Below are 71,625 nucleotides of genomic sequence, written 5' to 3' on the forward strand. Positions count from 1 at the left end.
ACCACCAACAAAAGCAATAATAGCATAATAATTCCGTTCAATGATTTTCTAAAAAAAGAAAATGAGTTATGGGCAAAATTGTTCATCTAGAAGGGTACAGTTAACACATGCAAAATGGTTCATCTAGGAGAATGGAGAGCATTATTAATAAGTTTTCATAGATTGATAGTTAGAAGAATCATACTTTTACTCTAATGAAAGACTCAGAAACTGTCCTGTTGAGCTGAAGGTATAGCTCAGTGGAAGAATACTCACCTGATCTAGGTGAAGCTCTGACTTTGATTTCCAGCACCAATAAGCAAACAAACAAAAAATGTCCTGTTATATGACTTGGTAATACATTCTCACAATGGGAAGACTTTAATTGTCTTTATTCAATCCAATAAATACTATATATTCAGATCTATTAAATGTAAACATGTGTGTGTGTGTGTGTGTGTGTGTGTGTGTGTGTGTGTATGTGTGTGTATGAAAAGACAGTAATCTCATCTTCTGGGATACCTGCTGCTAAATTGTGATATATACTTATTAGCTTTGCATTCATATATTGCTTGTTTTAAAACAAGATTCTTTACTATACTCTCTTCTGGAATCTACCCCTTTTCATTTTTTAGCTTTTACTAAGCATATTGCATAAATCACTCTAATAACAATATAATGTTAATGTGCATCATATATATGAATGTGCCAAATTTTACTTATAATGCTCTTTTGTTGGTTGTTTCTTTCCAATTTTATGCTTAAATAAACAAAAAAGGTAACTCATACTCAAATTCTAGCTACTCAGGAAGCTGAGATGTAAAGACTTAGGTTCAAAGCCAGCCTTTAAAGAAAAGTCCAGGAGACTCTTATCTCCAGTTAACCAGCAAAAAGGCAGAAATGGAGCTGTGGCTCAAATAGTAGAGTGTCAGCCTTCAGCAATAAGGCTAAGTAAAAGCATGAGACCCTGAGTTTAAGCCCTACAACTGGTTTAAAACTGAAAAATGATGTCTTTTGTGGATGAATGGATCAAGAAAATGTGGTATGTATGCACAGTGGAATTCTACACATCCCTCAGAAAGAATGACATTTACCTATTCTTAAGGAAATGGAAAGACTTGGAAAAAATTATATTAAGAAAAGCAAGCCAGTGTCCGCTTCGGCAGCATATATACTAAAATGGGAATGATACAGAGAAGATTAGCATGGCCCCTGCGCAAGGGTGACACGCAAATTCGTGAAGCGTTCCACATTTTTACTGTGTAATCTACATGAGGCATTCTCTCTGACCTTAAATTTGGTTTAGCTCTTCTTACCCCCCCCCCGTGTATTGTTTCTTAATTTGGGGGTGGGGACTGAGAGTTTACCAGTTTGTCAGGGTTAATTTTTTCTATGCTTTAATGTTTATTGTTTTTATTGACCCATTAAACTTTATTTTATTGCTACTTCTAATAAATCAACACTTCATTTTTTTTAAAAAAGCAAGCCAGACTCAAAGGAACATAGGTTGCATCGTTTCTCTCATTTGTAATAATTAGACTGTCTATGATATTGTTAGCAGAGGATTACAATAGCTCAAATAACTAGGTGCATATGACCATATGAAATGAAGACACTAGACGAGGAACTCAAGACTATGGGATGGGACAGTTAACTTCCAGTTCTGCACAGGCTGCACTGCTTGGCCATTGACGAGACTTCTGTCCTGTACTTAATTTCCTTTGTATGTGTGAGAGAGAGACAGAGACACAGAGAGGCAGAGAGACAGAGACAGAGACCCAGAGATAGAGACAGAGAGACAGAGACAGTCAGAGAGAAAGACAGAGAGAGAAAGAGAGGAGTACTAGAGCTTGTCCTTACGCTCTTGGTTGGCTTTTTCACTCTACCACTTGATCTATACCTCTGCTTCTGGCTTTTTGCTAGTTTAATTGGACATGAGTCTCTCAGATTTGGCTGCCTAGATGCTTTGGACCACAATCCTCATATCTCAGCCTGCTGAGTAGCTAAGATTACAGACATGAGCTATTGGTGCCTGGCTATGTTCCTCCATTTTGGTACTAGAGTGGTCAGCAGACAGTTACAAAAGGCTCCTTTCGCTCTTCTACTGGAAATGGGGGAGAGGGGAGAAAGAGGTTAGAAGTGCAGGTAGACCATGAATGTAGCTCTTCAACTGGTTTCAGCTCCCGGTGCCTTCCTGTCCACTCACTCCAGCCACCCCGGTGCTTCCTCCCAGCCGTGGCTTAGTGTTACCATCTCTGGTTTCATTCTGAAACTCTCTCTTGGACAGGCTTCAGCTGGGTGGCCAACAATTGCCCAGCCATTTGAGTCATTAGAAATTAGAAGTAATCTCTCCCCAAAATACTTCTTGGAAACTGATCCCAAGTCTTTGAAATGCAAATGACTCTAACGTGAAGCTCTGGAAACTGGACTCTCTGGGGCCTCCAACCTGACCCTTAGAGTCTGCTGTAAGCCCCAAGTGGGCAGGATTCTGTGGCCTGCTTCCGAAGATCAAAGGGACATTGTTCATGTAAAGTTCACCACTAGAAAACCTAGATTAGTGAGTAATTCCGCCCCCATCAGTCTTTAATATCAAACCTTTGTTAACATGGGCAGGACATAAGGACTCTGTTCAGTGGGCTCCAGCCAGCTCAGAGAGGTTTTTATCACATCTCAAGAGGGTCTAGATATGAAGTAAAGATGCTGCGTGGAGCTCCCTGGGTATAGATTAAATCAGCATGATTAGAGCTGAGAGTCCCCAAGCTGGGTGGGCCAGCCTGTTCTTGAGCCTTACACAGAGGAGGCATGAACACAGGGGTTTGGAAGAAACTGAAAGAAACCCCTTCGGCCATGTCTAGGTGCTGTGCACTGCCTTCAGTAGTACATTTGTAGTCCTAGCCTTGTTCTTTTCCTGAACAATGGACGGCAGCAGGCTCTGGTCAAAAGGGAGTGTAAACTGCAAGCCAAGTGACCTCCACAAGTTTCTACATTGGATGGGCCTGGGCCCATGCTTTGTCTTCCCAGTAAATGCCCCATGGACACACAGATTATCTCCCTTGCCTCCCGGAATTCCACTCAAATGATAGAAGAGGAATGTAAAAGGCACAAACCACAAGGACAAAGAGAACAAGAGAGAGGATGACAGCAAACAAGAGATAGCTACCACATTCTGGGAGCTGGAAAACTGGTGGATTAGCCAACTCTAATCTGATTTCTCTGACTCACTGAGAGAACGGTCTAACTTTCTTTTAAGTAGATTAAGCACATTGCTAAGGGGACAACAGCCAACAAGAGGCATCAATGAGGTTCCAATGAAACAGAGCAGTTAATGGCATCTCAGACAGGTAAGAGAAGAAAAGGCATCAACACCCTTCAGAGGAATCATCTAGAAATGACCCAGTGTAAGCCACAGCACTGTGGAGAGGCTCAAAATTGGAGACAGTGACTCTCTCTGAAGGTGGACCTTTAGAACAGGCTGGAAACTGGAGAAATTGCAACAACTCTACACAAGAAGCAACCAGATCTCCAGATACTCTCCTGTCCATATCCTGGGCACTCACTCTGCCAGAACAGTTGAAGGATCACTCTGAAGAAGTTGAACTGGCCGGGTGCTGTTGGCTCACGCCTGTCATCCTAGCTACTCAGGAGGCTGAGATCTGAGAAACGAGGTTCAAAGCCAGCCCGGGCAGGAAAGTCTGTGAGACTCTTATCTCCAATAAACCACTAGAAAACCAGAAGTGGCACTGTGGCTCAAGAGGTAGAGCGCTCGCCTTGAGCTGAAGAGCACAAGGACAGTGCCCAAGCGCAGAGTTCAAGCCCCACGACCAACAAAAAAAAATGAATTTGAACTGCAGAAGGTATCATGGTGAAGACACAAGCACTGCAGGGAGATAGTCCATCCTGAAAGAAGAGGATGGGAATACACGGAACCCCACCAAGATACTACCCTGCCATGAGGTCATTCTCTCTGCCCAATTCCCCAAATTTCTCCACAACCATTTTGCCAAGAGGAAATATTATCATTATAGAAACTGACTGACAAAAAAAAAGAATTTGTGACTACTAACATTGAAAATTCACTCAAAGATCCAGACACATCTGTTGATCATATTATAATAAAATCTATCAGGTAGTAAACACCAAGACAGGTAGGTATTCAAAGGTAGTGGAGTCCCTCACTCTTCAATGTTGATGGGTAGCCAGAGGGTACCACATGTTTGTAGGAACCTCTAGTATGATGGAAAAGTCTAAACAGTTTGACAAACAACAACAACAACAACAACTCACATCAGTTAGAAGATGCAACTCACATCAGTTAGAAGATATGTATCTAAACTTTAGGAATTCCAGAGCTAGTATTCACAGAAATTACACAAGAAAATTTCCCAGAGCTAGAAGATATCATTTCTTTTTTTTTTTTTTTTGTCGGTCCTGGGGCTTGAACTCTGGGCCTGGGCACTGTCCCTCAGCTCTTCAGCTCAAGGCGAGCGCTCTACCACTTGAGCTACAGCGCCACTTCCAGTTTTTCTGGTGGTTTATTGGAGATAGGAGTCTCACAGTCTCTCCTGCCCAGGCTGGCTTTGAACTGCAATCCTCAGATCTCAGCCTCCTGAGTAGCTAGGATTACAGGCGTGAGCCACCAGCGCCTGGCTTAGAAGATATAATTTCTTTTAATAGAAAGAGCGTTATTTTATGTGCTCAACATAACATATAAAAAAAGCCCATTGTGATAGCATGTATTAATAAGAGGTAAAAGAAGATATCCTAAAAGTTTTCTCAGAGAGAAAACCAAGTAGAAAACTAGAAGCTAAAAATACAAGAAAGCAAGGCCTTAAACATTTTGAGCGATCAGCGGGTGCCAGTGATTCACAGCTGTCATCCTAGCTACTCAGGAGGCTGAGATCTGAGGATACCAGTTTGAAGCCTGCTTGAGCAAAGTCAAGGGACTCATATCTCCAATTAACCAGCAAAACGTAGAAGCAGAGGCATGGCTCAAGTGGCAGAGTGTGAGCCTTGAGTGGAAAAAAGCCAAACAAGAGTGAAGCACAAGCCTCATACCTCCCGCCCCCCAAAAATGAGAGAAATAGTTTGACATTTTAGATGGTTAAACCCAGTCAAATGAATGATCAAATTAAGTTGAGAGAAAAAGTTCACATTTGAAAGATCCTGACAATTTCCCACAAATATTTCCTCAGGAAGTTGCTGCACAATAAACGACACTAAAAGAAGTGAGAAAGCAAAGAAAACCAGTGGCTCATACCTGTAATCCTAGCTACTCAGGAGGCTGAGATTTGAGGATTGTGATTTGAAGCCAGCTAAGACAGGAAAGGCCAAGACTCTTATCTCCCATTAGCCACTAGAAAAACTGGAAGTGGAGCTATGGCTCAAAGTGGTAGAATGCTGGCCTTGAGCACAAAAGCTCAAGGACAGTGCCCAAGCCCTGAGGTTCAAGCCCCATGACCAACAAAAGAAAAAGAGGAGGGGGGGGAGGAAGAAGCAGCCACTGCCACCAGATCTGGTGGAGCATACCTATAATGTCAGTACTGGAAAGGCTGAGTAGTTCCCTGAGTTCAAACATAGACTGGAGTAAATAGTGAGACTCTGCCTCAGATAAAGATAAAAATCACAAAACAATAACAGAAAGTAAGAGAGGTACTGAGAATATAACTCAATGGTAGAACATTTTCCTAGCACACGTGAAGCACTGGGTTTGGTCTCACAACATGGAGGATCTCAGTGAAAGCTATTGTGTGGGGAGGGGAAAAAGCACGCTCTTGGGGGAACCTGTACTATTGAAAGAGGTAGAGTTAACAAGGAGGGTGAACGTGGTCGATGTGTTTATGCCTGTTAAAAATGTCTTCAAAACTGAGGAAGGGGGAAAAGGAGAATGATAGAAGAGATGAGATTGATTGGAATACATAGTGTGTGTATGTGTGTGTGTGTGTGTGTGTGTGTGTGTGTACATGTATATGGGGAAATGTCACAATAAAGAAGAGGAAGAGAAAAAGGAAAAGAAAGAGGAGGAGGAGAGGAGGAAGAGGAAAAGGAAGAGAAGGAGGAAGAGGAGGAGGAGGAGGAATAGGAGGAGGAGGAGGAAGAGGAGGAGGAGGAGGAGGAGGTGGAGGAGGAGGAGGAGGAGGAAGAGGAGGAGGAGATAAGAACCATATTTACCCTTCTACTTGAAACATGTAGAAGAGAACCAAGCAGAATGCATAAAACCATGACTCTCAAGACACTGGACCTTGGGTGACAAAGACCAATGATCCTCATGAGGTAAGAGTGAATCATTCAGTGTGCAGAAGGTTCCTCTGGGTTGAGTTGGAGTAAGAAGTCTAGCAGAATAGAGAAACTAAGGCAGTTCGCACTCATAAGATGGAATATCAGATAGAATCGTGGATAGAGCTTCACAGAAAGGAATGTCAGAGACCTCAAGAGGACTCAGTTGAGTGCTTACCAATGCAGATGTGTGCAACACTCACTAGGTGAGGTAAAAGAGGTAATAGGGTTGTGAGGTAACAGGGTTGACGCTAGTGCGTTCCTGGAGCATTTCATATTTCATAAGACATCAGCCATCCTGCAAAGCAACACCTCAGCATGTACTGCTATGTTGTCATTTAACAACGTTTAAAAGAAAAGAACCAGCGCTGAGGCATAGCTCAAGTGGCAGAGCTCCTACCTAGCAAGGGGGGAAATCCTGAGTTCAAACCTCACTACTGCCATAAATAAGTAAGAGCAAGAACTAAAAGGATCACATTGCTTCCATGTATTTAACTGTGTATTTAACTCAAAAGTATTTCTCAGGACCGTGAAGATATCCAGAACCCATGTAGATAAAACACACAATTAGCATAAAATTAGCATAATAAAAATTAGCATAAAAGCTGGGAGAAAACTCAGTCAATGGGAATCCACTCAGAAATGGCACACATGCAGGAATATTAGACACAGACATTTGGAATACATTTTACAATTGTCTTTTCATCTCCAAGAAGTTAGAAGTTTAAAGATTCCACATGTGTAGTAGAGAGATTAGAGATATAACTGAGACATAAAAGAACTAGAGATAAAATTGTTGTTTTGTTGTTGGTACTAGAGTTTGAACTGAGGGCCACTTACTTGCAAGGTAGGGGCTTTACTACTTGAGCCAGGCTCCCAATTCTTTTTTTAATTTAGTTATGTTTTTGGAGAATGTCTCACACTTTTTGCCAATAGCTGGCCTTAGATGGAAATTGTCCTACCACTATGTGTGATTGTGGCCCACATAAGTAAGATCATAGACATATTCCACCATACCCAGACGTAGAGATGAACATTTCTCACATCTCATATGGAATGTATATTGGATGAGATTAGTAGCAGAGTATACACTTCAAGAAAAAGATGAATAAATGTTTTAGTCCATTTCTGCTGCTATAGCAGGATATCACAGACTGGATGAATTATAAGCCCCAGCAATTTGTTTTGTTTGTGATTCTGGAGGCTGAGATGCTGAGGATTGAGAGACAATATCTGTTTAGGGCCTTCTTTTCTTGTTGCTGAAAATATGACAGAAAGCATCATATGGTGGAAATCCATGCAAGAAAGAAAAAAGATACCAAGGGGCTTCCTCTTTTATAAGAACCCACTCCTGTGATCACTCCTGTAATAACAGTCTTTATCTATTTGTAAAGTCTATGCCCTCAAGATGTCAGTATTTTTTCTAGAGCCTATTTCTCAACACCAGCACAATAATAATTAAATGTCAACAAGGTCTGGGAGATAACATTCAGGGCATGACAGTGAACTTCAAGGAATAGCAGTAAAGATAGGCACCGGTGGCTCATGCCTGTGGCTCTAGCTACTCAGGAGGCTACGATCTGAGGATCATGGGTCAGATCCAGCCTGGGTAGCTAAATCTAAGAGACTCTTTTTTATGGGGGGGGGGGGTCTGGTCATGGGGCCTGAACTCTGGGCCTGGGCGCTATCCCTCAGCTCTTCAGCTCAAGGCTAGCGCTCTACCATTTGAGCTACAGCGTCACTTCCGGCTTTTTTCTTGTTTATGTGGTACTGAGGAATCGAACCCAGGGCCTCATGCATGTAAGGCAAGTGCTCTACCACTGAGCCACCTTCCCAGCCCAATCTAAGAGACTCTTATTTCCAGTTAATCAGTAAAAAGCCAGAAGTAGAGATGTGGCTCAAATTGTAGAGTGCCAGCCATAAGCAAACAATGCTGAGAGCATGAGGCTCTGAGTTCAAGCCCCAGTGCTAGGAAAAGAAAGAAGGAAGAAAGGAAGGAAGGGAGGGAGGGAAGGGAAGGAGGGAGGGAGGAAAGGAGGGAGGGAGGGAGAGAAAGAAAGAAAGAGAAATAAAGAAAAGAAAGAAGAGGGAAATGAAGGGGAAGGGAAAGACAGAAAGAAAGGAGGAAAAAAAGAGAAATAAAGGGAGAGAGGAAGAGGGAAGGGATAGAGGAAGGGAGAAAGGAAGGAAGGAAGAAAAGGAGAGAGGGAAGAAGAAAGGAATGGGAGGGAGGATAGAATAAAGCATGCCCCCCCGCCAAAAAAAAAAAAGCATAGGAAAAAAGAAAAGCAAAGAAACCGATCAGAAGCTGGGCATGGTGGCACCCTGTAGTCCCAGCAACTAGAAGCTGGGGGTGGGGGAGGGGGAGGGGGAGGTGAGGATTGCTTGGGCTCAGGGGCTGGAGATCAGCCTGGCAAGGTAGTGAAACCCATTTCAAAAACAAACAAGCAAACATAATGAAGCATCAGTGAAATGCAGGGCAAACACAAGCATTCACAAGTAAGAAAGGGTTACTGCTGAATGTACTCAACAACAAATGATCACAGCTCCAGGCCCACTTAGTGACTCACATCTAAAGGCAGATGTGGCACTGAGTGACTTGGGACACTAATGTCCTCAAAGAAAAGGAAAGATGTGGAGAGGAGCATAAAAGTACTTCATCCATATTGGAAGAAAACTGGGAGCCTAGAACAAACATAAACAAAACCATACCAAGACATAGTATGATTAAATTTCTTTAAACTAGTGATAATATAAAAAGAAAATTCCCAACAGCAGCCACAGGGAAAAAAGATAAGAAGGACAGCAGATTTCTCAACAAAAGCAAGGCAAGACCAAAAACAGTAACACAGCACCTTCATAGCTGGGGGAGTGGTTCAAGTAGGAGAGAACTTAATGTGAACAAGCAAGCTGAGCAAGCCTGATACCCTGAGTTGAGAGAGGGGAGGGGGGGAGGGAGGGAGGGAAGGAAGGAAGGAAGGAAGGAAAAAAGGAAAGAAATAGCATATAGCATCTTTATAGCAATGAAAGAAAAATAGTCAACATAGAAGCCTTCATGCAGTGAAATTATCCTCCAAAAACCAAGAATGAAATAATGACTTTTTCAGATACATAACAGCTAGAATATTCCTTACCAAGAGACTAGAAAATAGATAAATAAAACAAAGTAAACAGACCGTGACTATGTAGACAACTGACTTCAAAAAAAAAACAACATACAAACTCCATTCAAAGGTTTTAAAGAAGAAAATCTGCTGAACAAATGATTTTGAAGTATTTAGTTACTTAAATGTAAAATAAGAAGTTTGGATCCATGTATTGTAACCTATGCAAAATTTAATACACAATGGATCAAAGGCTTGTATGTGAAACATAGGCTATGGAAGAGAAAAATCACAGCATTCAGTTAAGCAAAAATACCACCCATGAGGAGAGAGACATACATTGACTTCAGGATCTAGAAGGTGGCTCATGCCCATAATCCTAGCTACTACTGAGATTGGGAGGCTTGTGGCTCAAGACTAGTCTGGGTGAAAAAGTTCATGACTCCTTCTTGACCAATAAAAAGCTGGGTTTGGTGACAAACCTGTTATCCCAGCTACATAAGGAAACCTAAATAGGAGGATTGCAGTCCAGGTAGCCCAGGCATAAATACTGCATGAGATTCTATTTTAAAAACAAAGAAATCTGGGTTGGAAGTGTGGCCCAGTTGGTAGAGCACTAGCCAGTAAACAAAAGCATCAGGTACTGAGTTCAAGTCCCATCTCAGAAATAATAATAACAATAACAATAAAAGTTAAAAGAGCTAGGGGTATGACTCACAGGCTCAAATGGTAGAGTTCCTTCTTGCAAGTATGAGGCCCCAAGTTCAAATCCCACTATAACAAAAAATAATAACAATAATAAAAACAAAAAATAAAGAACAAAGGTCTTTTTAAATAAAGTTCAGGATATACAGGCTTCTGAGGATCCAACTCCAGGTCCAAGATATAGGAAGACTCAGGAAGGTGGTAAAGAGGAAATTCAAGATAAAGTTAGCCATGAAAGAACAGCCACCCAGACCAAATCAGACCGAACCAGAAGATGGAGTGTCCCTGGGGACACTAAGGTTTGAATGCAATAACTAACATGCTAAGGAAACAGCACTTCAGAGTGTGGAGATGAGACAGATATATTGAAGGCTAAGTAAACAAAACCAGACAATAACTACCTCCAAAGGACTCTATGCCAGCATAAAAGAGTCGTCGTCACTGATTTAGCCAAACTTAGGATATACATATTTTTTTTAATGGAAGAGATAGTTGAGAATTTGTAGCTGAGCAAATGGTATGAGAGTGTGAAAGAAAGAACTATAGTCCCATCTATCATATATGTCAAAAGACAAAAATTTTAAAGTAGTACAAGCTGGGTGCTGGTCGCTCATGCCTGCAATTTTAGCTACTCAGGAGGATGAGATATGAGGATCGTGTGTCAAAGCCAGCCCAGGCAGGAAAGTCCATGAGACTCTTACCTCCAATCATCCACCAGAAAACCAGAAGTGGCATTGTGACTCAAAGTGGCAGAGCACTAGCCGTGAGCAAAGAAGCTCAGGGGCAGTGCTGAGATCCTGAGCTCAAGACACATGACTAACAACAACAACAGCAAAAGTATATTGTAGTGGTAGAAACAAACTCCTAAGACACAGCCAAAGCAAATACTAGCATAACACTGTAATTATCCATAGAGAGTAGGTCAGGGTTAGAACCACTGAAGCACTGGACTGCTAGTTGTCATCAATAGCCAATCCTCACTGACTTTTTCAATAATATATAAATACCTCTTGGGGGAAAAAAAATTAAATGTAAGAAAATGTAGGGGAAAAATCCTGAGAGCACATCAGTAACAATAAAAATGGTGCTTTAGCCCCTTGATTTCTCCTGATTTATCTGTACTTGTCCAGAGGTTGGCCAAGGCCATTTATTACTTTTAAAATAAATGAGTTCATAAGCACAGGAAGGAAACCCATTCCATTTACAATTCTCAGTAAGGTAAGAGGACAAGACTTTGAAAAGAAACTGGGAATGAAGATGTAAAATCCTAGAGTCCGAAGCAGCAGACAAGGCACCTGGTCCCCAAAGCCCAGGACCAGCAGCCCTGAGAAGTCAGCCCAGACTCTTTCCAGGACAGAAGCAGGGCTTCCTCAGAGCCTGTAGAGGGCTGATTACGGTCCCAGTCCCCTAATGTGTTCTCTTTCCCTACCCCCCATACACATGAGCTTCACCTTAGCCCACACATACTTATCAAGGTTGAAGATCCTCACTGTTGAAAACAGGCTTATCAGTCACCCTCAAAATCATCTCCAAGTTTAGCATGGAGTTTCATGCCTATAGTCCCAGTCACCCCAGCAACTGAGGCAGGCAAAGCTCTAGAATCCAGAAGTTCAAGAACAACCTTTTTTCCTTTGACCGAAAAGGGAACAAAATCTGTGAGAGACCAAAGAAACTGTCCAGGTTTACCAAAGTCAGAATTTGAACCCTAGATCTTTCCTTGCTTTGTTTCTTCTCTCTAACCTTCCTTTGTTACTTCATTTCCTTTCAAAAATAGTCACCTAGCCGCCAAGTGCAACCCTAAATGTTAAAGTCTAGGTTTCAGGGAACATACACTCTAGTAGGAAACTAGAAAATAAACGATTAAATGAACAGATAGTTTCTGGTGCTTGTTGTTAGGGATGTGAAGAGACAGGCAGTCCCTGGACAAATGTGAGTCTGGTGAAATGGTCCAGGAGGAGTCTTCTGAACCCTGCATGATGAGTTCTGGAAAGATCTAGGAACAGAACAATTTAGGGATGGTGAATAGTACATACAAAGACCAGTAGGTCAAAGTGAAAGAAGTTTCCCACACTTATCCATGCCAGGCCCCAAAGGTGGGCTCTCCACCTACCCTATGGCTCTGAGCTTCAGACCTGTCCATCCTGGGAATTCCCTGGGAAACTGACTCTAGAATTGATACTGAGCTGCAGGAAGGTTGTCAGACAATGCTAGTGGGACAGAGAAGAGGGGGGTAGGGAGACAAGACAGGAACTGGACTTGGCTGGCATCTCAAGGCCCTTGCACAAGGACCTAGCAGAGCTCCAGGGGTTGTGAATCCCACCATCTCTAGAATGCTGCTAACTTTACAAAGTAAATCCTGGGTCCAGTGAGAGACAATGAGCTCTTGGTTGGTAAAGAGGCCCCTGGCTGCCATCCTAGACCATGGTGACTAGTTATCTACCCAGCCTGCCACTGTTCTTCTCCAAGGCATCCGTGGTCCTCAGCCCCACCCCGTCATCTTCACCTCACACACCTGCCCTGTGGCTGCACACACCACACAGTGGTGTACATAGAACACACTGCAGTGTGCTACTGGCAGAGTCTTACGCTGGTCCACTGCCCTGCTGAGCTCCCTGCTATCATGGAACCAGACATCCCTCACAGAGTCTCTTCCCTCAACCCAGTTCTGAGTTGAAGATGTGCGTGGGATATGTTGATGGCAGAATATCCTCTGGACCAACCCCTGGGGCGGAGAGAAGAGAGTGACTATGGCCAGAGGATGAGCTTGAGCTTCAACCCCTTTGCAGTCTTCCAGAAAAATCTGGAGCTGTGACGGTTCTTCAGTTGTCTCAAACTGGAGGATGGGGGTCAGAGGGGAGGCTGGGCTTTTGTACCCCCACACCAGCCAATCATGAGACCAGGCCACCTTGTGTGTAGTGACTAAACTACAGTCAGGACTTGCAGCCAGGGGCAGTGCCCGGGGAGAGGCTGGGTGATGGGTCATCAGCAGGCAACAACTGCTGGTAGTTGGAGGAAGAAAGGGTTTGGGCCCTTTGGGGGCTTAGGAGGAAGACAGGAGGAATAAAACCACAGTTGTCATGCGAAGAACAGTTCGTTTCTTTTCCTGGGGCATCTATGGAATCAGCATCTGGATGCCTGGAGAGCTTGAAACCATTACAAGTAGCAAAAGAATTTGGACAGGATGCATTTAATCTTGAGTTAATGGTACAATGCTCCGCCAAGATAAACTTCTCAGCCTCAACATATTTTATTTTGAAGCAGTGTTATTGTCAGGTACGGGGGTGGGGGTGGGGGGGGAATTCCTCCTCTCTTAGGATGCTAAGCCAAATGACATAATCACTAGAGAAGATCACTTGTCTGGTGTGTTTTTCTTTCATCTGTGTGGGGCTCTTCTCTGCAGATCCACCTCCCCCAAAGTTGGTTATGGTTCCTGTGTAATCCTAGACTGTGACAGCTGCAAGAAAAGAAAGAAATGGAGCTTGAAAACAGATATTTCGGGATGCTGAGTTTCTAAACACCAGATATGTTGACTTTGCTCTCACCCCTTCTCCCTAGCGCCCTCCCCAACCCTCCCCCTCCCCCGCCCCGTCTCTTCTAGGGACACAAGTCCAAGGTGGTTTTAAAGGGAGCACTTTGAGCTCAATGTCCCATAATGTCATATTTTGGCTGAGTATGTCACTCAAAATATTCTCTTCATTCAACAAGATGCTAGCTGTTAGTAATAACCACCCATCACTGTCTGCTCCTGGCCAGTTGCTGTGTGGATTTGCCTCATCGATTTAAAGATTGTAGATGGTAGATGGTAAAGTATTTCATTTGTTGGCAAGTTTAACTAGCCAGGAGCCCAAGTGAGGTTTTCAATTGTCAATGAAAGTTCAAGGGTTTTCCATTGATCATAGAATATAGTGAATCAAAGAAACTCAGTAAGTACATGTTGGAGGCTTGAGGGAACCAGTCAGGTAAACAGCTGGGGTTGCAATGTGGCAGCAGTGCTGTCGGCTGCCGGAGGGAGCCCCCACATGGGCTCCGCAGGAAGGTCCTGCACCCCTAGTTGAGAACAGGTGGCTCGTGCTTACTCAGGAGGCTGGGGTTGCAATGTGGCCGCAGTGCTGTCGGCTGCCGGAGGGAGCCCCCACATCGGCTCCGCAGGAAGGTCCTGCACCCCTAGTTGAGAACAGGTGGCTCGTGCTTACTCAGGAGGCTGAGATCTTGATGATCTCAGAACAAAGCTGGCCTGGACAGACTATCTGACAGACACGATGTCTAAGTAGCCAGCAAAAATCCACAAGTGAAGATTGAACTCCAGTGGGAGAATGCCAGCCTTGGGCAAAACACAAAACAAAACAAACAAGTAAACAAAAACAAGGGAAATTTGGCCCTAAGATCAAGGCCCACTACAAACACCAAAATAGAAAGGGGGAAAGCCAGGAAGGAAGGAAGGAAGGAGGGAAGGAAGGGAGGAAGGAAGGAAGGAAGGAAGGAAGGAAGAGAGGGAGGGAGGGAGGGAGGGAGGGAGGGAGAGAGGGAGGGAGGGAAGGAAGGAGGGAGGGAGGGAGGGAAGGAAGGAGAAAAAGAAGAAGGAAGGAAGAAAGAGAAAGAGGATGAGGGAAGGAGAAAGGAAGAAAAGGAGGAAGAGAGGAAAGGAAGAAGGAAGGAAGAAAGGAAAGAAGGGCCTTACACTTTTAGGGAACTCAAGAGAACAATCATCAGCACACTAGAGCTGCGCAGAAGTTCCACTTCTACTGACAGGAGATTATCTCATGCTCAGGAAAGGGACTGCCCCTCAGTACTGAGATTTCTGTTCTCTGTCCAGAGTAGTGTGGTGTCTGATGTTTTTACAATTCACACAGCCGCAGGGGAGATGCTAATCCTGTCTGTAGCAGCTTTCCTTATGGTAAGGGCAGGTGAGGACAGGTGAGGCATAGAATGGGATGAGGAGAGAAAGAGGCTCCCACAGCCCACTTCACCAGAGTCTCAAAGTTCTGGCAAAGACTACTCTACACCTTTGCCTAAGCACGGTTCAACGTCAAGTTCTGAATGTATAATTGCATACAGTCTGCAAGGGGTTTTCAGAGACATTTTCCTCCTTAGAAATGTCAGGCCTGGCTGGGTGCCAGTGGCTTACACCTGTCATCTTAGCTACTCAGACGGCTGAGATCTGAGGATCACAGTTTGAAACCAGCCTGGGCAGGTTAAGTCTGTGAGACACTTATCTTCAATTAACCACCAGAAAACCAGAAGTGGCGCTGTGACTCAAAATGGTAGAGTGTTAGCCTTTAGGGCAAAAGCTCCAAGTCAGTGCCCAGGACCTGAGTTCAAGTACCATGACTGACAGACCAAAAAAAATAAAAAGGTCAGTTGCCCATCCCACTTTGGGGTAAAGAAATAAAAATTAGTAAAACTACCCAACTTGCCAATGACCACCAGGAGCACCAAGGCCAAACACTCCTCTTCATCTTCTGCTCTTCCTTCCTGCATACTCTCAGGTGTCTGAGCCAGAATCTAGGAGGGCACTGTATTCTTATACAGGGAACATGGGCTTTGAGACACACTGCCCAGGCCTGGTATAATGCCTGTGAAATAAAGACCTCAAAAATCTTTTATTTCCTGTCTCTTGGAGAGAATGTATTCACTTGCACTAACTCTTCTAAAGTAAAAATTAAAAGGGACAAATATCCTTCTGCTTTGAGTTGTCATTAAATCAAAATTATTTTTTAAATTAGACAGATAAAAATAGATGTCTGGGAATAATGACATGTCTGTGTTGGAATAATTTCACATCTTTGAGAAGGGGAAACAGATGTAAAAGTTTATTTTGAACAGTATGGGCCATCTTCTTTGCAGGTGTATACCCTTTAGCCATCACGACAATCTCTTGGCTGCAGGAATTACTAGAGTTGTTTTACAGATGAGGAAAACAAGGCTAGAAGTCACAAAGTAAAATATCTGAGCTTACCATCATAGGTGGAGATTCAATCCCAGCTCCATGTGTCCCCTGTGCTTCTGAGCACTGTGCTGTGTTGTTGAGTTGGTGAAGAGCAAGCTCATGCTTAAGATATGAACACACTTATGGATGGGTATTCTGAAGTACAGTGGGTCAGAGAAAGCCCTGGCAGCTGTTGGAAACCCACAGCCCTGAGTCCAGAAACACATAAAGGAGCCGTTTGTGCCAAGGAAGCATGGAGGGTGGGAGGCACAGACATTCACGGGTAGAGGGGACAGAAATGCAAAAGCCTTGGGCATGAGGTTGGAGCATGTAGGCAGAACATCAAGGGAATCCTCACCGAAGGAGGCTTGGGGCTTATTTGGAAAGAGCGTAGAGCACAGAGATCTTCTAGATCACAACACAGAGAGAGCTCAGGTGTGCCTGCTCCTGCCTGGTCTGGAATCATTGTCCACGAGAAGACAGTCTTGGTTCTCCTTGGGTGTTCTGCAAGTACTCCTCTTCAGGGAGCCGGAGGCAGGTAGACAGAAAAGAAGGTTTGGGACACTGGTACCACAGTGAGCCCAGATGAGCCTGTGCTTGACACCCCGGTTGCAGGCCACTTGTCCAGAGGTTTTGGACTCATGGTGGAGTTCCGGTGAGGTATGTCTACTATGAGCAGCCTGGCTCCAGGACAGAAGAAAGTCTAGCAGACCCACCTTGAGAGGCACCCCTGGAACTGTCCTACTCATCTTCCCATCCAAGGCAGAATTCCGTCAGCATGAGTTTGCTAGGATTGGCAAGAAGGCCAGCCCCAAAGGAGATGGTTGAAGCAACAGAAATGCATTCTTTCACACTTCTGGAAAACAGAGAGGTGCAATCAAAGTGCTGGCAGGCACATCCACCTTCTGAAGCTTATGGCAGATTTGTTTCTTGCCTCTGTCTAGATTCTGGTGGCTTGGGAGCCGTCTTGGAAATCTTTTGGCTTATAGCGGCATTGCACCAGTGTTTGCCTGTCTTTAATGGTCTTCTCCCTGTGTGTCTGTCCTCAATGGCCCCACTTTTCTTTTTTTTAATTAATTAATTAATTTTGGTTGTGGGGCTTGAACTCTGGGCTTGCGTGCTGTCCCTGAGCTTTTCAACTCAAGGTGAGCACGCTACCACTTGAACCACAGTGCCACTTCTGGTTTTCTGGTGGTTAATTGGACATAAGAGTCTCATGGACTTTCCTGCCCAGCCTGGCTTTGAACAACAACAGATCTCACCCTCCTGAGTAGCTAGGATTACAGGCGTGAGCCACAGGCGTTTGACTCCTCAATGGTACCTCTTTTAAAGAGACCACCCACGCTGGATTATGAGCCTTCCTAACACTACTACAATGTCATCTCTACCAATGACATTTGTAGAAGTCCCATATCTAAACAAGGTCACTCCTGAGCTACTGGCAATTGAGACTTTAACACACCTTTGTGTGTGTGTGTGTGTGTGTGTGTGTGTGTTTGTGCGTACGCATGCATGTGCAGGTACTAGAACTGGAACTCTGGGTCTAGATGCCCTCCCTTACCTTTAAGGTAAGGCTTGAGCCACAGCTTCACTTCTGGCTTTTTGCTGATTAATTGGAGATAAGAGTCTCACAGACTTTCCTGCCTGGTCTGACTTCCAACCCTGATCTTCAGATCTCAGGCTCCTAAGAAGCTAGAATGCCAGGTGTGAGCCACTGATTCCTGCTCTTTATTTTAATCCATACATTTTCCTTATCATTCTCAGCAAGAACCTTCTAGCCTCTGACCAGACAGCACAACCTCCATTAAGTCAGCTGTACTGCTGGAGATTTCCCTCTCCCCCCTCCTCCTCTTCTCCCTCTTTCCTCACAAATATTTATCAAGGGATTAATATATTCTAGGAGGGGTGCCAAGTCCTGGGTGCCCCCACAGTAAACAAAGCATATAATGGGAAAGGCTTCCATTGCATCATCCTCTCCCATGGGTCCACTGAGGCCACACAGAGACACCCTGAACGCTGGACCCTTCCACGTGTGAAGACATACGAGGCTCCCAGGTCCACTGTGGGTGGGTTCAATGCCACTGAGTCCATTGCATGTTCCCCCATTATGCTGTGACTGTGTTCGTGGACCAAACCAAGACACTTGAGAAGAAAAATAGGAATAATGATACATGATACCTCCTGCACCAGGCTGGTCAAGAGCCAATGATACAGCTCCACTCACAAGACTTGAGCTTCCAGGTGCTTTCCCACCCCTGGTGGAAGTCAGTCTATCTCCTTTAAATAACTGCCGCCCAGGGCAGACTGCCATCAGTGCCCGCCATCACGGACAGGAGCATTGAGTCCAATGAGCTCATGGTGTAACAGAGGCAGAAGGGAACAAGAGGAGAAAACAATGAATGGTGTCTTAAGAAGGTGAAGGATGCTTCTGGAGGAGCTGGAATGTGGCACAGGTCTTTAGCATGAGTTGAAGATTCCCCAAGCAGAAAAGTGGCAGTGAGACTTGGGGGTAAGAGCAGTGTTGTCATCTGCCAGAATTCTCCATGCTCAGTTGCCGATTTCTACCCATGCTGCTTTTCCTAGAGTCCTTTGAGATTCTATGGGATGCTAAACCACTCCTCTTGAAGTATACATACATATTTGTGTGTGTATTATATATATATACACACATATACACATACGTTTTGTTGAGTTAGTTATTCTAAGGGGATTCAATTCAACTTGTCAGTTTATGAGTACAAACTCATCTTGATCAATGTCACCTTTCAGTTCTGATCTAGTTTGTTCTAGTGGAGGACCGTCACAGGACAGATACACTGGGCCAAGGAGCCATCCTAGATGCTCCAGGACCCACGATACTCTGGGCCACAGAAGGAATGAGTCATGTACAGGCTTTAATGAAAACAAGCTTCCTTCATGGGTCTGTGCTAGTCCCTGGAGAGGCAAAAATCACATACAGTCACTCTCCTCAAAGAAGCCGAGTACAAGACACATGCATGCAATTAACTTAAATCATGGCAAACTATCTAAGGATTGTCACATATGCTGTGGTTTCCATGACCCCACCAAAAACCATGTTGAAATTGAATCCCCATCGTGAGGTATGAAGCGAGAGGGAAACTTGATCCTTCTGTGGTATTTGGTAGTGGGGCCCTGGGAAGCCAGGAAGGTTAAATGAGGTCTTGAAGGGCTGTGGATTTCCACCGGGAAGAGGGTTACCAAAGATAGATTGTCCAGTTCCTCTCGCCATTTGATGCCCGGCACCACCCGGGGACTGAGAAAGTATCCACCACAGCAAGGAAGATCTCATCAGGGACTGCCACCTGACCTTGAACTCCACAGCCTTCAGACCCACAGACAGAATCATTCTTTCTTCTTTATAAGTGACTCCGTCTGTGGTTATCAGTTTGAGCCTGAGAACACCGCTGAAACAACACACCTTTTACAAGTCCGCCATCTGTCTTGGGCGCACAAAGAAAGCCACAAGTAATTGCAGCTGGCGGAACAGAGTTGGCTTCACTGAAGAACTTCACAGCTCCTGGAGAGACCCAGAGGTGTGAAAACCAGGAATCTGCTCAGAGTAGGACCAGCTTTGGGGATGGATGGTGTGAATGGGGAGGAGGGGGAAGAGAAGGGACACGCAAAGGAGACTGTCTTGGTGCCGGACAGCGAAGAACAGCTGGGATACAAAGCCACTCTCTGCATACATTATCACCCTTCTCCTGGCCAAGCTCTGAACACCACGTGTGGCAATTGACTATGGGCAGCCAGAAAGTCCGCTCCCATTATCCCTCTGGACATGAATCCTGCAGGGGACCTCCTCCTCTAAGGCCATTAGTGGTGTCTTTTCAAAAGAGGACTTAACCATGGACCCCACCTCTCTCCAGACCCAAACTCTCCATTGCCTGGCTGACATAGCTGGGAGCAAATCCTTACTAGCCCTCTAAAAGCATCATCAGGCACGTGACTATCTGGAACAGAAGCTGGGATTCAAGTGGTGGACACCTATGAGGGATAAGAAGCTGAGCTACCCAAGCACCCAGGCTGGTTTTTACTATGAGGTAAGGTACGTGCCCTCGGTGACCAGTCCTTCCCTCTACTAAAGGTCATCCATTGTGCTTGGCCAGGTCTAGGCCTAGGGGCTGATTGGTCAGGGTATCTGCACAGCAATGTAGCTGGTGACATCTGTGTCTTTATCCACCCTGCCTTGCAAGCCACTGAGGAAGGCAGTGTGACTTTCCGATTTGGGAGTCCCCAAAGCTGGCATGCAGTAGATAGGCACAAATGTGGTGCTAAGAAGGCTCAGAGAAAGAAAAGCTCCAGTAACTGGAGAAAAGAGCTAGCTGCAAGTGGAGGACCAGGTTGGCCTATTGTAAAGTGACGGGACACCCAGCCACTCCGGTCCTTGTGTACCCTTTCCATCAAAAAATACTAAAAGAAACTGGGCACAGTGGCTCAAGCCCACAATTCTAGCTATGTGGGAGGTAGAAATCAGGGGATCAGGATGCAGTAGCACACGCCTGTCATCCTAGTGACACGGGGAAACATTAATGAATGGATCACAGTCTGGGCTGACTGAGAATAAATGAAGACCCTCTCTTGAAATTAACTAACACAAAAAGGAGTTTGATGGAGTAGTCCAAGCATAGAGGGCCTGCCTAGCAAACACAAAGCCCTGACTTCAAGTCTTAATAGTAAATATATGTATGGGTTTTATGTCTTTCTGGGTTTAAGACAAATAGTTCAGGTGACATTCATTATTGCATATTCATTCCATTATAATGTATGTTTTCTTCCTCTTCCTCCTCTTTTTCTTCTTCTTCCTCTTCCTCCTCCTCCTTCTCTTCTTTTTCTTCCTCCTCCTCCTCCTCCTCTTTCTTCTTCTTTTCTTGATTGTGGGGCTTGAACTCTGGGCCTGGGTGCTGTCCCTGAGCTCTTCAGCTCAAGGCAAGCACACTACCACTTGAGCCACAGCGCCACTTCTGGTTTTCTGGTGGTTAATTGGAGACAAGAGTCTCATGGATTTTCCTGCCTGGGCTGGCTTTGAACCATGATCCTCAGATCTCAGTCTCCTGAGTAACTAGGATTACAGGTGTGAGCCACTAGTGCCCAGCTTTTTTTCTTCTGGTTTTAAATGTATCTTTCCTGAGTCCTTAGGTACCAGGCACTGGATTTATTGTACCTAATGGGTAAGCTGGCCCTGACTATGGGAAAGAACTGCCTAGTTCCCAGGAGACAGGGGAAGGGGGGAATCCTAATACTACTGTAATCCTTTGGTGGCTAGATCTTGAGAAGAGCCATAAGATGGGGCAAGGCTGGAATGCAACCAGAGAAAGACAAGGAGAGTTAAGTACAGTGGCTTCTTGCCAACTGATATGGAAGGGTTTCAACATAAATTGTCCCTGGCTTATAGTTTTTCAGCTTTGTAAAGGTGGGCAAGTGGAAACCATACTTAGATACTTAGAATTCTGCCTTTGGATCTTTTCTCAGTCTATTGATAACTCGGTTCTTGAGATACTAGGCAGAGGCTTTGAGCCGAAGTCCACAGCCCTGAGATCATGAGGGAAAACAATCCCTGCTCTCTACCATATGCTGTGCCACTAAGCCCAGGTGCTGGGAATGTCAGACCTTTTAGGGGCATTTCCAACTTAAGATATTTTCAATTTACGATGGATGGGGCTCCTTTAAAAGTGAAGAGCATCTGTAGGTTAAAAAAATGGGTGTGGACCACCATCTATTGCCATCATCCACAAAATCTGGACCTGGAAATAGCAAAATAAGGGCGTTCCGACGACGTGAGAAGGAGAGGGAGTCAGCCTGCAGGCTAGGTTTCTGATCTGAGCAACTTTGTAGACAGAGAAATCACTAGAAGGAGCAGGCCTCAGGGGAAAGACTGAGCTAGGTAGGGGATACACTGAAGGTAAGTCTCTGGGATTTCCTGGAAGCAATGCATACTGAGTGTTGAATAGATGCTTGTAAAGTTTTAGGAAAAAGACGAGGTTGTAAATGGGACCTGGAAGGTATCCGCAGGCACACAGTAGGGCCTCAACAAGTCTGTCTTGATTTGGTGTAGCCTACACCTCGGGGTGGAATGAGAAACCCGTTGATGAGCCACAGGCTTGAGAGATGACTGGGCAGACCCCACGCAGACTGGCTGTGAGGAAAATCACAGAGCATCCTTTGTCTGATATGATCTACGCAGACAACTGGAGGCAGACTTCAGCTCCAAGGACCCAAGGTGTGTGGGGCCTGTCGGAAGTCAATGCAAGGGGCCAGCAACAGCTTGTCTTGTACCTTGATGATCTGGGAGGCATAAGAAGCAGAAATCGCACTTTCCAGACCCTGAAGCAAGACTTATATTAACTTCACATCTATTTTGCTAAATGTATTAAAATGTGTGTGTGCACGCACGCACGCGCATGCACACGCACATAACTCTGTTGATAGATATTATACAATCACATTGTTTAAATATTTGAGATGGTGATCACACTACCATTCAACGTTAATTGCTACTTCTGTGAACATGTTAGATGTTCTCAGACAAAATTAATTAGAACTAAACAAAGGATTAATGACCTTAAAAAATCCCAACTTGCAGAAAATAACCAATTTTATAACCCACCACCACAATCGCAGAAGGAATTTAAATAATTAATAAAAGGGTAGAGCATGCCACTGAGGATCAGAATTCAAAATATCTTAGTCCAGGCTCCTGTCAGAGATAGCCCTTTCTCTATTCAGATGCCTCATGGCTTCCAGAAGTCTCTTCTTGAATGCTGATTCACGGGTATCTTAGTATCTATCCATCCACTGTTGACCAATTCTAATTGTTACCAAAATCTTTCTTCTGTTGAAGCAGAATAGAGTTCTGATCCTTTCCTCCTGCTAGCTATAAACTTATGAAGCAATACAGAGAGATTCTCTTTCTGGTCTGAAGATTCTTTTGAGAATTGAATCCTCTTGGCTCAGAAAATTAACACATTCACCGGAAACCTGAAATGCTGAGATCGCCATGATTACATTGGGATGAGGCTCTTGGGAGGTCTGTAGCTGGCTTCACTTCCCTTTGTGGTGTTGTGAGTCTAGGAACTTACAGCCAAGGTTTTGGAAACCTTCGTCCTAACGGGAGGTCTAATTGCTGTGGCCTCACCCAGAAGTTATTTGTACACACTGAAACTGCACTAAGATCTTACTGAAGCCTGGCTTATTTGGATGGATGGATCCAATGGTGTGACTCTTTTGAACAAATGACAGTTTAATCAAATGAATACTAGGAAGCTGAACCATATTTTGTCTAAGGAGAGATGGGGCTTGTGGGGAGCAGATGTAGGGAGAGAGGAAGGATGGACAAATACAGTCATAATATTCAATGTACCTATGTGAAAATGGAACCAGGTAACTTGAGAGGATGAATAGGGTTGGGATAGATGGGGGAAGAATGATCTTGATCACTAATCAAGATGCATTGTATGCATAAATTGATGGGTTGAATTGAAGCCCCTTTGTACAACTACTTAAGGATAATAAAAATAAAATAAAATTGCATGTGCAAATAGATATGAATAAAAATAGATTTTAATACATGATCGTTAATGCAATTATGTATGTATGCAATTGTGTGTGTGTGTGTGTGTGTGTGTGTGTGTGTGTGTGTGTGTGCTGGTACTGGAACTCGATCTCAGGGCCTAGGCTTCAAGCTTTTTCACTTAAGGCTGGCATTTTGCCACTTGATCCACAGCTCTACATTGCTTTTTTGTTGGTTAACTGTTAATAAGAGTATCAAGGACTTTCTTTCCTGGGCTAGCTTTGAACCATGATCCTTAGAGCTCAGCCTCCTAAGTAGCTAGAATTTCAGGGATAAGCTACCGGTGCTCTGATGGCTTAATGAAATCCTAAAAGCATCATCTGAGATCTGAAGACAGGTACATTTCTAAACAAATGCCAAATGGTCCTAGGCTTGAATTCTAGCTGTGGCATTTATTAACCCTGTGGTCCTGGGTACACAAATAATGAATCTTACATAGTTGGAGTATGGATTAGTGAGAAAATGTCCATATTCTACCTGAAATATAGCAGATATACCAAAAAAAATGGAGTAATTCGGATTGTCGATTCCAATTTTAAACAGAGAAAATGTTCTGTCAATGTATTTTAAAAGTTAAACAGTAAGAGCAGACATATATAAGCTATTCAGATAGATTTCAAAGCCATATGTTTGGAGTGTATGCTGATGTTCTTTAAAATTGTCAATTTAAAAAACAAATACCCAGAAGTGGGTGAAGTGGCTCATACCTGTAAGCCCAGTTATTCAGGGGGAAGAGATCCAGAGAATCTCAGTTCCAGGGCAGTTCTGACAAAGAGTGATGAAGATTCCACTTCAATCAATCAGCCAGCGTTGGTACATACCTGTCCTGTCATCCATCCCATGTATTCAGGAAGCTACAGGTAGAATTGTAATCTGAGACTGGCTCCTAGCAAAAAACAAGAGATTCTACTTGAAAAAATAATTACAGTAAAAAAGGGCTGTTTTTTTTCAAGTGGTAGAGCACTTGCCTGGAAAATGTAAGGGCCAGCTGGGCGCTGGTGGCTCACGCCTGTAATCCTAGCTATTCAAGAGGCTGAGATCTGAGGATCGAGGTTCAAAGCCAGCCCGGGCAAGAAAGTCCATGAGACTTTTATCTCCAATAAACCACTAGAAAAGCAGAAGTGGCACTGTGGCTCAAGCGGTAGAGTGCGTGCCTTGAGCGTCCAAGCCCAGAGTTCAAGCCCTACGACCAACCAAAAAAAAAAAAAAAAGAAAATGTAAGGGCTTTAGTTCATACCCCAGTACCTGAAATTCAAGCAATAGAAGAACAAGTGAAAATCCTCTGACCATCACTCCCTGGTCTGAATCGCAGGCTCAGCAATCCTGCTGTTTTATGTTTTGTTTTTTTGTTTGTATTTTTGTCGGTCGTGGGGCCTGAACTCTGGGTCTGGGCACTGTCCCTCAGCTCTTCAGCTCAAGACTAGCACTCTACCACTTGAGCCACAGTGCCACTTCAGGCTTTTTCTGCTTATGTGGCGCTGAGGAATCGAACCCAGGGCCTCATGCATGCAGGGCAAGCACTCACCACTGAGCCACCTTCCCAGCCCAATTCTGCTGGTTTTGTGTGTTACCTTCTAGATGTGTACATGCAAGCAGAGGTGATGTCATTCCTTTAAATAATGGATTCGAGGGGCCCTAGGTGGCACTCTTGCGAGCACTTACTTACAAGACAAGTAAGGAGCACTTACTTGTCTTGCATGGTTTGACCCCAGCACCACAAAAAAGAAAATGACCCCTACTATACAACTGTACATCACGTTTGTCACTTGTCACTTCCTTCTCAACCTAGCACTGAATGAAGGATGTGAGCTTCAGCCCTCTCCAGTCAACACTACGTCATTCCAATACTTTTAAGGAACTGGTGTCTAGCTGTGGTGATCCTCCCATCTCAGCCTCCTGAGTAGCTGAGATTACAAATCTGTGGCTGGCTCTTCCAAGGAAGTCAGTGAAATGTGACACTTTCCTTGGAGTCCACAAGTTTAAGCAGTTGGATTAAAAACTGGGGGAAAACATTCAATTTAGTAGCTGACCATTTCGTCCCTCAAATATGGCAGAGATCAGGCAGCAGGCGGGGAAATAATCTGGATAAAACAATTAGGGGATTCTAAACGAGCAGGAATGGATTTTGTCATACTGAAGTTGGCCTCTCTGAGTACAAGTTGCTTGTCATTTATCTCTCCCTGTGGGCATGGGTTGTTATTCTGCAAAGAGTGGGCCACCCATCATCACTGTGAAAACCTCAGCAGGTGAGCTGGGTACTGGGGGCTCACATCTGTAATCCTACCTACTCAGTAGGCTAAGATCTGAGGGTCAAAGTTCCAAGCCATTCCAGTCAGACAAATTGGAGAGAACCTTATCTCTCAGAGCCAGAGATGGAGGTGTGGCTCAGGTGTAGAGAACTAGCCTTGAGCAGAAAGAACTAAGCAAGACTGGGAGACTCTGAGTTCAAGCCCCACAACCAGCACAAATGAAAGAGAGAAGGGGGAGAGGAAAAGAGAAAAGAAAGAGTGTGTGTGTGTGTGTGTGTGTGTGAGAGAGAGAGAGGCAGACAGACAGACAGACAGAGACAGAGACAGAGAGACAGAGACGGAGAGAGGAGAGAGAGAAATTGTTGTCTAAAGCGCCTTACATGACACTCCCTACACAGCTATAAAGAATAACATTATGTGATTGTCAGCATCTACTCAACCACTCTGGGTAGATATGAGAGCTTGAGATCCAAAGGGTCAGAAGGAGGTGTCTTTAGACTCTGTGAACACCGGTCAACCAGAGTCTTCCTGAACAAGCCTCAGGAAACCTCAGGCCTCCACACTGAAAGGCTTCCTTAGCATTTGCAAGCTCACATTTTTCTTGATTTTAACTTCAAATTGTTGTCCTCTTTTGGGCTAAGAATGCCATCTGTCCCTATGTCAGGGTTTTGGATTTGCTGGTACTTCCTAGGAACTAATGCCCATCAGAAGCCTCATGAGAGGATTCAGGAAGAAACTGCTGCCCTGTGTGCTGTTTCCAGGTGGAGGTTTGAGCATCCCTCAAGCTCTCTCTGCCCACCAAGAGCAAAGCCCTTATAGCCTTCATAGTGTCTTGGAGTTCATAGCAGAGTAATGGACCTGGCCTCATCTTGATTGTGAATTGCTTATGCTGCATTAAAAAGGCGGTGTTTGCTGGGTGCCAGTGGCCTGTAATCCTAGCTTCTCTGGAGGTTGAGATCTGAGGCATGGCCATTCAAAGCCAGCCTGAGCAGAGAAGTTTATGAGACTCTTATCTCCATTTAACTATCAAAAAGCCAGCAATAGAGCTATGACTCAAGTGTGTAGAGAACTAGCTTTGAGCAAAAAGCTCAGAGTTAGTGCCCAGGCCCTGAGTTCAAGTCCCAGGACTGGCATGTACACACAGGTGGTGGTGGCCCTATTTGCAGATGGGAAAACTGAGGCGGATGGAAATGTATTTACTTGGGATCATACAACCCGTTTTATTTCCCTTCTGAATGTAAACCCACTGGGCCTCAGCCATCATCATCTTCCACTCAGAAACCAGGAAACTGAAGCCAAGAGACATGAAAGGATCCCTAAGATTCTCCAATGAGGCTGGAAGAACTCTGGTCCAATCCACCTAGATTCTCCTTTGTGATTACCCTCTGACACCTTCAAGTCTGAAGTTCCTTAAGTCTTTGAAAAGCTAAGACTGAAGGGCTGAGACTGAAGACGGAGACTTGGAGAAAGAATTATTAACCAACATCCTTAAAACACCACCACCTCAAAAGGTCAACTTGGAACCAAGGGCTGAGATTGGCTAGTGTGGAATTCACAGAATTCCTGGGGGAAAGGAATCCTTGCTGGAGGGGAGAGGGAACCAGCTTTTGGGGATAACCAGTATAAATCCAGGCACTTTGCCCCAAGCGGCCTCATTTAATCCTTACAAGATACTAATGTAAAGGTAAGGAGCCCTGTAGTTCCTGCCTGTAAGCCTAGCTACTTGGGAGGCTGAGATCCAAGGTTTGCAGTTCAAACCCAGCCCGGACAGGAAAGTCCATGAGACTCTTATCTTCAGTTAACCACCAAAAATCCTTAAGTAGGGCTGTGGCTCAAATGGGAGGGTGCCAGCCTTGAGCAAAAAAGGGCATTGCCTGAGTTCAAGCCTAGTACAGGCACACACATACACACACACACACACACACACACACACACACACACACACACACACACACACAGATGAAGAAATTGGTGCTGGGGGGGTGTGGCTCAGTAGTAGAAGTCTTGCCTAGTATAGACACTGTTCTGAGCTCCATCTTCAGCAGTGAAAACAATAAAGATGTCAAAATCGAAGCTCTTGAAGGCTCTATTTGTTGTTGTTCTAGGACTCGAACTTTGCTCACTGGCTGGTGCTCTACCATGGAGCCATACTTCCAACCCCTCGATGGCTCTCTAAATGGTCCTTGATCCCAGAGCTGGTGGGCAACACAAAGGCAAGATGGGCTCAAGCTCTGGGCTCAGCGTCTGCTGCCTTGCTAGGAGAGCCACCGGGCGCGCACAAGAACTCGAGAAAGGACCGAGGCAGATGACACAGCTGGCAGCAGGAAGCCCAGGATTAAGATTTGGTGAAGAAAAGAGAGGTTGGGGGAAGGGAGGTTAGGATTCCTCTCAGCAGAGTTTCCAGCTGAGCTTTGAGGAAAGAATTTGGATTAGCTGAGAAGAAAGGGAAAAAATTTTACTAGGCCTGAAGTGGCAGTTTCTGCAAATGAACAGATTGAATCTCTGACATTTATCAGCGATCATTATCTAAACTGGAGGAAACGGAGTGGGCCTCAGGCAGATTGGGCCTAGCAATTCCAGTCATATCTCGGTAGTCCGGGGTCATCCGTGGGGCTGGAGGAGGGGGTGTTTCCAGCTTAGAAGGAAAATGAAATTAGCAAAAGGCAAAGGGTGGGTTCAGCTCTGGAAACTTCTCTAGGGATCAGGACACAAATGCAGAGTGTCCCTCTTTGGCTGGGAAATTAGTTCCTGAAAAAAAAAGCCTACATGGAGAAGATTCTGGTTCTCCTAAAGGGCCTGCGCAATTGCAGTCTGAAGTCTGTGAAGCCCTACAAGGTGTTCTAGCACCCTGCCAAAGGGGACACCTATGGCCCTCTCCACCGCCACATACCCTGTTCCCCGAACTCCCCCCCCCTCCCCTCTCCCACAGCTCCCTTCTGTTACTGTCTCTCCTATCCTGTCTTTTAGCTTAAGGTAAATGAGAGAAATGGAATTCCCAACATCCACAGCAACAATATTACCATCAATCCATAGAGATCCTTCCTGTAAACACTTTTTATCTCAGCCCTCTTCCCTAAGCGGCCATGTTTTGGGCTGGGAGAAGTGGGGGTGGGGGGAGGAGAAAGAGTTCCCTCCTCCAGGACAGAAGCAATCTGAGGGGCAAAAACAAGGTCCACCAATACTCTCATACTCTCCCATTTTTTTAAGTCAATAAATAAAACTGTTGCATTATGTGTAGGTAGTTTATTGTGTGTTTTGTTTTTGTTTTTAAATCAGTTTGCGTTTCCCTTCACCTCTGAAGGCTGGATGAATTGGGTCTATGAAAGAAACTGACATTAAATCAACCCAATCAACAGCAAAAGTGGTCAAGGAGAGAAAGAAGAATACGTGTTTATCACTTGCAAGCAGGAATAGTGAGAAAAAGGAAAGCCAAACTGAGAGCTGGCTGGTGTCCCAGAGTTTGTAGATCACACCTGTAATCCCAGCTACTCAGAAGGCTCAGATCTGAAGGTCTACTTTCAAAAGATCGACATTCACAGACTCTTATCTCCAATTAACCAACAAAGAGCCACAAGTGGAGGTGTGTCTCAAATGGTGGAGCTCCAACCTTAAGCAGAAAAAAACTAAGACTCTGAATTCAAGCCCCAGTACTAATTAAGAAGGAAAGGAGAGAGGGAGGGAGAGAGAAGGAGAAAGAGAGGAGTGAAAGGAGAGGGAAGGAGAGTAAACGAGTTGAGGGAGAGGATGAATTGGCCTAAGAACAGGTGGTACTCTGCTGTAATGTTAACCTTTCTGTGATGTGATTGGTCTCACAAGAGGTTCCCAAGGAGGGATCTGGAACAATTGAATTCTTTTGATTCTGTGTCATAGCAGATAAGGGGAATTTAGAGAAAGTCTCTCTACTTTTGGGGATGAGATAAGCAGGCAGGAGGTCACAGAGACGTGGTGCATCTTTCTGGCAAGCCACTCAGCAGGCCAAAGCGCCATGGGCGCTTAATTAGATCAGTACTAATAAAACTTCACACCCCTCAACTTCTCTCCGTAGGGGACCTCTCATTTTCTTCCAACCTCGGATATCAAAAAAAAAAAAAAAAAGTCCCATTTTAGATATATCTAACGTCGTATACCTTAACAGGTTTTCAGTTTATGTGGTTGTAATCTGAACTAAACCTGGCCTCTTCAGACTGCATCTCAGGTGACACAGATCAGCACCAGATGGTCAGAAAGAATAACAATTCACCTGGGACAGAAAAGGGAAGTGTGGGGGGCTACTTTACACTTCAAAGAGGTCTTTTACTTGTCCCAAATGATTAACCTTGTGAGAGCAACAATAACAACAACAATAATAATAAACTAAAGCAAAAAATTAATTCACTCATAATCTTATTTGGAAAAAAAACTTACTTCAAGAGAAAAGTTTCTCTCTCAACTGGTCTGATTCTACTCTTGAAAGAAAACCACTGTACTAACTTGGTCCATTTTTCCTCTCCAAGTAGATATAGCAAAATGCAAATAAATGCCAAGTACATTAATCTATACCTTACTTATTGTCCCTCCCAGCCATGGACATTTCTTAAATTAGTCCCTATATATCTGGCATGTACATTTTCAGTCACTACATACTATTCTATTCCTTGGCTTACCATGGTGTAAGTCCCAACAAACCTTTGGAGAATTGGAAAAATTAAAAAAGCAGGGTTGAATGCCGGGTGCCGGTAGCTCACACTTGTAATCCTAGCTACTCAGGAGGCTGAGATCTGAGGATCGCGGTTTAAAGCCAGCCCAGGGAAGGAAAGTCTGTGAAACTCTTATCTCCAATAAACCACCAGAAAATCAGAACTGGGGCTGTAGCTCAAGTGGTAGAGTGCTTACCTTGAGCTGAAGAGCCGAGGGACAGCTCCCAGGCCCAGAGTTCAAGCCCCACGACTGACAAAAAAAAAAAAAGCAGGGCTGAAAATGTAGTTCAAAGATAGCACAGTAGGCTAGCACGCCCTAGGCGCTGAGTTTAGACCCTCAGTCCCCTCCCCCCCTCACAACAACAACAACAACAGAAGACGACTTTGCTAAATGGTTGGGGCTATAGCTCAATGGAAGAAGTCCTGCTTAACATATGCAAAGTCCTATCTTTGATTCCCAGCAACACCAAAAGAAGAAGAAGATGAAGAAGTAGAGGAAGAGAGGAGGAGGAGGACGAAGAAGAAGAAAGAGTTGGGCACTATACCTGGAGCATGAAATGAAACTTTGTCTTAAAGACTATAAACAAATAAATAGATAGATTAGAAGGGTTGGGGGGAGAAGTTTGGAGGAAAAATAAGAGAGAGTAATAGGGTGACTATGATCAAGGTAGATTATCTACATGTGTGGAAATGTCACGATGAAACCCCTTACTATGAACTTGTTAGCATAAGCCAGTTCTAAAAAGGGGAAAGCTAGAAACAGAAAATATATTTCAAACACTTAACCTGAATTGGCGTGCAGCTCAGTGGTGGTACACTTGCTAAGTATGCATGAGGCCCTGGGTTCAATTCCTGACAGCCTCTCAAAAAAAAAAATCCTAAACATTTTAAAAAAGTGAATCACTTCCCTGTGAACCATAGCCTGGCGGTCCCCCCTCTCCCGCCCCCCCCCCCCCCCCCCCCCCGTGAGGATACCTAGCAGACCTGCTCAGTGTGTCTGCATAACATGCGACCATCTGTTCACACAATCACACGATCCTATTGGTAGACATTTCGATTGCTCATGGTTTTGTTATTGGGAACATTATAACACGTATTCTTATTTATATTTCTTCTTCTCTTTCTTCCCCTTCTCTTCTTCCTCCTCTTTCATTCTCCTTCCTCCTCTCCCTCCTCCTCCTTGTCTTCAATGGCTTGGAATGTGCTAGATGGGTCAGGCTTACCAGGAACTCAGGATCTTCCTGTCTCCGCCTCCGGAGAGCTGAGATTACAAGTGTGTTCTCCACAGCTTTGTTTGAGGTTCCTTCTTGGGTGGATTCTTGAGACTTAACGGCTTGTACTCTTGGAGTTGCTCCACCAATCGTGCGTGAGAAGACCCAATCCCTCACGCCCTAGACTTGCCAACACAACAGTCTTCTAGATTTGAGTTATTAATCTCTCTATAATTCAATTTGTATTGCCTTGATTACAGCTGACCATGAGCATCTTTTCACAGCTGTTGACCATTTACATTTCCTGTTTGGAAACTTACCTATTCATTTTGGTGAATTCATTACCTATTTTGGTGTGCTAATGACTTAGAGGGCAATTTGGCAAGAGTAAATGTTGTCAGCCACTTTGGGGATCCTCTTATCTGCCTAAAGGAGTCTCCAACAAGGACTTATCTGCAGGAATCTTACCAACCCCCCTCCCCCCCGCAAAAGAGATTAATTCAGTGACACTACACCCAGGCAGACTCTCACCTAATCTTCTGGGGTGGGGGCTGCCTCCAGACAGGTTTATTACTTGAGAGACAACTGTTCCTCCCCTTGACCACCCTTAGGTCCCCCCAGAACCTCAAGCCTTTCTCTATTCCTTTCTGTAGTTTAGGATGCTATATAAACTTCAGTCATTGGACCCTTCTCATGCTTTGAGACATTGTGTGTGACTGTGTGTGTGTGTGTGTGTGTGTGTGTGTGTGTGTTGTGTGTTTACAGGGTCTGAGAGAGATTCGGCATGGTAAGAGGACCTGTCAGACTTGCCCACAAGCAGATTAAGGACGGGTATTAGACAATTTTCCCCATGCATAGTCATATATTTCCACTTGTGAATAAAGGTGCCAATAAATATTTGCTGAATTTTTATCATTCTGCTAACCTTCAGATTCAGACTTGTCAGTAATTACTGGCTTGCATTAAAAGCAGGAGATTAGAGATTGGAGTCCAGGAAGGGAAAATTATTTGCTCAGAGGCATGTAGAATAACCAGGTACCTGTCTTCCTCTCTCTTCTTTTTCTGCTAAACTATGCCCATCTTGCCTACAATATTAGAAGGAAGACAAGTCAGGCAGCTTGTAATAGCATGGCATTTATGTGTGCTAGATCTGAGGCTTGAACTCAGGACCTGGGCCCTGTCCCCGAGCTCCATTGCTCAACGCTGAGGCTCTACCACTTGAGCCATAGCTCCACTTCTGGCTTTATGCTGGTTAATTGGAGATAAGAGTCTCATAGACCTTTCCTGCCCAGGCCATGATCCTCAGATCCCAGCTTCCTGAGTAGCCAGGACTCCAGGTGTGAGCCCAGGTGCCATGCCGGCAATGGCTTTTCTGAGATGGCTGCAGAAGGTCTGAAGGTAGTTCTGAAGGCACCCTCTCCATCTGTTCCTAACAGAAACTATGGTGGCAGACCTAGCTGCAAGTATGTCTCTTTTGGTGAGGTCTACCATCCACGGGCACTGCACTAGGCTGCATCCTTCTTGGGGAAATTCATCCCGGGAGGGTGGGGGAGTTCACATTAATAACCACACCTGGAGGCAAATGCTGGGCAGGAAGAGCCAGGAAACAGGGTGAGAAAACCGGGAGCCCACAGAGCCCAGGTCTCCGGAGCTTCAGCAGAGAGGAAGAGTAGAAATAGGGGTGCTAAAGGCTCTTTTGCAAAGGTGATGTTTTTTGCATATGTGAAGGAATGATACTAAGGGGGCTTGGAAAGGCAGCTAGCTTATTCAAGGGCTTCTTCCTAGAACCCAGGGGATCTGCCAACTATAGGGGGTGGGGGTGGGGGTGGAAAGACTTTCACAAATGCTAATACAGAGCAATTTATGGATGGCCCCAGACCACGGGCATCCCCAACCTCGTCCAGAAGCCGGGGCGAACCTCTGGGGGAGGTGTGCCAGGTCCCCTTCTCTAAACGAGTCCCGGCATGTTTCCCAGGACAAAAACGCATCTCACTGTGTACGTGGTTGATGGGGCAAAGCCCCACACCAAGATCTCCCCTGGGCAGTTTGAGAGGAGCCATGGTATTAAACCCATCATTAGCGAAGAAAGAGAGAGAGACAGAGAGACAGAGAGAGAGAACTCATCTAGAGTGGAGATTTGATGGTGGTGGGTAGAAGAGACCAACATGGCCCCAAAGGGAAGCTTCTGTCCTGTTCGGGTAATAAGTTAATAATAGCAGACACGCTTATTTTTAGGGCAGTCCATGTGCAATGCATCTTTGTAACATACTTCTTGAAATAACCCAGTTAAGACAAGCCGTCAATCTCCCAAGGGGGAAACTGAGGCACAATGAGGCCAAGGGATGACGACCATGCTCCATTTTCGTCCCCAGCAGTTTGGATTCCAGCCTTTGGAACCGAGGTCTGCCTGCCAGGCGCGAGCCACACCCCGGGTCCGACGGTCCCTCACCTCCCCCAGAAAGCTGGCTGGACGGCGGCCCCCGTGGCGCGGTGGGGGGGGGGGGGGGACGCGTGTGTCCGTAGGTCCCCGCCGGCTGGCAATGTCGCTTTGGCGCAGGAGCTGCGGGGTGGCCTCGACTCGGGCTCCGCTTTCTGCTCGGTCTCCGCGAGGTGTCGCCTTCGGCCGAAAGAAAACCACCCCGGCGCCACCCTGGGAGTCCGGCACTTGTTTATTTTCCAGCAAAGCGAGGCGGGGGGGGGGGGGGTACCCCTCTCCTTCCCATTTGGAACTAGGGGGAGGGGAGGGGACCTGGGCGCGCCGTCTCCCTCGCTACGCTTCGCACCCTCGCCAGCTTTTCTTCGCGATCACCACGAACCACCCTGTGGCAGTCTGTGCTCAGGTCTGGCCTCGCGCAGACCGGGTGGGAAATCTCAGTTTCCCCTTCCCGAGCACAACACGCAGTCCAGGAAAAGAAGAAGAAATAAAGAAAAAGCTCAGCCCGAGCGGGTGCAGCATGCCCAGCTCGGATCCAGCTGGTTCCTGAGTGCACCGGGTGCAAACTTGGGGAGGGGGGGAAAGGGCGGACGAGGAGGGGGTGGCACTCGCGGCTCCCCAGCTCAAAAGGAAAAAAAAAGAGAGGAAAAAAGAAAAGCAAGTGGCTTTTGGCGCGAAAGCCTTGGCGCCTCCCCTGATTTTTATGGAGATGAAGAGGGCGGGGCAAAGCGGGGAGCTCTTCCCTTCCTCCCGCCCCCTGGTCTGCAGCCACAGCCCCCTTCTCTCCCCGCCCCCCGGGTGTGTCAGATTTTTCAGTTAATAATATCCCCCGAGCTTCAAAGCGCAGTCAGTGACAGTCATCTGTCTGGACGCGCTGGGTGGGTGCTGGGGGCTCCTGGGAACTGGGTTGGAGCCGAGCGAAACGCTAGCCAGGCGCAAGCGCGCCCCGACTGCAGCTGCTGCCCTTGCGCCCCCGCCCCCCCTCGGCCCACCCGGAGACCCCAGCGCCGCGTCGCCTTCGGATCCCCGGGGCAGTGTGCGGGAGGTAAGGAGCCGGGCTTCCAGGCAGCGCCGGGAGCGGCGAGCGCCGCCCTGGACGCGATCGCGCGGCTGGCGCACCGGGTGCCCGAATATGCCCGGGGGACTGCTTCTGTTTCCGAAACAAACAACAACCACCGAAACCCATCTCGGGGTTTTCCCTGAAAAGCCCGTTTAGTCCCGGAGGCACCCCGGCTGGAAGAGATCCACCTTCTTGTACATATATATTTAATCTAACAGCCTTTGCCAAAGGAGAGGAATGGCTCCGGCGCCAAAGCAATTCACCCTGCCCTAGAGTATTTCATGTCTGCTCGCGCTGATGCGGAGCCGGGAGGCGTCCCCACGCATCGCGGGGTGCTGCTTTTCAAGGAGTGGGTGGGTGGGCTCCCAGAAGGAGGAAAGGGGATTCGGCCGCGGTGTTGATCTGGGTCACGGCCTCTGGAGCTCGGCGGAGCCGCGGTTCTTTCCCCGCCGGCGCCCCGGCTTCATTCTCTGGAGGGCGCAGCCTCCATCCCTGGCCGCGGTGGTCGTTGGTGCAGAAAAGGGGGTGGCGGCGAGCGGATCCAGCACGAGTCCTTGGCAGGAGTAGGATCCCGGCGGCGGGGGAAATGCCAGGGAGCCTTTATTTGTTCCCGTGGGGTGGGGTGGGGTGGGGGGCGCGTCGATTCGGGTGCCAGGCGTCGCCAGGCCCCCCCACCCCCGCCCTCCGTGTGGGGCAAAGGGTTCTTGGCATTTGCAAAGTTTCCTCGCCCCGTTCGCGTGTGCACATGCCGAGGAGGCACTGGTACAAAAGGGAGCTCGGGAGTGGAGCTCCCGAACCCCGTGTCCCGTAAGCCGGGCGGGGTGGGATCCACGGTTGACTCGAGGACCGGCTTTGCGCCCCTGGTTCTCCTGGCGCTGGAGGGGGGAGGGGGGGAGCTGTCTGCGAACTGGGGAGCCCACCCTCCCCGACGCAGGGCTGGTGTGTGTGTGTTGTGTGTGTGTGTGTGTGTGTAGGGGGGGCGGTGGTGGGATGGGGTGAAGGAAACGGCAGTTCCCAAAGTTGCCGGGCTGTGCCAGCCCCCCTGCATCTGCCCGGGGAACCGATTGTGTACACAAAGGGTGGAGGAGCCGCGGGGCTGAACTTCTCCACCTCTCGGGGAGCTCCCGGACTGAGGAGAGGCGGGGAGGGGCGCAGGGTGTGTGTGTGTGTGTGTGTGTGTGTGTGTGTGTGTGTGTGTAGCGAGGGGCGCAGGGTGTGTGTGGGGGGGAGCGGGGGGTGGGAGGAGGTGGTGGCTGGAAAGATTGGGGACGGGGTTAGAAGGGGCGCGCGCAGCGCCCGTCCCTCCCGTCGGCTGCTGCTCACCCATTCTCTCCCGGTGTGTCTGTCTCGTCTGCAGCGTTGGAGGTTGGCTCGGGTCCCCGCCCTCTGCGCCCCCCCACGGGAAGGAAACACCCCCCCTCCCCATACATACAACCCCACCCCCCGGTATTCAAAAAGAGCGGAGCGGAGCGCCGCGTCCAGTCGCCGGCCGGGGGGCGAGCCGATGCCGAGGGGCGCCGCCGCGTCCGCCATGCCCGGGATGATCTGCAAGAACCCCGACCTCGAGTTCGACTCCCTGCAGCCCTGCTTCTACCCGGATGAAGATGACTTCTACTTCGGGGTCCCGGACTCGACCCCCCCGGGCGAGGACATCTGGAAGAAGTTCGAGCTGCTGCCCACGCCCCCGCTGTCGCCCAGCCGCGCCTTCCCCGAGCCCAGCCCGGAGCCCTCGAACTGGGCCAACGAGATGATGATGCTGTCGGAGGTCGATCTGTGGGGCAGCTCGGCCGAGGAGGACGCGTTCGGCCTGGGCGGGCTGGGGGGTCTCACCCCCAACCCCGTCATCCTCCAGGACTGCATGTGGAGCGGCTTCTCCGCCCGCGAGAAGCTGGAGCGCGCCGTGAGCGAGAAGCTGCAGCACGGCCGCGGGACCCCGGCCGGTGCCGCCGCCGCCGCCCCAGGCGCCCCGGGCGCGCCGGGCGTCCCGGGCACCGCCGCCCCCAGCCCCGCGGGCCGCGCGCACGGCGGCCCGGCTGCAGCCGGCCGCGCCGGGGCCGCCCTGCCCGCCGAGCTCGCCCATCCTGCCGCCGAGTGCGTGGACCCCGCGGTGGTCTTCCCCTTCCCGGTGACCAAGCGCGAGCCGCCGCCCGCGCCCGCCGCCCCGGCCGGTGCCCCCGCGGCCAGCTCCGCGGTAGCCGGGGCCGCTCCGGCCCCCGCCCCGGTGGCCGCCCCTCCGCGCCCCGGCGGCCGCCCGGCCAGCGCTGGGGACCACAAGGCCCTGAGCACCTCCGGAGAGGACACCCTGAGCGACTCAGGTACAGCCCGGGGTGGGATCGCGCCGTGTCCCGGGGACGGGGGCGCGGGGCGGGGAGGGGGCGCTGCGTCCTTTTGTTAGCGTTGGGGGTTTGACTCCTGGGAGTCGCGATGCCGGTGGTCCGCACACAGGTCCGGTTTCCTCCCGGCTCTCCCAGGGTGGGGGGCAGAGACGGCCAGCGGCTGGTGGGTAGGACAGGACCTTCCCACAGCTAGCCTGTCCACCCCCCCCCCCCAGCCTTGATTAAACCCGCACTGGCTGCACCCCATCCTGCCCTGGGGGGGGAGGGAGGGGGTTGGGGAGGGGGGAGGATAGCGGTAAGAGGTTTGCCTTCGACCAGACACAAACCTGTTAGCACTGGGGTGGAAAAGAGACAGGCTCGGGGGAAAAAAACAAAGCAAACCAGAACCGAGGGTTTGTGCAAACTCCTATTTAGAGGAAGAGGTGAGAGAGAATCCGCCCCGGCGGCTAGCACCCCGTTCCCTTCTTTTAAAATTTTTTCCTAAAGACCACAAGCCCCCTCCCCCACCCCTCCGTGGGTGGTGGGCTGGTGTGTTTTATTTATTTTTTTTTTGCTCCTGGTGCACGGCCAGCAGGTGGCGATGTGTCTGGCCAGCACAAGGATTTGGAAGGCTGTGGGGTGGGGTTGAAGACACCCCTCCTTCCATTCAGCAAGTGTAACAGGTTTGTGTACAGTCTCGGGGCCCCTCCCTCCGGTGTGCATCGACTATGGAGTGGGGGGGGGGGTGTCTACTAGTGGGAACTGCAGGCCTGCTTAGAGGATTTTGTGTTCTGTGACCCAGTGCCCTTGAAGGTGAGGTCAGGACACTTCCCAGCCCTTCCGAGGGACGCCCTGATCTGGGGAAGACTCCTAAAAAGTCGCCTTGTGTGCGTGCATTTGTAGGATAAGGATGGGTTGCAGAAAAATTGAACTCTCTACCCCTGGTCCCCCACCATCCCCAACCTTGAAAGGCTGTGTTCACAATACAGATAGATAGAAAGCTTAAATGTACTCCAGAGCTGAGGCCCGATCCTAGGGGAGGGGAGGCTCCTGGAAGGAAACTTGGTGATCAGCCTGCAGTTGGAAATGGCTCTGCCCCTTTAATGTCTGTGCCTTGACAGCTTTCGGTGAGGAAGCACTTCCTTCCAACAGCTGTCTTCTTGGCAGAAAACCAAAACACTGGCTTAAAGGGACCCAGACTGGAACAGCCTCACATTTCAGCTTTAGAACAAATCCCACAATTGTTCAGCTTTCCGGTGCCCAGCAGATCAAGCAGAAGATGTGTTTTGATTTTCATGCTTGCATTTTAAACAATAATTTTCTATCCTAGCATGGTAGTGGGGAGGGGGGCATACACAAGATACTACACGCCTTTTGTTACTGCTCTTGTTGGTGGCTTAGAAGTTGCTCCTGTGGAGGGTGTGTGTGTGTGTGTGTGTGTGTGTGTGTGTGTGTGTGTGTGTGTGTGTGTGTGTGTGTGGCTACTGTGGATTAGGGCTTTGTTTTTGAGATTTGATCTTGCTTAGAAAAACTGCTTACTGTATGGAACTCATGTTCATGGAAGAAAAGTTTTTTTTTCTTCCTGAGTTAATTAAATTGTTCCTTTTGTTTAAGGGGGGGGGGGATCAGACTTAGCTCTGCGTTTGGCCAAAAAAAAAAAAAAGACTTCTCAAGTGTGAAAGTGGAAATGTGCTGAAGCCCATAGAGCAGAATAACTATAGTGATTGATTCTGTTAAAAGTTCCCGTTACTGAGCAATGTCTGTGAGGCCCAGCTCTGGGCTGTCTATGTAGTATCAGCTAAATGCAAGCACCCTCCTATTACCCCCATTGAAGAGCTGAGAAAAGTTAAGAACCTTGTGCCCCCTGAGATTTGCACCTTCTCCCCAAGAGCCAGGATTCTTTCTAGCCCCAATTTCATCTATCTACCTGTCTATCCATCTATCTATATAAAAGATCTACTTAAAGAAACATAAAATATATTCTGCCCACATGTTGACAGATCTAGAATTCAAAAACCCTGCCAGGTCCTATTCTAGAAAACCCGGGCAGACAAATGGTGTAGGGATGTGCACGCATGCTCATTTCATTTAATGCGTCTCTCCTAACCGTTAACTCTTCATCTTCCTCCCCCCCAAAGACGACGAGGATGATGAAGAGGAAGACGAGGAGGAAGAGATCGATGTGGTCACCGTGGAAAAGAGGCGTTCCTCCTCCTCCAACAGCAACAACAAGGCCCTCACCACGTTCACCATCACCGTGCGCCCCAAGAACGCAGCCGTGGGCCTAGGGCGCGTGCAGTCCAGCGAGCTCATCCTCAAGCGCTGCGTCCCCATCCACCAGCAGCACAACTACGCGGCTCCATCTCCCTACGTGGAGAGCGAGGATGCTCCTCCCCAGAAGAAGATCAAGAGCGAGGTGTCCCCAAGGCCGCTCAAGAATGTCGTCCCCACGACGAAGGCCAAGAGCCTGAGCCCACGAAATTCAGACTCGGAGGACAGCGAGCGTCGCCGCAACCACAATATCCTGGAGCGCCAGCGTCGCAACGACCTGCGGTCCAGCTTCCTGACGCTCAGGGACCACGTGCCCGAGCTGGTGAAGAACGAGAAGGCCGCCAAGGTGGTCATCTTGAAGAAGGCCACCGAGTACGTGCGCGCGCTGCAGGCCGAGGAGCAGCAACTGCTTCTGGAAAAGGAGAAGCTGCAGGCCCGACAGCAGCAGTTGCTAAAGAAAATCGAACACGCTCGGACTTGCTAAGCCTTTCTCAAATGGACAGTCACTGCCACTTTGCACATTTTTTTTTTAAACATTGTATTGACATTAAGAATGTTGGTTTACTTTCCAATGGGTCCCCGTTGTTTGGATCTGGGTTAGGGGCAGGACCTGTGTGTCATTCTGCGAAGATCCTGGAGAGCCTCAAGATGGGGGTGGGGGGGTGGGGGGCGGAACTTGGGGTGGTAGTGGTGGCTCTTTACGGTTTCCTCCATCTCAACTTTGTGACAGCCCCGTTGTGACACTCGGGAGCCTCTGGGGCTGTGGAAGTCACCTGGTTGGTTTCTGAGTTTCCAAACAAACCGTCATTCCTTCTTTTTCCAATGGTGCTTAAGTTCCAGCAGATGCCACCAAGGGGCAGGCCAGCTGACGCCCCTGGGGACAGTTTTGTACATACCATTGACATTACCCGCCTTTTCTATCAGTTTGGGTAAAAAGCGAGGTGGCTTTTGCGGCCGTTATTAGACTGGAAGTTCACACCTAAGTACTATAATAATACCTCAATGTTTGAGGAGCATGTTTGTATACAAATATATTGTTAATCTCTGTTATGTACTGTACTAATTCTTACACTGCCTGTATACTTTAGTATAATGCTGATACATGACTAAATTTGATACTTATATTTTCGTATGAAAATGAGTTGTGAAAGTTTTGAGTAGATATTACTTTATCACTTTTGGAACTAAGAAACTTTTGTAAAGAAATTTACTATATATATATGCCTTTTTTTTTTTTTCCTAGCCTGTTTTCTTCCTGTTAATGTATTTGTCATGTTTGGTGCATAGAACTGGGTAAATGGAAAGTTCTGTGTTTTAATTTCTTCAAAAAAGTGTATATATTTAGTGCTACATCTTATAGCACTTTGAAATACCTCATGTTTATGAAAATAAATAGCAGTTCAATGATACAGCTCAATGTTTTCCTTAGTGGTATCAGCTCTGTCTTTCCGTAGATCTTTGCTACAGTCAGCCTTTACATTTAGGGGAGGGGATCACTGCCCCCCCACTTGATAGAGGGACTGGGTTTGGGGAGACATACCAACTAGAGCCAACTACATGGTAGCATTAACTATGGTGGCCAAGCACCTTAATAACTTGGCCTTTTGGTAGAAGGTCAACATTTAAGCAGAAAGAGATTTCAATCCTTATGGAAATCCTTATGGAATAGTAAGATACCTGAATTTGACATAGGTACCATTTGTTCCATTGGCAGTTTTTAGTTTGGATGGCAAGCATAGTTTTTTTTTTGTTTGTGGGACCTGAACTCTAGGCCTGGGAGCTGTCCCTGAGCTCTTCAGCTCAAGGCAAGCACTCTACCACTTGAGCCACAGCACCACTTCTGGCTTTTTCTGCTTCTGTGGTGCTGAGGAATCAAACCCAGGGCCTCATGCATGCAAGGTAAGCACTCTACCACTGAGCCACCTTCCCAGCCCCATGAGCCTATTATTTCTAAGAACTCATTCAAGGCCCTAGCACAAGGTTCTAATCTTATTTAAGCACTGGAGCAGAAGACAAAGATGGGAGTTGTTCTTCCATTCAAGGACCTCAATCTGATTGAGCAGCCTGACAGGAGGTACTCAGGTGGGAATCTGCCTGGGATGCAGTCCCATCCTATCACAGGATGGTGTTTGAGTTGCCATAGGAAACAGGATTAACTGCAGGTTCTGGAGGACACAACTAGGACCAATGGCTTGTAAGAGGCACAACCAGCTACCTGCTCGGAAGTTTGAGATTGCTTGGGGGAGAAGTTAAGTAATCTTGCTTATGAGGCACTCTGCTTCTCCCAACTAGAAACAACGTTTTTCTTTACTTCAAGGGGAAGGGTTTATTTACTTCACCTTTACAGAAGAAATGGAGGCCCAGGGATGAGGCAGTCTTGCCTACCTGGCCATTCTGTCAGACAAATGAAAGGCCCTAGGCCATGTGAGTGCCAGTGTGCTTTGACAGTTCTTTAATGCAGGTGGCCAATGAACTTGATTGATCCTTGTCCTGGTTTGCTGCCCCATTTCTTGTTACAGAGCTGTGAGGTTGCTGGTCACATCGTGTTTTTTGTTTGGTTTGGGTTTTTTTAACTACTGGTCCTGGGACTTGAACTCAGGGCTTGGGCACTGTCCCTGAGCTTTTTTACTCAAGGCTAGCACTCATTTGAGCCATCCATGTACTTCTGGCTTTGTTGGTGTTTCATAGACTTCCTTGCCCGGGCTGGCTTTGAACTGTGATCTTCAGATCTCAGCTTCCTGAGTAGCTAGGGTTATAGGCCTGAACTACTAGCACCTGGCACATCCTTATTTTTCACTGTCTGACCATGTTGAACTCAGGTAAAAATGCCCTTTTAATTTCCCTATTTGTCAGCATCTCCAGTCTTGGAAATAATGAATCCATTTGAAGGTACTTTTTTCCATTTTCTATCTATGCCCTTTAAAAGCCCCAAATCACTCAATTTCTGAACACTTCAAATTAATTCAGCACCTGCTACTCTTGTAGCCTAGCTCGATCACCCAAATTTCCCTATTTGTGTTCCCCCTGAAGGGGTTTACCTGAGTGAGTCAGGTGAAATAGAACTGTTTATAAGTGGAAAAAGTGAGAACTGTTTGGACAAATGTGGCCATTAAACTTCAATCTCTACCATGCTGGGTTTGCTTTGACTGCTGAGAAGCTCAGAGCCAAATTCTGTGCTTTCTTCGTGCTTTCTTAACATCGCACTATTCCCGCTTTTCTTCTAAATTCTTATCATCTCTTGTTTCTCACTATTAACCACTTTATATTTTTCATGCCATGTAACAAAGTTCTCCAGAAGAGAGAGACAATCATTTCAAACAATATAAAGAAAGCTCTCTGCAATCCAAAAGCAGTCCTAAGCCTTGGGAGAAACTATACCTATTAAGATAAATCAGTCAGAGTTTAAATGAATTGCTTCATTTCCAAGAAAGAGGGTGGGATGTGCCTGGAATGAAGGACAGATTCTAGGATAGGTGTTGGTATCTCAGGACCAACCCAGATAGTTTTCTACAGGCTCCCACAGTCTCCAGTTCCTCCTTTTACCCTTTCACCTTCCCTGGCAAGAAGACTGGGAGTGGCTCACTAGCTCCACCTCCATGGCTCCTCCTTGCTCTTTCTGTCTCTAGCTACTTTACCACATTCCCCTCTAGGGTTATCTCCTTTTGTTGATTGAAATTCTTGTCAGTCTTGAACAGCAATGGCAGTCACCTCTCCTGGAAACCTTCTACTCCAGAGGGGACTGTTTCCCGTCTTCCTTCCCGTTTGAGCTCTGTGGATCTCCTGTGGCTATGGAAGAGCTTCTCTTCTGCATTCCTAGTCTTCTATATCCTACCTTGAGGAGGGTATGGCTCCGGGTCCTGGCACAGTGACTGACAGATGACAAGGTCTTAACAGATGCCTACAGGAAGGAAGAAGGGAGGCAGGAGGCACATTCCCAGTCCTAGCATGTCTGCTTCTAGGCTAGGTTCACAAGCTCTCAGGCTAATACAAATGGAAAAACATGTCCATTCATGAGCATCTGGGATGAACTTTGAGGGCCCTGAGGAAGTGAAGATGAAATACACTGGAGGCTTGCCCTTAGGATGACTGGGATTGGAATGTCCAGTATTTTGTCCTGTAAGAAGTACTGGGCATTATGGGAAGTTTTATGCAGTTATGCTGGGGGCTCCAATAGAAGGCAGAGAAGGGAGGCATGACACACTGAATGGGAAGGGGTCCAATGACTGAGCTAGGATCTCTACTGGAGGAGCTCACACACACACACACACACACACACACACACACACACACACACACACACACACACACACACACCGCGTTCACTGATCTCCCACTAGGCTGAGGATACTCAGACACTTGTACCTATAGTGACAGTAGTCATAAGACCTCCTACCCTGTGGGTACTGCTGATGTGACCTAGCTTTTGTACATCTGAGACTCTTGTATCCTTCAGAACTATAGATCAGCTGGTCATAGTATAGGTAAGTGAATTAGGACTACTAGTTTGGGTTTCATTCATTCATACAGTGGCTATGTGTGGAAGCTTGAACTTAGGGCCTGGGCACTGTCCCTTAGCTTTTTCATTCACGGCACCCTACCATTTGAGCCACAGTTCCTTTTCTGGCTGTGTGTTGCTTAAATGAAAATAAGAGTCTCATGGGCTTCCCTACCACAGTTGACTTTAAACTACAATCCTTAAATCTCAGTCACCTAAGTAGTTGTTAGCACTATAGACATGAGCCACCAGCACCTGGCTTGTGGCTCTATCTTTTTAAAAAAAAACCTAACAAGTTGCTTAGAGAATTAGTGCCCATTAAATCTGGAAAATGCAAAACAAAAAGTTAGTCATCCCTCATTTCAGAAAGACAGTTGACTGTCTGTTGGTGGGCATTCTCTCTTTCTCTCCCTGCTCAACAAACATTTATTTATCAGACACAGTTCTAGCTAGGTAGACAACCACAGAGATAAACTGCCCCCAGATTCTTGCTATCTTGTAGTTTGTAGTCTGAGAGAAAGTGATCATACAAATACACCTAATAAGCAAATAATGGCAGTGAGCACCATGAAGTAGGGGAGTGGAATTCAGACCAGCCACAGAGAAGGGCACAAGCCAGAACAGGTGAGCCTGGGCAGTGCCAGGAGCGAAGTACTTGCTGGGCACTGCAGGGTGGCTGATCCCAGAACTCAGAGCTCAGGATTCTCCTTTCTGAACACATCCTTTTCCTCTCTTCTGGTAACTATTCCTCACCAACGTCTCTTTTCAAGGAGAAGCAATGGAGTGCCACCTGGGGTAAGAGTCCCTGGGTTTGAATCCAACTCCCACCCTCAGCTCACAAGCTCTGGGCTAGACAGGAAGAAGGCAGCAGACTGACTGCATCACCTAATATACAGGTGCCACTTCAGACTGTTGTATAACCTGATTGGATGTTGATCGGACTTTCTTTCTGTTCCTTAGTATGTTTGTAAGGCCCAGAACATTTAACCAGTATTTACCAGTAACACAACGTCACAGGAGTGAGCTTAACAAGAACATTTCAGATTTCTGTTCCTCAAAAGAGGCCTTACAGAACCTAACCAAAAATAAAAAAATAAAAAAAAAATGGATACCTTGGAGAGAAATGAATGCGAGCATTGAAGCCTGGTTTAAGACGGAGCCTCGGAATCTGAGTGGGGAAGGACATCTCTGCCTTGGACAATGGTTTATTAGTTTCCCTTACTTGTAAAGGAAATCTCTTCATAGGCCACTGACCAAGGACACCTGATCTCTTTCGATATTGACGTATCATGCTACAAGACATTCATCCTGAAACCTTTGACCAGGAGAAGTAACAGAGCCTTTTTATGGTCAAAGCACACAGACCACCCCCGGGACAACACACATTTGGGGGACACGCAGCCTGTGCTTCATGAACTACATATAGGAGATTTGCAAGGGCTCTCACTCCGAAAAAGCAACACAGATTCCATTTTCTTCTGCATTCTAGAAGGCCTGAGGTTTTTCAGCAGGCATCTGTGGAAGCCTGAGGGGGAACTGTTTCATCTCAGCCAGATATCAGTGAGATTTGTGTTATTGTTTTTATTATTGTTATTGGTGCCTGTACTGGGGCATGAACTCAGGGCCTAGGCACTATCCCTTGATTTTTTTGCTCAAGGCTGGTGTTCTACTGCTTGAACTAAGTCGTTGTGTCCCTGTCCCCCTTCTGCCCCCTGCCATGTAAAGATGTAAGAATCTTCCTCCCTGGGCTGGCTTTGATCAGTCCTGAGTAGCTAGGATGACAGGTGTGCACCAGGGAGCCACCTGGCACCCAGCTCTTTTATGATCAATTATTGCCATTAATATCGCCCCATTCATTAATATTGCCTTGTCCAGAGTGCTTTTGGATAAGGAACAAGTTTCTCTGTTTGCCTTCAGGATTCATTTCTAAGTGGGTTTTCCCAGGTAACAAAGCATTGGTCCATGTTTGTCTAATAATTATTCCCAATAAAAAGAGACACAATTTGTGCAGATGAACTAAGTACTCAAGGTTGTCTCATGTGGAACTAGAGAAAACAATGATTCACCCAATGCCTCATTTGGTTACTTAAATGAAAACAGAATATGGTTACAGACATCTAACACCTTGAGTTTTTACTTGGTTTGGGCTAGCCACTTTTCTTTGGCACCAAGCCACAAAGAACAGGGAATTTAAACCAAGAGTTGAGATTTGAAACTGTTGGAGCTGGAGTTAGTTGCACTTCTGTTGGAAAGGACAGCAGGGTTCAGATAGGAGTTTACTATTGTAAGTGGTTTAATTGCATTGGAGTTTGAAAAGAAATCTTTCTCATCCTGAATTGGTCCTTCTTTTGAATTCTCTGAACTAATGCTTTGTAATCTGTTTGGAAAGGAAATCATTTTTCTACCACAAACCCTCCTCCCTCATAGTCTCATTAAAGTAATGAACTTGGAGGTTTTCTTGGATGCCTTTAACAGTAAACTTTCAGGATGGCCGTGAATTCAATTCATTTCACACTTTTGGGAGGTTATTTCTCCTGTAGTGTTATCTCACTTGGCAATTCTTCTTAGTAATAAATATGCACTTGTCAATTTGTTACTGCAGCTAGCTGGAGCTTCCACTATCTTTGGCTGGCTGCGGAGGCTGCCATTTTGACTATGGCTGCCATCTTGCTTGTGGGCACAGGCTCTCCTGGCTGGGCAGCTGTGGTGGGTTTTGCCTTGCCTACTTTGAAGAACCACAAGATGAAAATGTTAGGGAAAAAAAAACCCAAACAGCATTTAGGCCGAGTGCACATTAAGCTCCAGCTTCAGTGGTGGCTTGGGGATGCTGAGATCTGGCTGATTAGTGTGGAAATGGCTATAAAATGCTTATATACCCACTAACACTCTGTTTTCATTTGAGAGGGGGGATTTTTTTCTTCTTCTTCTTCTAGGGTAACTGATTATTGAATCTCCTGATTTTCAGATTGAACATGGGAAGTAGTCTCTGATGGACTGGAAGAGAGGGTTCTCTATTTTTCCATCTCTGTTCTTTCTTCTTCCCTCCTCCCCCTTCTCTCTCCTCCTCCTCCTCCTCCTCCTCTCCTTCCCCCTCCTCCTCCTCCTCCTTCCCCTCCTTCCCCCAACCCACCCCCTCCTCCTCATTTTTCTTCCCAGTACTGGGTCCTTGCACTCAGGGCCTGGGTGCTGTCCCTGAGGTTTTTTATTCAAAGCTGGTACTCTACCACTTGAATCACAGTTCCACTTCTGTCTTTTTGATGATTAATTGGAGATAAGAGTCTCAGACTCTCCTGTCTGGGCCTGCTTTATACTGTGATCTTCAGATCTCAGCCTCCAGAGTAGCTAGGATTACAGGCATGAGCCACTGTGTCCATCTAGCCTCTGAGCTTGTTTTTTCATGCTTCAGTACAGGCAGCTTTGCAGGCCCGTGGGGGGGCATGGTGGGGGGTTCCGGATGCTGAAACAGAAGCTGAGACCTCCAAGAGGTGTGACATTCAGGTTCAGCCAAGCCATGAAAAGTTTATGACTCTCTACCCACGCCAGAAGAGTTTCTCTGGTCTTGGTGTGGAAGCAGGTGGATTTGAGACCTAGAAGCCAACAAAAGAGAAATGACTATTTCATTTTTCAGGTAACAGTAAGGGTTAAGGTGGTGGGTCCCATACAAATGCCGGGAACCAGTGTCCCACTGACCTGCCCACTCTCTTCCCAGGCTCTGGGATTTCATCTAAACAATGATAATAATAACAACAATGATCCTTTTAATCTAGCGTTCTCTCCCTTTCCTTGGGTCTTTGCAAGGAACCAAAAAGAAGCAATTGTCAAATGAAACCATCCCAGCCTGGTAAAGAGAAGTTGGAGAAGAAGGTGGAGAAAATTCCTTTACCAGATTGTAGTGGGAGACATTTTCTGGGAGAATCTACTGGAGTCTTTCTCAGGGTCAAGTAATGGTGCCTTGCACACATCCCAGGGGGTCACTGTGTGCTCCTTGGGGTGGGCTTCCCCTCATCCCAGGCAGAGAGACCATCTGCGTAATGCCAGTTGGGGGTGGTGGGAGACATTCCTCCGGATTTGAAGGTTGCATTTCTTTATAAAAGGAACAGGATGGAAGTTAAGTAGACCTTTTAGGGGCCTTTAAAAGAGGTATTTACATGTATTTAGCTTTTGGGGAGAACCTTTAGTTAACTAGGTTAGCAAGAGCTTGTAAATCTTGAGACTCCTCATTGGAAGAGTATGAAAAACACAGAGAAGAGAATCCTCAGTCCATAGGCTTCCTAAAGGGGATAGGGTCTATCATGTTAATGCCATGCACATACTGTTAATGAAAGGGACAAAGGATCTGGAGTTTGTTTTAGCAACTTTTTAATATGCAGATAGAGTGGGGAACCAGGCCAGTAGTGAACCTAGGAAGTGGTCCAGATAGAGAAGGGGTACAGCTGGGGGGCGGGGGGGGGGGGGGGGGGGGGAAGGGAAGGAGCTCCCAGCATTCCCCGCTTCCCACTTGCCTGCCGAGTGACAATACCTTGCCCAAGAAGAGAACAATCCTAGTAGTTTGCAGTTTGATTACTTTGGGCAAAAAATTGCCAGCTGTAGGGAGTTTCAGACTCCTTTCAATCTCCACTGCTGTATTGAACCATGATATGTAAATCCCCATGCTTTACCTTCAACCCCACTTAGAGTGGTACAAAGGAGATGGGGAGAAACACTTCACAGTGCCAAGACTCTGCCCAGCACCTGGAAAGGAGAAGATGTGGGATACGGGATAAGAAACACTTCCCATGGTAAGAAGAAAGATGTGGGGTGGCCTTTGGGTGAGTAAGGATTGGTAGCGAGGCAGGAGAAGTCTTGTGTATGCAAGAGCAGTCCGGATACAGGTAAGGAGTGTGTTCAGGGCCCTATGATCCTGGAACAGCAACAGGTAGACTGGGTGGTAGGGAACCAGTCACAGTGTCTGAGACCAACAGGAACATGAAGTCCCTTGTGACTTGGAAGAATAGGCTACTACACTGACATATCTAGTCTATGAAGACTTGTAATGAATACCTACTATGCCTGCTTTCCTGAAGACCTACTATGGTTGCTTTCCAAAAGACCTGTAAGTGGGTTTCTTGGGAGCCTGGGGCTAGGCTAAGCAAGGCAGCCTGGTAGTTTCTTCAGCCTCAAACCTTGGCCATTCCTGTGCTCTTACATTTAGTTCAGCCCTCCTCCTACCTGTCTTCTGAGTACTAGCTAAATAGCGCCTCCTTCACAAATTATTATACTCCTATCTGCAGAAAGCTTGTTTTCTTTTTTTTTTGGGGGGGGGGTCCGGTTGTGGGGCCTGAACTCTGGGCCTGGGCGCTGTCCCTCAGCTCTTCAGCTCAAGGCTAGCACTCTACCACTTGAGCCACAGCGCCACTTCCGGCTTTTTTCTTTTTGCTTATGTGGTGCTGGGGAATCAAACCCAGGGCCTCATGCATGCAAGACACGAGCTCTACCACTGAGCCACCTTCCCAGCCCCAGAAAGCTTGTCTTCTTACCTCTAAATTCATCGTGTTTTTTCCTACAACCTTTTGTGTTTAAAAAAAAAAAAAGAAAAGAAAATAACTTCTTACTTTCCTACCAAGGTCATGATGGGAAAATTAGTACAAAATTCTAAAGAAATAAAAATGTCATTAGTAATTTCCCTTTCAGAAATAGCTAGTATTGAAAAAATCTTTCTAGATTTTTCTACACACACACACACACACACACACACACACACACACAAGTGCACAAGAACTATCCCTCCTGGTTTTATAAGATAATCATATTTCTTGTAAGTGATTTCTTGTGTGGATGATCTCACTTGCTGTTTACCCTGGATAGCAATTAATGGTATTTGAGGTTGTTTCTTATTATGACTAAGGAGCGCTCGGAGTGCTCTCATCTTTGTGTATTTTTTGTACCTTCTAGAATGTTCTATGTATATAATGGGCAAGCAGCAAATGGTGGATAAATGATATCTATCTGTAAAACAAGAGGGAAAAAAAGAAAAAACACTGTGATTATGTTATATTTGAGGGCTTCTCTACTTCCAATTAAAAAAAGCTACCCTTTCTGGCACAACCATTGTAATATCCCAAAATGATTTAATGCCCACATAAAACTGAGGATCACTTGGTTTAGAGTGAATCAATGTCCTTTTTTTCCCTTTTTCTCTTAACCAAAATGAGTCAATTTGGAGATAACAGTTTACACAGTGAGAAAACCAGTTGTGTTGCACACCATGGGTTCCTCATTTCTTCAATGCTGCCCAAATCTACAAAGCCACCTTTGCTGGAATAAGAAACAGGCTTCCAATTGCCTGCAGACGGACTCAGCTCCAGCAGGGCAGAGTGTGGTGCATTTCACCCTCACAAACAACCCAATTCAAAAGTGGACCAAACAGACATACACAAAGCCCATGAACACGTGAAAATGCACCACCCATCACTGAGTATTAGAGAAATGTAAAACAAAAGCACAGGGAGATACCACTTCACACCCATTAAGATGGCCATTATAAACACAAAAGAAACAAGCAAAAAAAAAAAGAAATAACAAATGTTGACGGGAAGGTGATGAGTTGCAGGTCATTCCTCAAAATAGTTAACACAGAATTAATTAGCTGAGAATTCAGGGATTCCACTTCTAAACTGAAAGCTAGAGCCGAGGCTCAGACAGACATCTGCATGCCAATGTTCAGCGTAGTCCTATCAACAGTAGCCAAAACAAGGAAACAACTCAAATGTCTGCTAATGGCTGAATAAATTAACAAAATGTGGCCCATGCACTCAACGGAATGCTATGTAGCCTTTTAAGTAAGGAAATTCTGACACGTTCCACAACATGGGTGAGCCCTGAAAACGTTACATTAAATGAAGTAAGCTACACACAAGGATCAATATTATATAATTCGTATTTGAGGTGGATTGAGATGTCTACAATAGGCAAACTTGTAAATAGTATTATAGAAATTTCTATGATCTGGGGGTGGAGGTATGGGGAGTTACTATTTGGTATTGTTTACATTTAGGGTGATGAAAAGTTCTGGAGATAAATAGGGATGATGGTTTATATAGCACTGTGAATCTTTTATTTATTTATTTATTTTTTGGTCAGTCGTGGGACTGAACTCTAGGCCTGGGCGCTGTCCCTCAGCTCTTCAGCTCAGGGCTAGCACTCTACCACTTGAGAGTTGATGGTTTATATAGCACTGTGAATCTTTTTTTTTTTTTGGTCAGTCATGGGGCCTGAACTCTGGGCCTGGGTACTGTCCCTCAGCTCTTCAGCCCAGGGCTAGCACTCTACCACTTGAGCCACAGCGCCATTCTGGCTTTTTCTGCTTATGTGGTGCTGAGGAATCGAACCCAGGGCCTCATGTATGCAAGGCAAGCACTCTACCACTGAGCCACCTTCCCAGCCCCATGTGAATCTATTTAGATATTGCTGGTTTAAAAAAAAAATAGTTCACATGGTTTTTAATAAGAAAGGAAAAGAGGAAAGAAAAAAGAATAGAAGGAAAGGAGTGTAAGAGGATCAAACACATCCATCCCAGAGGACCACTCAGAGGCAGGTAGGCACAGGAGGAAGGTTATTATAAGGTTTATTAGAGGAGCCACATTCCCCCCAAGAGGGAGCATGTGGCCTCTGTCACCAACCAGGTAGCAGGAGGGTCTGGGCGGGGGAGAGGGAGGGGCCAGCTGTATGGAGGGAATTTCAGAAAAGGGAGGGGGGACCCAGGTCTGGGTGGAGCTGAGGACCAAAGGTGAGCAGGGAAGAGAAGGGGGGATTGAAGGAAAGGAGGAAGGGAGGGAAAAAAGGAAGGTAAGGGAGAGAGGAAAAAAGGAAGGGAAGAGGAGGGAAGGGAAGAAAGAAAGGGAAAGGAAGGATAAAAGGGAGACAGGACTAATGCTCAGGTCTGAAAACAACATTCTCTATGGTTCCTAATAGTTTTAGAAAAAGGGTTCCATCTCGTCAGCTCCGATTGTTTACTTCCTTTACTTTCTCTAAGGCATTGTACCCAACTGCTCTCAGTTGAATTCCTATTTTCTCCTCTAAACCAGTTCCCTAGGCATTCACTGTGGTAGGTGCCAGCCCAGCATCCACTAAGTGTCTGTCCTGTTTAGATACTTCTGTATCTAAGTGAATTGGCTTTGTCTTTAATTGGGTTGTTGGCAGTGATGGGAGGCTTTGGTATTGTTAAATTTCCACGATGTTCTCAGGGCCATACAGACAAGAGACCTTTGTACAATGACAGAGTGCGGACTTCAGGATCTGCTCCATCAACTCCAGGGAAATGAACTGTCTCCTTCTGTCTGATTGCACCTGTCTCAGTATGATGAGGAGGAGACTGCCCTAAAGTGTGGAGCCCCCACCCCCTTCTCCTCTTTTCCTCCAGCACTGGCTCCAGCTTACCTCTAGGAGGCAGTATGATGGATGGAATCCCCCCCCCCTCCAACTCCTGGGGAACAGGTGTGGCTAGAGGATAGCCAGTAAAGATGGCTCTGGCCAAGTACCCAGGAAGCTTTCACCGGTTCTCCCGTCTATGAATGGAACCCCCAGGTAACTCTCCATCCAGGCCCCACAGCCTCCTCCCTACCCTTCCCACCTCAGGATTCACTGTTCTGCCATTGCGTCTGCTCAAGGCAGAGCTGCCTTGTCCCTGGATGCGCTCACACAGGACCCATCACAGGTGTCTGTAACCACACAGCCGGGCGGTTCTGCTCATCTTCTAAGCCCACTGCACAGGAGCTCTTCAGGGGTGGCAAATGGGTCAGGTTCTCCATGATGTGCTAGGCAGAAATAAGCTTTCATCCTTTCCAGGTTTTGTTCAGCTTCCCTCTGCTGTGTAGCTCTGTGACGCATGCCCAGGGTGCAGGGTGCAGCGGCCTGCACAGCTAGAGCTGGAAGCTACACCCTTCACCTCTGCCCTCCACACACTGGTGCCAATCTGAAAGCACAGGCTTTGGAGCACATCCTTTAGTTTAGGATTGTTGATTCCACACTTACTGCCATGTTTTATTTGCAGATCCCAGCATCTGTACAGGAGAAAGAGACAGATCTTTGGTTTAGTGCCAGGAGGAAAAGAATGAATAGGATGATAGTTCCTTGTTTCTTTCCTTCCTTCCTTCCTTCTTTCCTACCTTCCTTCCTTCCTTCCTTCCATCTTCCTCCTTCCTTTGTTCTTACTTTTCTGGTACAGGAGCTTGAACTCAGAGCCTGGCTACCAGATCGTAGCCTTTTAGCTTCAGCCACAGGTGATTAATTGGCGATAAAGAGTCTCATGAACTTTTCTTCCCTGAGCTAGGTTTGAACTTCAATTCCCAGCTCTCAGCCTCCTGAGTAGATAGGATTATAGGTGTGGGCCATGGGTACCTCTCCCCCACTTTTTTTGGCCAGTCCTGGGGCTTGAATTCAGGGCCTGGGCACTGTCCCTGAGCTTCTTTTGCTCAAGCCTAGCACTCTACCACTTGAGCCATAGTGCCACTTTTCTGTGTATGTGGTACTGAGGAATTGAACCCAAGGCTTCATGCATGCTGGGCAAGCACTCTTCCACTGAGCCACTGTCTCAGCCCCTCTCACCCCCCGCTTTTTTTTTTTTAATGAGCATACATTATTATGGAGGGGAGCTCATTGTGGCATTTCTACTCCTGTGTCATGCATTTCAAGTAATCTCACCACTTCTTTGACTCTCCCTGCTTCCTAAAACCATTTCAACAGGTTTCATTGTTCCGTTTTCATACATGCAAACACGTGTAGCCCAACTCTCTCCTGCTACTAACCCCTCAACACAGCCCATTTCTTTTTTCCCTCCCCTCTATGCCCCAATGAGCTCTCTCTCCCTTTCTTACCCTCCCTCCCCACCACACACTATGTTTTTATGACTTTAAAAATCTAGTCAGCTTGGCCTAAGGAGAATCAGCCTGTGAACAGGACCTCGCCCCTCCTCACTTACTCCCACAGCAATCCGTGTCTTTCTTGTTCTGGAACAGTACATGCTGGTCAGCCCTTAGTGAGGAGGCAGGCGGGGAGGACCCCATGCTCAGCAGCCCCGGGACAAGGAGGCCCAGAGCCACAGCCTTGGCCAGGTGATGCGCTCACAGCTGCGTCCCCTCCTCTGAGCCCCCAGGATTGGATCTCAATAGCCAGTGGCTTCATCTGTAGATGGACAGTGAAGTTCCAGCCTCACAAGATGGAGGGATGAAATGAAACACAGGACCTCAAAGGTTAAAGAAACTATCAGTGTAGGTGAATCTAAAGGGTTCTGATTGTCAGCTCGTTCTGTTTGTGGGGGTGATCCTCAAATCAGAGCTAATGCCCATTTTAGGGCTTCTGATGGCGGAGTTGGAGGGCATGCTCACCCACCTGACAATCCACCTCCACCCCAGCACTACTGTACGCCCTGAGCCCGAGGAGGCCCAGATGGTTGGCCCAGCCTGGACACTCCCTGCGAGCTCCGGCCATTCTCTCCTCTTCACACAAGTCGTCCCTAGAAACTGTGAACAGGTCTCCAGTCAGCTCTTTAGATCTAGGCCAGCTCAGTTTTGGGCTGTGTCTCATCCCTCCCTGCCCCGGGGCCAGGCCCTAATCACTTCTGTGGAGTCTTTTGTGTTGTGGGCCTTTCATTCAGGCCCAACACAAAGCAGGGGTGAGCTAAGGTCAGATTTTCAACCTTTGGCTGGGGATTTCCTGTCTTTTGTGGTGTGGGGGACAGCTTATGCCACCCCGTTTCCTGTCATCTCAGCACCGGGGGCTCCCCTCTCCTGGCACCAGGTCCCTCCAGGGGGCTGGGAAATCCTCTTGGGAGGTGAAGCCTTCATTCCTCCCCCGTTTGAACTCTGGTATAGGTTATAATTGGCTATAGAATATTTCTTGAGATCTTTTGGCTATTGATAATGGATTCTTGTGGGATTTGAATTACGATAGCATCCTAAAAGAAGCTTGAAATAATCTGGAAATGTCTCCCGTCCCCGTTAAACAAAACCCAGCAGATGTCAACAAGGAGTAGGTACTTGGAGGCAAAAAGGATCTAAGCAATGAAAAGTCTTTGAGGGCTGTGCATGGTGGTTTACACCTCTAACCCTAGCTACTTGGGAGGTGGGGATTGGGAGAAGGTTGGTTGGAGGCTAGCCCAGGCATACAAATAGGGAAGATCACAACAACAAAATGGTATGATACAGGCAGATGCCTATTATTTCAGCCATGTGAGAAACAGGAGAATCAATGTCCTGGACAAAAAACGAGAATGAAACCTTACCTGAAAGAGAGACCAAGAAAGAGAAAGAGATAGAGAACGGAGCCAGAGAAACAGAGATAGACGGAGGAAAGAGAATATTTAAGTGATAATAAGGGGGCTGGGAAAGTGGCTCAGTGGTAGAGTGCATGCCTCTCATGTATGAGGCCCTGGGTTTGGTTCCTCAACACCACATAAAGAAAAGACTGGAAAGTGGCACTGTAGCTCAAGTGGTAGAGCGCTTGCCTTGAGCGGAAGAGCTGAGGGATAGCGTCTAGGCCTAGAGTTCAAGCCCCACGACTGACCAAAAAAAAAATTAAAAAGTGATAAGGAAAGTTTGAGAGAAGGATATGCTGAAGGGAAAGTACTGGAGTTGAAACAGCAGGGTTGTGTTGGGGTGGAGGGCTGGGGGTATGCTTTAGCTCCCTAAGGCTCCCGTAACAGAGTACCCCAAGGTGCAGGTTATAGGATAGAGGTGTCTCACCATTCTGGAGGCTGGAAATCTGTCGTGGTGCTGACTGGTAATGGTGGGAAGAGAAGGTTCCTTCTGAGAGCTGTGAGGGAGAAACCACTGCAGGCACCTTCCTAAGAATCTGGTGACAGGGGAGCACCACCTGTGTCTCCCCCACTTGCCTTTGTTTTTTTCATGGTGTCCTGATTGAATGTATCACATGTGTCTTTGTCAAGCTTTCCTTCCTTCCTCATGTTGTGTTAGGGGTCTACTTCATTCTAATTTGACCTCGTTTTAACGAATTCTCTCTTAATTCCGAACGTGGTCACATGCTGAGGGATTGGGGGTAGGACTCCAACAGAGACACGTATCTACTCCAACGCCAGGGGACTCAGACTAGTGAATGTTTTATTTGCCATCTGCTCTGGGCCAAGCCCTGTGCATTCCATTCTGGGATTCTAGAGTTGCTCAGGAGAGATTTTTGCCCTCAGAGTACTTACAGTCTAATAGGGAAAGACAGGCAGGGCAGAACTAGATGTAATGCAGTGTACTCAGGGCTAGGAGGGATTAAACTCAGGGCCCACCTCCCCATCTGGTGGTGAGGGGATGCTTTCCAGAGAAGGGGAAAATCGCTCGAGAAGGCCAGGGATACTGATGGGAAAGACAGGTGTCTGATTCCAAGGTTAGTGTGTCTGCCAGGGAACCTAGGAGAACCTTGGAAAACTTGGGAAGGAGGGATGTCTTCATCCTCTGATGTTAAGGACTGCATTGCTCCAACATCTTTTCTCCCCTTCCCTCTCCTGTCTCTCTCCTTCCTCCTCCTCTCACCTTGTCTTCCCTTCTTTCTCCCTTTTTTATTCCTCATCCTCCTTCTCTTCTTCCTTTACAGTGCTAGGGATTGAGCTCAGGCCTTGTTCATGCAAGGCAAGTTTTCTACCATTGAACCATAATGCAGTCATCTCCCTTTACTGTAGCAGAGTTGATTTCATTGTTGATGTTTTCTTTCTCTCTGTCTGTTTCTCTCTTTTTCTTTGCATATATTTGCTACACAAGGGGAAATTTCATCATGACATTACTACACACCTATTCAATGTATTCCAACTTCTCCCATCATCCACCCTTACCCATCTCTTCTCTTCCCAATATAATTTCAAGAAGGTTTATTATTTTCATACATGCTGACAATTGACTTAGAGAGTACTTGACCTCATCCACACTTGCTAGGCAAACTCCCTCTTGCTAATACCCACTGTCCAACAGAGCCTCTCTCTCTTCCTCCCAACCTCCTATTGACCAACAGCTTGCATTGAGGTTCTTGAGCTATGCATCTCAAAATTATTCACCCTCTTTCTTTTCTTTTTCCCCTTACCCTTCTCACCTAAAACTAGTGTTTTTTGTTTACCCATATATAATTATGTATACAGACATATATACATATATATGCTCATGATCATGCATTACACACACACACACACACACACACACACACATATATACACTTTAGGTATATATATATACTCTTACAAATGAGTGCAAACATAGGATACTTTGTTTTCAATGCTTATCTTGTCTTGCTCTATCTGTCCTCTAATTCTACTCATTTTCCTGCAAATGACATCATTTAATTATAGTTGTATAATATTCCACTGTATGCATGTATGCATGCATGTATACACATACATACATGGATAAAGATGTGAATCACAGCTTCTTTATTATTCATCTATCTGTTGTTGAGCACCCAAGTTGATTCCACTGTCTGACTATTGTAAACAGTGCTCCAATAAGCACATATATGCTTTTTTTATTTTTGGGTCTGGTCGTGAGGCCTGAACTCTAGGCCTGGGTGCTGTCCCTCAGCTCTTCAGCTCAAGGCTAGCGCTCTACCACTTGAGACACAGCACCACTTCTGGCTTTTTTCTTTTTGTTTATGTGGTGCTGAGAAATCAAACCCAGGGCCTCATGCGTGCAAGGCAAGCCCTCTACCACTGAGCCACCTTCCTAGCCCATATGCAGGTATTTTTTGGTACACTAATTTCCTCTTGTGTGACTATATGCTCAATAGTGGTGTGGTGGGGTGATGAGGTAGGTCTATTTTTAGCCTCTCGGATAACTCCATACTGATTTCCATAGTGGTTTCCGCAGCTTACATTCTCACCAGCTACGTAGGTGAGAACATCAACAATCCTTACCAGAATTTGCTGTTGTTTGTTTCATTGATGGCTGCCATTTTGAATGTTTTGCATTTCCTTATGGCTAAGGATACTGAAGAGTTCTTCACGTCTTCCCTCTTGCTCTCACTCTGCTGCAAACTCAGTCCTCCCCATTCCCAGACCTGTGTGCCGCTGCTGCTGGGGGCCCAGGTGAGAGAAAAGCAACAGTATTAACATAGGCTGATGTGACACTTAGAGCTGCTTTAATGAATTCCTTGGATTCTTTTTTGGAGTTGTGAATCGTGACTCATATCCCGTGAAAGCAAGTGACATATCTACCTTCAACTACAGTGTGCTCCTGTGTTTTGCTTAAGAAGACTGAACCTGGGGAGCTCATGTGCCTGTGCATGGGATGGAGTGAAAAGCAGCCTCAGGCCTGGAGCTGGCATCATCCTCTGTGCAGCAGGGGCTGCTGACCAGCTGGATCGTCACACCGGGGAGCCAGGCAAAGCTGTGTCAAGATGGTTGGCCTTTTCCTTGTGTGGTTAGATGAAGTTGTGAACTCATCTTGTAGATTTGGAAGCATCAGAAATGTGCTCACGTGACACAGCTATCAAACCCCCCTCGGAAGGGCTTGGATGAGACTCTTGGCTTTCATTTGTTTTTCCTCCCAGGGGTGTGGTGCTTTCTCTTTGTCAAACTAGGGCTGATGGCCCTGACCTTGGCAATTGGTCACCAGCTGGATGGGTTTCTGTCTTCTTTTTATTGTCAGTCGTGGAGCTTGAACTCTGGGCCTGGGAGCTGTCCCTCAGCTCTTCAGCTCAAGGCGAGTGCTCTACCACTTGAGCCACAGCACCACTTCTGGTTTTCTGCTGGTTAATTGGAGATAAGAGTCTTACAGGTGTTCCTGCCCGGGCTGGCTTTGAACTGCGATCCTCAGAGCTCAGCCTCCTGAGTAGCTAGGATTACAGGCGTGAGCCACAGGCACCTGGCTCTGTCCTCATGTTATAGAGAGAAAGATGAGATACAGAGTTATCAGGTGACCTTCAGGGAGCAAGTGGCAGGCTGGGGTTCACACTGGACTACAACATCCAAAGCCACATGTCTCACCTAGGCTGTGAAGTTCCTCAAGAAATCTGCCCTGCTCTCTCCCTGGCTCGCTTCCTTCTCAGCAGGCTTCCCAGGATGAACTCCTGGTTTGAGTGGGGAGAGCCTGGGAGGCCCTTCTACGTTGGAGGTAATTTAGTATTAGCTCTTGACCCATAATCTCTGTCTGCCCTGCATCCTCATTTTTGCCTCCTCCCAGCATGCTCCGTGTTCTAGTTCTGGTTCTAGATGTAAGGCTGAGGATGAGGATTCCATGGTTAGCTCTGACACTTACAAAGTGGCATATAATGATACCATTGGAAAAACAGAAGTCCCTAAGGTGATGAAGAGCTTTTAGGACTCCTCTGTCACATGGCCCTATGACTCTTTCTGGTGCTTACAATTTGAGGGGCAAAGTGGAGTAAGTCATCTGTGCCCATGGTTCTGTATTTGTAGACTCAGTTGTTTGTTTATATTTTTATTTGTTTATTTTTTGGTGCTGGTCCTGGCGCTTGAACGTAGGGCCTAGGTGCTGTCCTTGAGTTTCTTTTTCCTCAGGGCTAGGGCTCTCCCACTTGTACAGCTCCACTTACAGCTTTTTTTTTTTTTTTTTTTTGAGTAGTTTATTGGAGATAAGAGTCTCACAGACTTTCTGCCTGGGCTAGCTTTGAACTGTGATCTCAGCTTCTTGAATAGCTAGGATTACAGGCATGAACCACTGGTACCTGGCAGACTCAATTATTTATATAGTGTTTCCATTGCATCACTGCGATGGCAAGAATAAGGTCTGTGCCTCTAGAACTCATGCCGGAGTTTCATCTCCATTTGGGAGATATTAACCGAGTAGAAACTTGACGTGAAGCCTCTGGGAAGTGATTGGAATTAGATTACATCAATAGGATAGAGTCCCTAGATTGACTCCTTATGTCATTATAACAACAAGAAGGATCAGACACACACACATATATATATAGATACCCACACTCTCTATTGCTCACCATGTGGTACCTTGTGCTACCTTGGCATCTGGGAGCAAGAAAATCATCACTAGATACAGTTCTTCATTTTGTACTTGCAGACCCCTGAACCCAAAGTGAATTTCTTTTCCTTTTTTATTTTTGCATGTATTGGGGTTTGAACTTGGGGCCTTGAACTTGTCAGGCTGACACTCTACCACTTGAGCCATGCTTTTAGCTCTTTTTCTTTTTTTCTGCTTATTTTGGAGATGGAGTCTATCAGACTTTTCTGCCTTGGATGATCTTAAATGATAATCCTCTGGCTCTCAGCCTCCTGAATAGCTAGGATTTATAGGCATGATGAGCTACCAGTGCTGGGAGTAACTCTTTTTTTTTTTTTTTTTAAATTTAAACATGTCTCCATTCAATACTTTGTGGTAGTAATGCAAACCAGACTAACAGAACTGGGTGCTATTAGTAATCCAAAGATGGTTTAAAATGTATGGGAGGCTGTGCACAGGTTAAATGCAATGCTGTGCATCTTATCAAAGGGACTTGGATATCCAGGGACTTCGGCATCCACAGGAAGTCCTGGAGAAACTGAGTGATGACTGTGGAGGCTTATGAATGGCTTGGCCTCTGGAGTGAATTCACCAAGCCTCCACAGTCACAGCACAGGACAGGACAGGACAGGAGGGTGTCATTTGATTGTCATTGATCAGCTCTGAGACACTTTTTCCCCTGTCCCTAGGTTTTTTCTTTCAATCCTCCTTTTTGATCTCACTGAACTTTTCTAGAACAAGTCTCTCACTTATTTTCTGGTCCATATTTCCAAGTCCATAGGCTCTTCCATACTTCAGTACCTGGCTATCCTAATGCTGTCCTTCTCTTCTCCTCTTTCCTCTTCATTGTCCATACATTGACCTCTAACATCAAGCTTCCACACAAATACAACTTCCCTTAGGCCGTGTGATTGTTTCTCTTGCATGCATCTTTTCTGAACCCCTTTTGTGTCACTCTACCTGATCATCCATTTCCCCTTCATACTCTAGACTCCTGTTGAGGGCAGGGTGCTAAGCTATCTTCCTTCTAGAAGTTTCAAGTGTGCATTGAACATGTATTGCTAGGAGCTCCAAGAACGTCATGACATCATGACTCAACCAAAATGATTTCGCTTTTAAGTAACCCAATCATCAATTAGAATTCCTTAGACAAATATTTACAAGGTAATCCAAATGCATCACTGTGGACTATAATAGTACCTACATCTAAGTAAACATGGTAAGGGAATTGGAGGCCTTTAAGAATTCCCTTCAATTTGGAATGAGATTATAAATAATTCTAAAAGCCCTGCAACTTTATGACAGGGTACTGGAAGAGCCATTGGGAAGGAGGAAGGAAATGAAATAAAACCCAAGCCCAGGATGAAAGCATAGCTCACGCATCCTTTGTGACCCTGCCTCTGAACAATTAGAAATCGATACAGCAGGAAAGACATGCTCACGTATAGACTTCCAGATTCCTTTAAGGCTGTTCCTCACTGAGGAGTGGAGCAGAGGAAACACTACCCTGTGTGCTGTGAGCCCAGGGAGAGCTGGGGACCTGCTAGGGCCAGAAGGCAGAAGGCATTCCCTTTACTAAACCCTCCAGTTATAAACCAGGCCTAGCAGCACTGGACTCAGCTGAGCCCATTCTGCCCTCTTGGGAGAAGCCACTTAATTCCTATTGCATTGGGCTAGGCGTTCAGATCTGTTGTTGATCTAAATTGCATGGTGGATTCACCCCAGAGCCAAGGTATTCACCAAGCCTGCAAGTCACAATCCGGGGGCAAGCCTATTGATCCCACACTGCTCCAGACATGGGAGAAGCAGCCCAGCTGGACCGGCCAGACCTTGACAGCAAGAACACAAAGGAGAACTCCTGGGAGGAAGCAGACTGGATAAGAAGGAGATATTCAGGAAGAAAAGAATGGAGAAGTTTGTTCCAGAAAACAGAGATAGCAAGACAAAAGTTTGCTGATAGACACTAAACAATTCAGTTTGCTTGGACACTGGAAATGCCATGAAGGCTGAAGGTGATGGGTTCAGGTTTTTAGCAGCTGGGGGCTCATGCCTATAGTTCTAGCCATTCAAGAAGTTGAAATTTGAAGATCAAGGTTCAGAGTCAGAAACTCTTATGTCCAATTGAACCATCAAAGGCTGGAAGCAAAGGTGTGGCTCAAGTGATAAGAAAACTAGTCTCCTGTGGAAAAGCTAGGTAAAAGCATTAGGTCCTGAGTTCAAACCCTTATACCAGCACACTTACACACAAAAGACTATTCGAATGTCCCATTGATGTTAATGTAGTCTATGGACCCAGTGATAGTGTATAGATACAAAAATGCTTTAAACTGGATGAACATGTTTGCCAGGAGCTGGTGGCTCTTGACTATAATTCTTGCTACTCAGGAGTTTGATATATGAGAATTATGGTCCCGGCAGCAAAGTCTGTGAGACTTCAGTTAACCACCAGGAAACCGGAAGTAACGCTGTGCCTTAAAGTGGTAGAGCACTAGCCTGGAGTTGAGAGGTTAGAGACAGAGCCCAGGCCCTGAGTTCAAGCCTCATGTCTGACCAAAAAACAAATCAATAACAACCAAAAAACAAAAACATATGAATAACACACACCCATACACACACACACACACACACACACACACACACACACACACACACACTTGTGACTGTGACCTTTTGGGGATTTGAGCAAAGCACTGTTATTACTTGAAATTTTTGACTCTCCTTTGTGTGTTTGCTCACAATTTTTCTGGGTTAATTTTGCACAAGTTTATTTTCAGAGAAGGTTCTAGAGCCAGGGGCAGTGCTGCAGAAGGGACTAGAGATGATCTCATTGGAACAATTACGCCAGTTAATAACTTAGCCTGTGCTAAGTAGAGATAAATTCACCTTTGGGTTGGCAGAGGACAGCACACGTGGTGAGAACATCCTGGTCAAAACCCTGTCACGTCACCCAAGACCGGTCACTTCCTGAACCTCGCTTTCCACATCTTCAAAATGCTGGGGTGACATGGTCTCTGATGTCCCCTAAAAACGTAGGTAAAGATATACGGCAGACCTTTCTCACCAGGGCCGGTGAGAAGGCCAGTTCTCACATCAGAGTCATTACCTACTTCACTGCTGTACATGGGAGCAGAGTAAAGCCGGAGCGGACCGTGGAAGAGACATTTCTGCTCCATTCCCAGGGGATCGTCTCCCTTCGGGGTGCTGTCCTGCCTAAAAAGTGTCTCTCTTTATTATCTTAGGGAAACCCTAAGATATTTGTCAATGGCAATAATAATAATAATAATGATAACCTTTGCCTACCTTGATCTGCACCTGAATCTCACTGTTATTGTCCCATCTGGTAAGCTCTTTGGACTTGTGACTCGGGCCTCTTGTCTTTCTACCACTGTTGTCTGAATTGTACCCCATCAGATGTCTGAATCCTGGCAATATTTTGCACATTTGGTAAGTTTGCTTGTTTTGTCAATAATATAACTGTACCTCTAGTATCCTTTTCTGGGGTTCTCACAACCTTCTAGATATTGTGGGAGATATTTTATAGGAGCACCAGCAAGAATTTATTTTTTTCTGCAATTTTAACAGTTATCTAATTTGTTTTACCCTGGAACTTTTCTACACAGTATGTATTTTTTTTTTTGCTTCTCAGATCAAGTTCTTCATGTATTTGTTCAGAATTTGGTCCTGGCTTGTTATAAAAAAAATAGTAGAAAAGATGAAGTGAAGGAAGGAAGAAGTATATAATATTGTTATTGTACACAGTTTATTTTTAAACAATTTCCCCATGTTTATTTATATTTTTGCAGGTCTTGGGGCCTAGGCACTGAGCTTTTGTGCTCAAGGCTAGCTAACTCTACCACTTGAGCCACAGCTCTACTTCTGGCTTTGTAGTATTTAATTGGAGATAAGAGTCTCATGGACTTTGCTGCCCAGGATGGCTTTGAACTGCAGTCCTCAGATCTCAGCCTCCTGAGTAGCTAGAATTATAGGTATGAGCTGCTAGTGCTGGGCTTTCCTGTTTTATTTTAGCTCTTGAGCCACTCCTTGAATCCCTTTTATTTTTAAAACAGCGCTGAGGGGCTGAGAATATGGCTTAGGGGTTGAGTGCTTGCCTAGCATGCATGAAGCCCTGGGTTCAATTCTGCAGTACCACATAAACAGAAAAAGCCAGAAGTGGCACTGTGGCTCAAGTGGTAGAGTGTTAGCCTTGAGCAAAAGAAGCTCAGGGACAGTGCCCAGACTCTGAGTTCAAGCCCCAGGACTGACCGAAAAAAAAAAGCACTGTGATCTTCCTATCTGTGCAACCCCTCATCAATGGGGATGATAGGCACTCAGTTATTATGCCTTCTCCATAGCTGGGATTGTAGGTGTGCATTTCCACACCTGGCCAATGGTTGAGATAGAGTCTTAGGAACTTTTTAAAAAATTGTACTGGGTTGGCCTCAACCTGTGATTCCTAGATATCCACTCCCCAGATCTCTACCATACAAGTAGCTAAGGTTACAGATTTGAGCCACAGTGTCTGGCTTAGTTACCCAATTTTTTTTTTTTCGGTCGGTCGTGGGGCTTGAACTCTTGTCCCTCAGCTCTTCAGCCCAAGGCGAGCGCTCTACCACTTGAACCACAGCGCCACTTCCGGTTTTCTGGTGGTTTATTGGAGGTAGGAGTCTCACGGTCTCTCCTGCCTGGGCTGGCTTTGAACCGCGATCCTCAGATCTCAGCCTCCTGAGTAGCTAGGATGATAGGCATGAGCCACCAGCGCCCGGCTTAGTTATCCAATTTTTAAACTAGTGTTCATGACCACCTGTGCTCTGTACAACTATGTAGTCCTGGGCTTTATCTCTTTGTGCCCATCTTACTATACCTTTAGTTTTAGGCACCAGGCTCCCTCCTCCTCCTCTTCCGCTTCCTCTTCCTCTTCCTCTTCCTATCTGTTCTCTCTGAGACTGTGCTCTAGCACCTCTTTCCTTCTGGTTTCTCCTCACAGTATCATCACACCTCACACCCACACCCACACCTTCACACCCACACCCCTTACACACACACACACACACACACACACACACACACACACACACGTCTCCAACACAGCTGCACCCAAGTCTGATTGTGTCCCAGAAGATAGTTTTGGACTACGCATGATTATTTAAATTTAAATCACTTAAAGTGTCAAGACATAAAACATGACATAGAGGTTAGTATTCTTTAAAAAGGAAGGAAAGTCTGATTATGGGAAACTCAGTCAAACTTTGACATTATCGTCAATAAAACTAGCCAGATGTGCAGAATGAATATGTCTATGAATTCTACTAACAGGACGCATCCAGGAGAGGTAAATTCCTACAGAAACGAGAGTTGAATAGAAGTTCCCTGGGGCTGGGCTGGGCTGGGCGATGGGAAAGGGCAGTGGTTATTAAGGCTCAAGAACAATCCTGGAAAGCAGTGGAGGTATTGGTTGTACAACATTGTGAGTTTACTTAATACTCCTGTATTGCACACTTAAAAATAGTTAAAACGATCTGAGTAAGGGGTCAGGAGTGGGGTGGGAAATCCTATCTGTAATCCTAGCTATGCAGGAAGTTTCAATTTTTGGATCTTGGTTCAAAGCCAGCCTGGGCAGACAAACCTGAGAGAACCAAATCTTCTTCAATAAACCAAAAAATAGCCAGAAATGGTATAACTCAAGTGGTAAAACACCAGCTCTGTGTGAAAAAAGCAAGAATGGAAGACCCTGAGTTCAAGCCTAATACTTGTACACACACACACACACGTACACACACACACACACACACACACACACACACACACACACACACTGCCAGTAGTTAAAATGGTAAATCTTATGTTATTGGTGTTTTACTGCAATAACAATCTAGACTATGTCTTTCAGTTAAGACAAAGGAAGGGGTGACATTGTCCAAAAAAAGAAAGAAAGAAAGAAACATACTCATTAACTGACTTATGAAACGACAACCCCTGTTTGCAGCATCTTAGAACAATAAAATTACATTAAAAAGTAAAGATAAAATTCAGTCTGTCAGTCACACTAGGGAAGTTGCACATGCGGCTAATGGCCACCATATGATTCCGAGGAAATGAAGGCCTTACCCATCATGATGGTAGTTTCTAGTGGGAGGACTGTTCTAGAACCTTGTAGGTGCAGTAAGCTCTTAAAATATTCCTTAAAGCACCATTGCTTTATCACTCTCTTAGAATTCTTGTAGTTCTTTGTTTTGAGCTCTTTCAAGGCTTTATTGCTATTCTTCATTGTATGAGGTCAGTTGACTTTGGGACAAAATAGCCATCCAGTTAGAGAAAGCTTCATGTGTTTGAGTAACTCCTCCCTCTGTCCTGCCCTCAAGTGCCCTGCAAACCAATCAGGGCTCACATGGCAGGTATCTCTGAATGAAGGGATAAGACAAGAAAACTATTCCACAATGAAATTTTCATGTGGTTCTCTCAATATACAATTTCATTAGACAGATTTCAGAGACCATTTGATGATGACATTTATTTTCTATGAATGAAATTCGTATCACAACTCTGGGTTCATGAATTGGCCATCTTCTGTGAACTTGCCTGGGGAAAGAAAAAAGGGAATGCTCTCTGGGAACCGTTGGTAAATTAGACAGAAAATTGTCCTACGAATGTGTGAAGTCACTTCCCAGCTCACTCCTGGAGGGAGCTGCCAAGACTTTCTTCCAAAAACAAATGGTGAAATGGCTTTGTTTTCTGTAATCTGAACCTTTTGCAACAAACAGAGTCCTCCTCTGCTCATTCATTATCTTGTCATTAAAGCCTCTGGCTCGATACATTTCCCTATAAAATAAACCTGAGATCTTATTCATAAGGAGGAAAACTCAGAGGTGGGGTTGACTGCCTATGAAAGAGCTTTCTGTAAAACGAGCTTTCTCCTGCTTCTTCAGTTTAATGATGGGATCTCGTGGCCAGACAACATTTTTTGACTGGTTGGTGCAGAAACGACCCTCTTGAGTTACCATTTGGTGAATGAGGGCCTTTGTTTCCCAGGGAAGAATTAAAAACCTATGGGCCTCCCCCACGAAAACAGGAATACGTTTCACACAGCGGTGTTTGGATTAAATGACTGTATCACGAAGAAAGCCAGAACAATGCCTGCTCACATTTACCTGGAATTCCAGTAGAACTGTAGATTTCACCTACAACTGGAAGATTTGGTGGAGAGTGACTTTGCCAGAGTTCTCTTTCTCTGTGAGTGTGTGTGTGTGTGTGTGTGTGTGTGTGTGTTCCTGGAAAGTCAAGGAAAACTGAAGACTGGATCCAGAGTAGAGAAACAGGAAGGAATTCTTGCTCAAGATAGGAAAAAAAAAGTAGTCCAACCCTGTCATCCTGCAAGCCTCTCTCTGATCTGCTATTCCTTTTGATGTAGTTCAGAGGTCATTTGAAGATAACATGTTTGTCTTCTGGGAATAAATTTGTATCACAACTCTCAGACCATGACTCAGACATCTCCTGGGAACTCTCTTGGGGCAGGATGGTGGTGGTGGTGTGTTCTTTTGGGCAAACTTCGATGGGGGGAAGAGTGACCTGCATAGGATCACATACAGGGGCAGAAGCCAGGCTGAGATCAGAATGCTCCTGACTCCTGATTCGTGACTTCGGCTCAACTGTTTTTTCTTTTTAAACCTCCCGAAAATAATTGGCCCATTTTGATATTACTCAAAACATCCTTTCCCTTCCTCAGAGCGATTCATGGTGCCTGATTTACAATGAGGCTTCAGAAAGACTGGAATATCGGACAGGCCATTCCCCCGGGCTCTCCCTTCTGGCTGCCACAGATTATCTGGGTGCCTGGACACAGACCCCTGTCTCTGTACATCTTCTCTTCATCTGCAGTGCCGAGGTCACCATCAGTCTCTAGGGCTCATTAGGCTAAAACAAGGTCATAGACAGGAAAGCCACAAAAAGCTAGGGCTAAGTGGATGCAAAGTATAATCATACAGACAACTATGGCTTTGCTCCATGTCATACAGGAAAGAAAGATGTAAAGCATGGAGAAGGGCCACAGAAGGAGGCATCTGCTCTACAGACAAGCACTTTCTTAGACCCCAAACTGTTCCTAGCCACACAGGGGTTGTCCACAGGGAGACAGAGACTGAAACGGAGATATCTGCCGAAAGGAAATGGTAAGGACAGTGACGATGACCCAAGCTGACCTGAGTATGGAGGGAGCACGAGGGAGGGCTGAGGGAGAGCACTGAGGCCCGTCTATTGGCTGCATCTCTCACCAGGCCTGAGGATTGCTTGTGTGCCCTCTGTCAGCTGGACCTGTTTGTCTCTGCTCTTTCTACCTGCAAGTTCCTTTGAAACTTCCAGAGCAAGCCGGGTGCGGGTGCCTCACGCCTGTAATCCTAGCTACTCTGGAGGCTGAGATCTGAGGATCGCAGATCAAAGCCAGCTGGGGCAGGAAAGCTTGTGAGACTCCTGTCTCCAATAAACCAGCAGAAAACCAGAAGTAATGCTGTGGCTCAAGTGGTAGAGCGCTCGCCTTGAGCTGAAGAGCTGAGGGACAGTGCCCAGGCTCAGAGTTCAAGCCCCACAACTGACAAAACAAAAAACCCCAACAAACTTAAAGAGCGGCCTTGAAGTGGCCCAAGTTCAGGAAACAGCAGCCAGGGGCTGTTTTGAGCAGAGACTAGTGGCAGGCAATGTAGGATAAAGCAGCTGGTCTCAACATTCTTTAAATGAGGGACTATCTATGAGAAATGAGGCTTGATGAGGAATAGGCCAAGGAAGGACTGGTGGAGGAAGGAAGGAGAAAATAAGATGGCCCTATTGTCTCCTCTTCCTTACTCGTGTGTGTGTGTGTGTGTGTGTGTGTGTGTGTGTGTGTGTGTGTGTGTGTCTGTGTGTCTGTGTGTGTCTGTGTGTGTATGTGTCTGTACGTGTATGTGTCTGTACTGGTACTTGAACTCAAGGCCTTGACATTCTCACTTGCCTTTTTCCAATCAAAGCTGGTGCTCCATCACTCGAGTCACACACCTTTACTTGTAGTGTTCTGCTGGTAAACTGGAGAGAAGAGTCTCATAGACTTTCTTGCCCGGGCTGGCTTGGAACCGTGATCCTCACATCTTAGCCTCCTGAGTGTTAGGATTGCATGTGTGAGCCACCAGGGCTCAGCTCCCCTCCCTTACACTTTAGGGGATACTGCAATCCAGAGACTCCGGAGAACCTCAGGCTGCAGGTGACTGTGTGAGGAGGTCATCTTGATTTGGGGGTGTTGCAGGGACCGTGTACGAAGAGTACTCCTGTAATGGTTCTCTACTCCCTGCTTGCCCACACAGCCCAGGGAACTCCAGGGAAGAATCCCTGAGCATGCAGTAGATGAAGGCCCTGGTGTGTCAGGCAGGGAGTTAACTTTCAGGTCGGCCTGCATGCCTGAGGCTGTGGCCTGTATCACGTACAGACGTAGCCTCCCCTCATGAACACCACTGCCACCCGGAGAGTTTACTTTTGAAATGGGCTCAGAAGCCAAGAACTCATACGTGGTTTCTTGTACCTTGCTAAAGATCCGATACCATTCATCGACAGCAGTAAGAACATGAAGAATGGCCGCACCTACTATGCGCTGCTGCCCTCACCCTGTCCTCACTGTTGTACAGATTTTAGTTCATGTGAATTTTGAGTGGAGTATTCTATTATCATTCCTATAGTTTTCCCAGTTCTGGTTTTTTCTTTGTTTGGTTTTATGAGACAATCTCACTTGTAGCCAGCTACCTCAATCATCCCTAATCTTCCTGGCACAGCTGCAGGAATGCTGGGATTACATTAGTGTGCCGCATAGCTGGTGCAGTATCCTTAGTTTAGAAGACACAATGGGAGGACAGAGAGGTGAAGCATTGTGTTCAATGTCACACAACCAGCAGGCTTTGTGGAGAAGGATTCTAACACAAGCAAGCCAAGAACCTTTACCCTATGCAGCGTGGGTTACTCTGATCACCAGGAGGGGACCTGCCTCCCCCCCTCCACCGCCCCCCCCCAGCACGCCCTGTGTCCTTTTCAAATGGCCCTGAGCACAACTGCACCATGTATTATGATTAAACCTTGATATCAAGGCCTGTACAGTCTTGGGATGAATCAGCCAAAGCCCCCAGCAAAATCCTGGCCTGGTGGACAGCAGTATTTTGTGCTTATGGCAATCAGAATCGGAGCAAGCCCGGCCCCTCGCATTGCATTTGCATCTCAAAGAAGCTTTGTGGCTTTCCACTGATTTCAAGCAGTGACTGGAAAGGGGCCCCTCGGTATTTACAATTTTGAGCGTTTGCAAGGAGGCAGACCCCTGGATTTCCTTCCTCCGTGAGAGAGACCCTCATACCACCTGACTGGCCGCCTTCCACACACAGGGCAACCAGAGAAACTCCTAGCTTGCCCCACGGGACTGTTTGTGTTTGTTAACCACCGAAACAAAGGATGTTTGAGAACTTCAGGGATGAAAATTTCATTTCCAAGGAAATCAGACCAAGGGCTGGTGGCTGATGCCTGTAATCCTAGCTATTCCCGAACAAGCGGCTGAGATCTGAGAATCAAGGTTCAAAGCCAGTCGGTGTAGAAAAGATGGAAGTTGGAGGCGTGCCAACCTTGAGTGGAAAAAGACAAGCAAGAGCACAAGGTCCGTCCAAGTTCAAATCCCAGTACCAGTGGTGCATGCATATGTGTGCAAGTGTGTGTGCACCCGCACACATGTATGTACACACGCGCGCGCGCGCGCACACACACACACACACACATTGGGTCTTGCTGGCTCTCAAAGACAGGAAAAATGCCCCATTGCTTCTTTCCCACTGCCGCCGCATCTGTGGTGCCTGATCTGGCCTAGACGTCAGTACCTTGCATTCCTTCCTGCCTCCTATCACCCCACCTCAGCTCAGGAAATCCTGTCCCTCAGGCCTAGCCGCCCTGCTAGCCCCACGTGCCCTGCCCACTTTCCTCACGGAGCTGGGCCTGATGCCACACTGAGCACCTGGCTTTCTCCAGCTCTGTGCTCCTGCATGGTGCCTAGCCCAGTGTCCAGCTGACAGCTGGGGTGCCACTGGGGTTGGACCAATTAGTGAAAATACATCGAATGTCAGCTTTCCTCCTGAGTTTGCTCTGTCGCCTGACCGTGGATGGGAAGAAGCCTTCACGTCTCCCTTCAAACTCAAGGTCAATATGTTCTTCCCTTCTCTCGTCTCGAAGGGAAGAAGAGCTGCCTGTGCACTGTCTCAGGCTTACCTGGTTCACAACTTCAGAGTTATGCCACCTGGCTCTGGCAGCTTGTTATAAGTCACACTGGAGAATCTCAGTTCCCCACAAGCCAGTTTTCTTCTGTGCTTCCCAAGGATAAAGATCTATTTGTCTCTGTGTGTATGTTACAAAAAAAAAA

General features: G+C 46.5%; 1 protein-coding gene and 1 non-coding gene across 2 annotated transcripts; both read left to right on the forward strand.

Moving 5' to 3' along the window:
- The first annotated feature begins 1,131 nt into the window (after window positions 1–1,131).
- Window positions 1,132–1,236, forward strand: LOC122108855. Its single transcript, XR_006147643.1, has one exon. It is a non-coding gene; the product is annotated as a U6 spliceosomal RNA (small nuclear RNA).
- Window positions 1,237–36,707: 35,471 nt separating this feature from the next.
- Mycn (MYCN proto-oncogene, bHLH transcription factor) lies at window positions 36,708–40,440 on the forward strand. Its single transcript, XM_042680799.1, has 2 exons — window positions 36,708–37,520; window positions 39,659–40,440. The coding sequence occupies exons 1-2, from the start codon at window positions 36,710–36,712 to the stop codon at window positions 40,273–40,275; spliced, it is 1,428 nt and encodes a 475-aa protein (XP_042536733.1). The 5' UTR covers window positions 36,708–36,709; the 3' UTR covers window positions 40,276–40,440.
- Window positions 40,441–71,625: the final 31,185 nt, after the last annotated feature.

Source organism: Dipodomys spectabilis, unplaced genomic scaffold (assembly GCF_019054845.1).
Source record: "Dipodomys spectabilis isolate Male_0828 unplaced genomic scaffold, ASM1905484v1 ptg000066l, whole genome shotgun sequence".
NCBI lineage: Eukaryota > Metazoa > Chordata > Mammalia > Rodentia > Heteromyidae > Dipodomys > Dipodomys spectabilis.

What these genes read in the sequence shown, in the direction of transcription:
- Mycn (XM_042680799.1), top strand. Translation starts at nt 36,710, where the DNA reads ATGCCGAGGGGCGCCGCCGCGTCCGCCATGCCCGGGATGATCTGCAAG. An exon ending in GGACACCCTGAGCGACTCAG is followed by an intron (nt 37,521 to 39,658) that starts GTACAGCCCGGG and finishes TCCCCCCCAAAG; the next exon opens with ACGACGAGGATGATGAAGAG.